Source organism: Parus major, chromosome 14 (genome assembly GCF_001522545.3).
Source record: "Parus major isolate Abel chromosome 14, Parus_major1.1, whole genome shotgun sequence".
NCBI classification, from domain to species: domain Eukaryota; kingdom Metazoa; phylum Chordata; class Aves; order Passeriformes; family Paridae; genus Parus; species Parus major.
In genome coordinates, this window is record NC_031783.1 from 11815417 (window position 1) to 11886679 (window position 71263).

At 47.0% G+C, this 71263-nt stretch overlaps 2 protein-coding genes across 2 annotated transcripts in view; one reads left to right on the forward strand and one right to left on the reverse strand.

The window, feature by feature from the left end:
* Positions 1-6680, forward strand: part of LFNG (LFNG O-fucosylpeptide 3-beta-N-acetylglucosaminyltransferase) — an 11251-nt gene extending 4571 nt beyond the window's left edge. The window contains exons 2-8 of the mRNA XM_015643278.2: positions 2750-2798; positions 3624-3723; positions 3865-4018; positions 4109-4194; positions 4468-4633; positions 4859-4944; positions 5032-6680. Of these exons, the coding sequence (XP_015498764.1) occupies positions 2750-2798; positions 3624-3723; positions 3865-4018; positions 4109-4194; positions 4468-4633; positions 4859-4944; positions 5032-5098 (708 nt within the window). The 3' untranslated portion in view covers positions 5099-6680. The remainder of the gene's footprint in view (positions 1-2749; positions 2799-3623; positions 3724-3864; positions 4019-4108; positions 4195-4467; positions 4634-4858; positions 4945-5031) is intronic.
* A 5417-nt stretch (positions 6681-12097) lies between these two features.
* On the reverse strand, positions 12098-49032 carry TTYH3 (tweety family member 3). The gene is made up of 14 exons (XM_019008271.1): positions 48845-49032; positions 41918-42029; positions 41084-41304; positions 40218-40313; positions 37626-37698; positions 37188-37263; positions 30810-30865; positions 29419-29511; positions 29211-29303; positions 28200-28336; positions 26140-26316; positions 25172-25247; positions 23033-23134; positions 12098-17742 (listed from the first exon to the last, which is right to left on the reverse strand). The coding sequence occupies exons 3-13, from the start codon at positions 41239-41241 to the stop codon at positions 23054-23056; spliced, it is 1116 nt and encodes a 371-aa protein (XP_018863816.1). The 5' UTR covers positions 41242-41304; positions 41918-42029; positions 48845-49032; the 3' UTR covers positions 12098-17742; positions 23033-23053.
* Positions 49033-71263: the final 22231 nt, after the last annotated feature.

The window sequence follows — 71263 nt, forward strand, 5'->3', positions numbered from 1 at the left end:
CTGGGGGGGCTGAGCCCATTCTGGCCAAGGGGATCCCGGGTGCCGCTCAGTCCCGGCCGCGGGGCTGCAAGGAGCGCTGGCAGCTATTGTTCGGGAGGGATTTGGCATCCTGTGTTTCTTGAAGCTGCAGTTCTGAGAACAATGAAGTTTCCTGCAGGGGCTGGAGGGGAGGGAGGGGGGCAGCGGGCCCTTCCTCTCCTGCACCCAGCAGGAAAAGTTACTGCGGGAGGGGTCCAAGAGGTTCTTGCACCCCTCTGTGCTGTGGCAGGCACAGGGGCCAAGTGGGAGAGAGGTGGGTGTAAGGGCTGGGAGTGCTTTCTGGCCCTGCTGGGTCTGGAGGTGGTGATTTATAGGTGAAAGCTCAGGGATGTTGGCTGCAGTGTCCACTTGCACCACTATAATAAACTGAACACTGCTTTCACGTCTGGCATCCCACATGGGAGATGCCAAAGGTGGATTTGTGTTTTTCACTTATTCTCATCCTTTCCTGGCCTATCCCTTCCCAGGCTTGCCTGTCACCTCTGCTCCCCTCTCCTGCAGCCCCAGGTGAAGGGCCTGGCAGGCAGGGTGCATCTCCCCTCCAAAAAACACAGATTAATTACAAAATTAATTTTAAAAATGAAGCTTCAATTGGTTTAGTTTTAATCAAATATCATGGTGGGGTTGAGAGGGATGTGGGAAGCCTGTGAGGCCCCAGTAGGTGCCCACATGGGGTGACTTGCAGCTGTGTGCCCCTGTCCCAGTCCCTGAGGTGCCACCTGGTCCACACACAGCAGGAATATTACAGGGATGGGTGTGGGGAGAGGCTGAGGGGAGAAGCCTTGGTAGGATGAAACGTTTCGGTGCAGGCAAGTAATAAACAATTGTCCCTGTGGTCTATTTATAGAGGCTGAGTGCAGGATTAGTTGTAGGGTTATTTTTGGAGCAGCTGAAGGCAGTTGCTGGACGGCGCTTCTGAGCTAATCAAGCAAACATTTTCTGTCTTGCCTGTGCACAGGCTGTGTGTTCCCTGGCCCCCTCCAGCGAGGCTGAAACCTGGGCTGGAGTGCCAACCCCCCAGTGTGATGGTGTTGTCTCGGGCATCCTTGGATACTGTCCTGCTGCCCTGGCTCAATTTGTACCCCAGGCAGTTGCTTGACCCCTCCCTGAGCACCTGAGGGAAATGGGGAGCAGCATCTGTACCCCAAGTTGGTTGGGGGTGACCCCCCCTCCTGTACACACAACACTGACCTTGTGCCACCCCAGCAGTGATGTGTCCATGGAGACACAGCAACCACGGGCATCCTTGGTCCTGCAGCTGGTGGGTCCCCATCCTGCAGCTGTCCCATCCTCACCAGCACTTCCCATCCCCTTTGCTCAGAGCCTTCCTGACCTCCGTCCCTCCCCACAAGCCAGGCTTCACAGCAGGCTGTGCATTTGTGAGAACTTGCCTTCCCACCTCCTCCATCATTTTTCCCCCCCCAACTTTTTCTTTTCTCCTTTTCAAGCCCCAAAGGTCACTTGTGGCCCTGTCCCCTCCCATTGAGCCTCGCTGCAGCTCTGGGCTCTCCCCACCAGCCCCGGCTGGGGACCTGAGCAAACAGGGCCGGGTTAACCAGTGCAGCTGTATGCTAATGACTGCTGCCCGCTTAACTCTCCTCGCTGAGTAAAGTCAACCCCACTATTGTACCCAGCTCCTCAAACAAGCCACAAAACCCCAGCGCGTTCCCGGGGCCGGCTGCGGGGTGGCACCCAATTTCCAGCTCACTTGTAATTCATCATCCCCAGCGCTCCATCGTCCCCCCTCTGCTGCCTCCTGCCTTCCCCCCCCCAGCCCTTTTGTCTTTCTTCCTTTGCCCTTTTGTGCACGTCTGGTTTTTAATAGCGCTTGGCAGCTGGTTGTGGTTTCTCTCCTCCAGCTTTGTTTGCTGCCCGCTGATTGATGGTGATGCCTTTCCCACCCCCCTGCTCTCTCCTCCTGCTTTTCGTCCTTCCCCAAATCCCAGGCCCAGAGCAGCCCCTCCAGTCCTCCTTGCTGGGTGACATATGCCAGGAATTAGCTGTGTAAATAGAGGAGTGCAGCCAGGCAGGCAGCTCAGGGGCCTGGGGAGGAGGTCAGGTGCTGCCTGGCACCGTGGGACTGTGCTGGGATGGGGCACTGGGGAACCATCTCCTCCTCGGGGCTACCAAGTGGCACTCACAGGCTCCAGGGTCTCAGCCCCCTTGGGTAGGACACAGGAGCAGAGAGGAGTCCAGGAGGTATTGTGCAAGTGGCCAAGGACAGCCACGTGCTGTTGACACAGGTGGGGACGCGGCTGGGAGTCGGCGCCATGGGCAAACACACCTGCCTGGGCGGCAGCTCTGGCATCCGCGGCCACGCGCGCCGGCTCAAGCCCGAAATCCCTGCTCAGATCAGGCCGCGCTCTGCACCTGCTCCCCTCCATGCCCCTGCCTCGCCCTGTGCTGGGGACAGCCCCTGTGGCCCCCAAAATCTCCCTGCCAGCTGCTCCCTGTGCAAAAGGCAAGAGGATGGGGATGCTCCGTGCGGGGGCTGGGGTTCGCTCCCAAGGCGAGCTCAGCACCCTTCTTGGTCCGAAGCTGGGTGTGTTGTGTGGGTGCCCGGCTCTCCGGTGCCACTTGGGGTTTTGACAAGGGGGAAGAAGTCAGCACCACTCTCCTGGAGGAACTGATCCCAGGGGTGCTGTGTCACATCCAGAGCCACATGGTCTCAGCCCCTCGGTCCTCAGAGGTGCCTCGTCTTCTCTTTCAGACCTTCATCTTCACTGACGGAGAGGATGAGGAGCTGAAGAAGCAAGCACGTGAGTCTGTGGCTCTTGTCCCTTTGTGTGTGTGACCTGGCCAGGTCCCCTGAAAGGTCTCCCACCTGTGGAGCACAGTTGGCATAGGGTCTGTCCCAGGAACTCTGAAAAAGCCCTTGCCACAGTAACCTGGGTTGAGAATGACACAATTTGTTAATGCTTAGAGCACCCACTGCTTAAAGTACCCATCTGGGGACAGGTTTACTCCCCAGTCAGCCCAGCCCGTGCCCTGCATGATGCTGCTGGGGGTCACAGTAACAGGGTGGGGTGCCTTTGCACCACTTTGTCCCTGGGGTGAGCTGGGATTCATGGCAACGCGGACAGAGTTTCATGGGAGCATTTTCTGGGCTGGGGTCAGCATGCTCTATTCTCCCCATGCAAATGACTCCTTTTCAGGCTGGGAAGTGATTGCCTTTGAGCTGGGCAAGCAAAACAGGGCAGGATTTTTGCTACCATGTCCTGGGGAAACTCAGGGCTCACAGACACCCCTTCACCTCCAGGGTGGCTGGTGCACCCTGGGCAAGGTGATGTGGGGTGGCATCATGCTTAAAACATGGATAGGGCTGATCTATGGTGCATCTGCTGCATCCACATTCCTTATTTATCCCTTTCCTTCTCTCACATAGACACAAAAGACATTGCCCCAAAAATTCATCATTTGCCCAAAACAGCATAGCATGTGGGTCACTAAGCATTGGGATCATCCATGAGTTTCCATCCCCCTGGCACACCTGGGATGTGTGTGGTGAAGTGTCACCATTTGAGTGCGTGGGGATGTGTGGAATGCACCAGTGCTGGGTTTTGACCCCCCTTTTTTCCCCGCAGGAAACGTCATCAACACCAACTGCTCGGCTGCCCACAGCCGCCAGGCCCTGTCCTGCAAGATGGCCGTGGAGTACGACAAGTTCATCGAGTCTGGCAGAAAGTAAGCGGTGCCCAGGGCTGCTGTGGGCCATGACAGGGCTGAGGGGGGTGCAAACAGAGACCATTTGTGGTTATGGGGTTGTACCTCAGTGTGGGGCCTGGGGAGCTGCCCGGGTTGGGTGTGACACTGCTGTCACTGCAGGTGGTTCTGCCACGTGGATGATGACAACTACGTGAACGTGCGGATGCTGGTGAAGCTGCTCTCCAGCTACCCCCACACGCAGGACATCTACATCGGGAAGCCCAGCCTGGACCGGCCCATCCAGGCTACGGAGAGGATCAGTGAGAACAAGATGGTGAGTATGGGGAGAGTTTGGGGTTTGTTTAATTTGTGCTGGGTGGAGAAGGAGCTGTTGTCTCACTGCGTTGGTTCCCCTCTCTCGCAGCATCCTGTGCATTTCTGGTTTGCCACGGGTGGAGCAGGGTTCTGTATCAGCCGGGGGCTGGCACTGAAGATGAGCCCTTGGGCCAGGTAAGAGCATTGGTGTTGCTCTTTCATGGGGACTCCTCATGGTCCCCAGGGCACAGAGAGGTGAAGGGTGCTGGACCATGTCCCACAACCTTTCTCTCTTTGCTTTTCTGGGGGTGTCTGCAGGGAGCTTGGAAACAAGCTGGGAAGGGCTTAATTTCCTCCAAACTAGCTTTTAATCAGAGCTGGGCACCCACTGGCCAACCCCAGAATCCTGCAGGGTGCCCACATCCCCTGGGCTTTGCTCCTCTGCAGCCCCTCTCTGTCTCCCCGCAGTGGGGGTCACTTCATGAGCACTGCAGAGAAGATCCGCCTGCCCGACGACTGCACCATCGGCTACATCATCGAGTCCGTGCTGGGCGTGAAGCTCATCCGGAGCAACCTCTTCCACTCCCACCTGGAGAACCTCCACCAGGTGCCCAAGTCGGAGATCCACAAACAGGTACCCCAAGTTGTCACCTACAAATTGGGCATCACGGCTGATCTATTGATTGATGTGTGACCAAAACAGCGGAGGGAAAAAACCGCATTGGCCTATCCCTGTGGGATGATGTGAGGCGTCACTGGAGGCTTTGGGAGAAGTGGGGTGAATTTTGCAGCTCCCCTTTCCTCTGCTTGATCATTATGGCCACATCAGCCACTTCACCCCTCTGTGCTTGCCCCGCAGGTGACACTGAGCTACGGCATGTTCGAAAACAAGCGCAACTCCATCCACATGAAGGGAGCCTTCTCTGTTGAGGAGGACCCATCCAGGTGAGATGGGGGTCCCTGTCCCCCCCAAACCGGGCTGCCTTGGGGCTGCCACCGCCCCGTGCTCAGCTTTGCTCCTCTCCTCCGCAGGTTCCGCTCCGTGCACTGCCTGCTGTACCCCGACACGCCGTGGTGCCCCACCAACATGGTTTACTAGGAGGAGCGCGTGCCCTCCAACCTCGTCCCGAGTTTCCCCGGTATCCGACGGGCGTGCGGGACCTGCGTGCGGGTGTGTCGGTCCGGCCTTGCCGCGAGGCGGACGGACGGACGGACGGACGGACGGACGTCGTTGCTGTGGTATTGCACAGTGTGTGTGTACTGAAGGCTGCTGTGCGGCCCCTTGACCCCTCCCTGCTTGCCCGGCTGCCCGTGCCCGCTGCCTGGTCCGGCCGGGATGGTGGAGAGGGACGGGAACTGAGCACTTAACCACTGGGTGTCCCGCGGCTGGCGGGCCCCACGCCATGCGTGGGGAGCGGCCGCAGCGCGGGGCCCTGCCCCACCCCGGGCTTGCTTCTCCTTGGTTTTTTGTTTTTTGTTTTTTTTTCATTTCAAATGTTAAGTTGGTTTTTTTTTTTGGTGTGTTCTTCCCTCCTTTGCATCTACCCTCCAACCTGCTCCCTTAACCCACCCCATCCTCTCTCCCAGTCCCAAAATCTCAGCAGCAAAGCTCTGGCTCCCAGGTCGGATGAGGGGTCCCTGTGAGTTCTGCTCCCTGGCTTGGCAGGCAGAGGTGGGCAGGGGAAGCCTCTGGACATGGCAATGTCCAGGGTCCTGCAAAGCTGCCGGGTGCTGGACAGCCTCTCTGGAGGGAGGCAGGGGGGAGGGCTGGGCGCTGATGTTGGTGTTAACTCCATTTCCCAGAGCTTCCCCCGCACAGGGTGAAGTGTTGCCGGCAGCATCGGCGGGTGAACTATTTATAGACTGGTGTAAAGACTTTCTATAAATACGGGCGTGGGAGGAGGGCTTTTCTGGAACTGCAGTGCGGTGGGCACCGTGTTTGTCCAGGGTCTCCCTCCAGTGCGGCTGGGGCAGCCCTGCAGCTCTGCAAAGGAGCACCTCGAGGTCTGGCTGGGGCTGTGTGGATGTTCCCGGCGGGGCCAGAGCATCCTCCAGCCTTGCCCTGGCCCTGGGCACCTGCCACAGGCAGGCAGCATCTCCCAACCCCTCCACTGTGCTCTCCCTGATGGAGAGGGATTTATCCAGGGAGGGAGAGGGGCCCAGCATCCTCCGAGAGCTGCCTTGCTTGCCAATACCATCCCTCTCTCTGCCCCTGGGCCGAGCCAGAGCTGAACATTTCCAACTTGAAGCTGAGTGAAAATAGCCCATAATGGGTGTGTTGTAAATATGTTATTGAGCCAGTATTTTTTTTACTGTGCCTTTTTTTTTTTAAGAGAAAAAAAACCACATTGAGAAATATGTAGATTTTAAAATGCTTTTTATACATTTTCTGTGGACCAGAAAAAGAAAAATCCCTGACCTTTGATAATCTGTTTAAGAAAGAAAAAAAAAAAAAAAATTGCGATGCCTTGTAACTATCACTTACCTTAATTTATATGTTCCAGTATCTGGAATGTCACTCTGTGCTTTTTGTAACTAGGATGTGTTTAAAGCAATAGATGTGGGAAGGGGAACCAGCATGGACAGTGTGTTCTCAGGGACCTGAACCCGATCGCTGCCACGGGGTTCCCGTGGGAGCGGTCACCAATAAAGCGGCTTTTTTGCTGACCACAGTCACCTGGTCCCGGGCTCCGGTGTCTCTTTATGGATGTGCTGCTCTGAACACCCCTTGATCCCCCGCAGATGTTATCACCTCTGGCCGAGCTCTCAGGGATGCCCCGAGGAGGGGCTGCCCCTCCATCCCTTTTTTCCCACGGGTACTGGGATCCTGCTGGCCATTTGCATCCCAGGGTGTGAGGGTCCTCTCCTCCTTCCCCTTCCCAAAAGGCTGGGACAGGCTTTGGCACCTGAGGGCTGTTTTTTCCCAGGCCCAGTGCCGGGAGGGAGGCGGTGGGATGAGGTGTGAGCCGGTTGTTAGCAGGCTGTTGTTAACAGCCGGCGGCCAGGCGTGTGCGTGGGAAGCTTGGGGGCTGCGGGGGACGAGCCCCTTCCCTCCCAGCCCTCCCCTCACCCTCTCCACCACAGTTTCAGCCAACACTGAGCATCCACCTGCTAGAAACAAGCCCAGCTTCCACGGGCTGTGGCGATAGCCTAAGATCTGCCCCCCACTCCCCAAACCAGTCCTGTTTGTGCCACCGGTACCAGTTTCCACCTGTGCCATCCCCTCCTCCCCGCCTTCCTGCACACCCTTTTTTTTTTTTTCCTCTTCGAGGCACATTTACTTACTTCACAGTTTCGCTTGAATCTCTGGGTTATCAAGGGCTGGCCCTGCTAAAAATACAGCCTGGCAGGAAGTCGGCGTGTGCTGAAGCAGCCACCCCTCCTCCCAGAGCCGCTCACCCTTCACACAGCCACCAAAATCAAAGTCCCCCAAGCCCTGCAGCCCTCGGTGAGGTGAGGCTCTGGCTGAGTGTGTCACCTCGGAGAGCATCACCCCGACCCCGCCACCCCAAACAGTGCCCTGGAGGAGGGGAAGGCTGGATGGAGAGCAGTGCTGCCCTGCCCCAGCTGCCTGGTGGGATGGAGTGTTGGGTGCAGGATCTGGTGCCCCTCAGCCCTCCCCTGGTGCGGGGTCAGCGGAGGGAGCTGTGTCAGGCACAGGAAGCTCTGACACCCGTCTGCTGCCCCACGAGTTTCCCTATTGCTCACACGCTGCGGTTTCGGCAGCGTGGGCACTTCCCAGCAGCGGTGCTGCCACCCTCGCTGAGCCTGACCCTGCCCTGCACCCCACACAGGACGGGGACATGTGGGTTAAGTGCCCACTGGGCAGCCAGGGGCTGTGGCTTGGGGTTGGGATGCTGCTGCAAGGAACAGGAGCCCCTGGCAGGGGTAAAGGGGGATGCTGGGCATGGTGCAGCTCTTGGATGGGGCTTTAAAAGTAAAATAAATACAAACAAAAATTTAAAAAAATCAAAATCAAATAAAATAAAATATGAAATACCCCACTGAGCATTTAGGAGCAGGGGCAGGCAGCTCACCAGCCCTCAAGTTTGTCTCCCACCAGGCTCCCAGCCTCTCCCTCCTCCTTTCCCTACTCGTGGGCTGAAAAGTAAATAAATACAGGCATTAATAAACAAAAGGAAAACAAAAGCAAAGCCTGCTGCTCTCGCATACTTGGCAGACTCTGCAGGCCAGGCTGCTTTCATCTGAACCCCAGTGCTGGTGTGGGATGTCCTGTTTACTCTCGCCTGCTCGAGGCAGCTGATAAGGCAGCTGTACCTTTTGGAGAGTCTGGTGTGTGGTGATGGGGTGGGGACAATCCCATGGCTTGTTGGGGACACTGCCACTATGGACCCTGCTGTCGACACCACTGCGCCCAAGGGATGCTCCAGCACTGTGCCTGGCCAAAGGCTTTCCTCTTCCCTGGGTGGTTGCAACATAGAGGGCAGAGAGTAACACATTGGTTTAGTCCTTTTTGTTGTTTCCCACCTCCTATTTTTTTAATTATTTTTTATTTTTTATTTTTTTTTGTTATTGAATTTGCATTTGGGTCACTTGCAGTCCCAGACTTCATGTGAGTCACCGTGTTCCCAGCCTGGCTGTGGGGACTTTCACCAGGGGAAAGTGTGCAGGGCGATGGGGCAAGCACCCATCCTGGAACTGACGGCAGTGAGAAGTACTTGAGGCTTGGGGTGGGAGGGCAGTGTTGGGAGACAACAAAACTTGTGTGAATTGGCTCCAAGAGCCACTTCCAGCTGCTTTGGCCCAGAAAACTGGAATATTTGTGGGAAACGAACATAAAAGCAGCCGAATCGCAGGGCCTGAGCGATGCATGCAGCTGCAGCTTTGGGAGCTGCCTGTCCCAGTGCTGGGTGGGAGAGTGCTGGGACCCCCGTGGGGGCATGATCTACATCCCACCACCTCTGTGCAGCTGGAGGTGACTTAATCCATCCCCAGCACTGTCTGCCTTGGAGCGAGGGGCTGCAAAGCCCTGCAGCAGAGAGTGATGGCTGTGGGATGGACGAGACACCACTGGGATGTGCTGAATAGCTCTCAACCACTGGCCCTTTATTTTTTTTCACCCTTCTACTATTTCCCACCCCTGCATAACATGCAGGTGGTTAAAATAAATAACCCAAAAGCCCCACAAAGTTTATTTTTCCCTTCCTGACTTTTAAGATCAGCCTTGAATCTATCAAAACCAATCCCCCTTGCCCCAGAGCTCCCAGAAACTGCTGTTTCTGGTCTGCCTCAGCTGCCCAGTGGGGCCAGTTCTGCTGCTGTAGCCATTTGGCAAGCCAAGAGTGGAGGAGGAGATAAATTGAGCATCTTAAAAGCATCTGGAAACACTTCCCACGGCACTGCCAGATGAGATCTGCGAAGCCGCAGCATCACCGAACAGTCCCGCTCCCAACCCCTCCTTCCTCCTCCTCAGTGGATGTGTCCCCCTTCAGCCCCCACCAAACCACGGTGGTCTCACCAGGGAAACAGTGCTGGGTTTGTGCTTGTCCATGCTGAGGACAGGGACCTGAAAGCAGCAGTGACACTGCACAGCAGAGCAGTGTCACCACCGTGTCAGCACTGGGTGATGCTCCAGCCATGTCCTCATCAGCCTGGTGAGCCCCCCTTACTTAGGGCTGTGTTAGAAAGCTCTTGGGGAGCAGGGGCCCATTCTGGCTCCCTGATGAGCAACCCATGCACAGGCCCCAGAGCTGATGTGTTTGGAACAGACCATGAGTGGCCGGGTGATTTATGGGGTGCAAGCGCCAGGCTCCGTGAGGTTTGCCTGGTGGGAAGAGGAAGCGGGTGGGAGAAGCACCAGCATCTGCAACACCTCGCGGTGAGCACGGAGCTGTGCTTCCTCCCACTTCCCTCCACCGACTGGGAGGGATTAAAAAAATCCCTGAGCAGGGATTTTTGCTGAAGTCACGGTGAGAAACACTTGCCTGCTCCAGGCAAAGCCTTCCTTGCCTGCAGAGCTGGGGCAAACGGCCCCAGCAGCAATGGAGACACCAGCTGCAGAAGGAAAAGTCCTCTGCTCCTGCCACCATCCATCCCCTCTCTACCACACAGCAGCATGAAGGCACAGCAGTGTGACCGGGTGTTTCATCAACGTGGCCACAGCCAGGCCACCCTCTGTCCCTGCCTGGCCACTCCCAGAGGGGCTGGGAGAAACTGGGGTGCTGGCACAAACCAAACTGGTGCAGGCTGGGCTGGAGACAGGGCTGAGGAAGAGCCCTGGATGGAGCATTTCTGCGGCTGCCTCTGCTCACAAACCCTCCCGACTGCCAAGCACGATTCTCCAGCATCCCCACGTGGTCAGAGCGATCAGAGTCTCCCTGATCGGGATTTTCTTTCCAGCAGAGGAGCCAGTGGACACTCAGCTCTGTCCTGGCCTCCCTTGTAGACCAAGGAGAGGATGTGACCTCCTGAAAGCACCACAGAGCGGGGTGGGGAGATGGGGTCATTCTTCAGGAACGAGGCTGCTCCAGGAGGGGTTAGAGAGGATGAGCTGCAATTTCAGCTGCCTGCTGCCTTCCTGGACTCATGGAGAGTGCAAAACTCCACTGGGCCCTCCTAAAGGACAACAAATCCAGCTCTTAAATGCACCCGATGGAAGGAGCTGGGCAGCATCAGCAGCAGGGGCTGCCTGCACAGTGCCACGTTCAGCAGAAAACATGCCCTGTGGTGTGGGCCATTTCCCACCCCAAGAGGTGACAGCAGCAGGGACACACAGTCAGTAACCGTGTCCCACAGCCACCAGCTCTGCCTGATGGTTTTCCATCCACCAACCCACGGGAGCTCCCGGAGGCACTGCTCGTGTTAGCACAGCTCAGCACACCACAGAGCAAATGCGTTTGAAAGCATCTCCCCAGGGCACCCCTCCCTGCCTTATCTCGGAGGACTGAGATCTAAGGGACCACTACTGAAGGCTGATCTGAAGGGGAGGTTTATTCAAACACATTCTTCACCCTTCCCTCTGTTTGTTGTAAGCCCTGAATGGCTCAGGAGAGCTCTGCCCTGCTCCTGCTGGGACTGGGAGCAGTGCAGAGGGTGAACGAAGCTGCAGCTCCTGGGGGTGGCTGGAGAACACTGGGAGAGGTTACCAGGCCTTTGCATGTTCCCATCCCTGGTGGAGTCCATAAACCTGGTAAAATATTTACACTGGTGACTCTGACCTAGGCTTTGTTTTCCTTCACACCATGAGATTCCCTTGACTCCAAGCCCTTTTAGAGCTTTAGAGAGCAGGTTTAATCATCTCAGGTCAGGGATGAAGATGGAAAACATGGGCTCCTCCTTTAGATGGGAATCAAAAAAGAGAGGGGAGACATATCTGTCAATTATTAGTGAAGGGAGGAAAACTGGTGCCTGTTGAGATTCACAGCCATGAGGGGTAAGTCACAACAAGGAGCCCTCTGTGGTTCTGAACTCATGGGCAGGACTTGAGAGCAAGAGTGTGGGCTTCAGCCATACTCACAGCACTGAAAAAAAATGCATAGCATTTACAAAGACAGAGTCAAATTGTTGTTTATCCCCACACCTAGGAAGGGAGGTGCTGAGGTCAGGGCAAGAATAGCACAGGATGGGGGCAGGAGCCCAACGCCTCCTTTGACTGGCAGGACCAGGCAGAAAACAGATCAGGAAAATGAGAGGAAGGTAAAGGTTTCAGTTCACTACATGATAGTGATGTGGTGGTGGGCCCGTGATCAGAGAGCTGCACAAACAGAACTAAAAACAAACCCACGATACCCTGGGGCAGCACTGGGCAAGGTGAGCCGAGTTTCATCTCCTCCTCTTGAAGAGGAATGCCTTTGGCAGGGCTCAGCTGGTGGGGCACCATCCCAGGCCGTTTTTCCACACTTCTTGTCCTTGTGCCGGTGGAAATGACCCACTCGTGTTTACTGCTGCTCCAGTGGGGAATAATCAAAGCAGCAGAGGGGGCTCCAGGGGTTAAAACACACCAGGCACAGAAGGAATCTCCCAAGATGATGTTTCCCATGGCTGCTCCAGCATCTTCTGCCCCCAGGTACGAGGACATCCCCACAGCCCAGCCCCACGCCCTCTCTGGGAGAAAGCACAGATCAATAACCAGGAACAATGGTTTTAAATCGTTTATTTTTAAAACATGAAACCCAAGCTGAATAGAAACCACAGAAATTACATTTAGGTTTTTTTGTTTAGTATTTGCAAACCAAAAAGTTACAGTAAAAAATAGCTACGTTACAATCAATAGAACTACAGAATTAAAAGTAAAGATACAAAAATGGGCTCAATCCTCTTTAATCCTCACAATTTAAAAACATTTTGGGTAAGTGCAGGAACACTTGAAAGAAACTAGCAGGTCCAAAGTTTAAAAAAAAATTATATATATTTATATATTATATATGTATATAAAGTGGTATGATATACAACCATTATGGTTAAGAAAAAAAAAAAAACCCAAAAAACAAACAAAACAGAAAAGTTACAAAAAGGCCAGGTACATGTTCACCATTAGGTTTCTGTGCACAGTGTCCAAGAAAATAAACTTCCCTCTGAATGATGTGAATAAAACTCATGGGGCCTCCCGTGACCAAGGGACCTGAGGCACGCGACGTGACGGCTGGGCAGCTGCACCCAGTGCAGAGAACAATGGAAGAAATGAGGCTTTTCTGGGACTTTCAGCAGCCTCCTGGGCAGAGGCCACTGGAGAAGTCTTGGTGTGAGATTAGAGGAGGAACAGGAAGGAAGGAGTTGGGAATTGCATAGTGAGGAGCAATGTGGTATCAAATATGCAGAGCACCTAAGAGCTTCATGCTACAGTTATCCTCTTTAGGAAAGGAGTATTTTGAACTTTCTGGTTGTACATCAATTTATGTTCCACTTTGTTCATGCAGCCACAGGGGCTGGGTGAGCACCTGGGAGCTCCAGGCCACCAGTAACCCATCCCTCGTCTCCCAGCTGGGCAGCACGCTCACCATCACGGCTTGGCAGGGATCCCACACCCCCCTGAAAGCACAAACCATGTGTCAGCCATCTAGGAACTGCTACCAAAACATCCCACGCTTCTGCTGGGCCTCCTGGACTGCCAAGGGAAGCCATCCATAGCATGCACACAGTTTCTGGAAAAGGGAAGCAGGCTGTGATGAAAGGAGGTACAGACCAAGCCTTGCCAGGTCTCTGTCTCAAGGCATGATGAGATCTGCTCCTCAGTACCTCCCCAGAGGGCTTTTTCCCTCACACCCAGAGATGTTCACTGAGTGGCACTGACACACTGAGCTGGGGAAGATCCTGGCTTCTCCTTGGACCCCAGGTAGGAAGTGCTTCAAACACAGCTCCTCTCCCGAGCTAAGGGGAAACCCATCCACCCCATCTCCCCTGGAATCAGGAGGGTGGCAGGGATCAACAAGCCAAGACACTTCTCTCTTCTCCAAAGGGCTCAGAATGGTATTTCAGTGGCTGCTGGGAGGAAGAGAAGGGGGCAGCAGCAGTGAAGCCCGGGTCTGCTCCCGCAGGTACCTGGACCTTGCTCTGGGGGCACCCACCCACTCCTGTCCCACCACCCTGCAGCACCAAAGCTCTCGTGAGCAATGGCTGAGCAGCTCCCTGAGAAATGCTTTAACTCTCAGAAAGGCCAAACTTTTCATGTAGTTTCAGGGAACTGCTATGGAATTCCTGACTTAGGATCACTCAAAACCCCATGCACTGTGTCCCCCTCAAAGCACTCAAATGAACATCCCTTGTGTCTTGGCTGAGATGACTGTACACGGAAAAATCAACACCTATCAAATGGAGAAAACTTAAAAAGGACAGGAGGGGAAGGGAGCACTCCATCCTTCACATTTGGATACATGGATGCACGCTAAAAATCTTAGCTTGAACCCTTTTATCAGCACACAAAATGAACTCAGTTTAATAATACATACAGGATACAAACACTACAGTTATAATTCCCAAGACAGCACAAGAAATTCACAGCCAAGTCTTGATTTGATTTCCTTTACAATTACAATGCAGTCTTGAACACTGGACACAAGAGTCCAACATGCTATTTACATTTCACATTGTGGAGATGTTTGTGTGCTTGGAAGAGTTCTCAGTTCCAAAAGAAAGTGTCATTCACACATGATGATGCAGTGGAAATAAACCAAGCCAACCAGACAAGCCAATGACCACATTTGTGCTTCTGAAAAAGTAACATGAAGTGTCTTCACCGATGCAGTCACCTTCAACCGGACAAGCTGCCATCCACTCTGCAGCCAGTGAGGTGTCCAGAGGCCAATCTCAGCTCCCCTGACTTCTGGACCCTTTTTCTAGCAACCAGTAACACGAGAAATGTCTGATAAGGTCAGCTGGGACACACCAAGAGATATGGCCTTGGCATTTTGTCACATTAAAAACAGAGAGACACGATGGAAGAGAGAGAAGTCTCTACAGCTTTACCTCCTGCAGCTTGAAGAGTTTGGACTCCCTCAACCATGAATGCCATCCAGAACAGATGAGTCTTTGCCAGATAGCACCTGCTGTTCACCCGAGAGGGAGGCACAGAGTCTGGGAGATCTTGGCTTTTCAAAGTCCCCTCCTCAGACAAAATGTGACCATATGGATGAGACTGATTATGTCGCAGCCATAAGAATAGGCAAAGGCCATCTGTTCTTCAGCAGATCCATTCAGACCAGCCTGCAGAAATGCCACACTGTTGCTCAAGGTTCCAGTAAAATAAAAAAGGAAAAAAAAAAAGAAAAAGTAGTAGTAATAATAATAATAATAAACCAAAAGAAACCCATTTATCTGTGTTTCCTATCCAGCGCTCTGCACAGCATGCAGCGGGGCAGCAGAGTTCCAGGATGCTTTACAAAAGTGCAATATCCATGTCAAGTAAAGGAAGTGCTGGCTGGACACAGGTACACCGCTCACACCGCAGTCACGTTGTGCTGGCCTCCAGAGAGAAAAACGTTATCTCCATAACATTCTTTCCAGTTATATGTTGAAGTCACAGAGCACGTATCTCCACAGCTGTGCCCTGCTGTGAGCCCCAAACACTGTCAGAAGTTGTTCTGGGTGTTGGAAGTGGCAATGCCAGACCTTGGAAGAAGCAGGTCAAGGTGGCTGCTCCGTTAGATGCTGCAGACAGAGGCATTGGCTCACTCCCATTGTTGTGTGGCACAGACAATGCCACAGGGACAATTCAGACCCAGCCCAAAGTGCAGTCAGGGTGCATTCTGTGCATGAAGAAGTTGGTTGTTTTCACAGGGTTCCCCACAGCCTCCAAAACACTTGCCTTCCACCGGTAGGATTGGGCCACAGATTTCAGGGCAGCTCCCCTAAAACTGATAATGTGAGTAGCAATCGGAGCACATCCCCACAAGGAGGGATGATGGCAGAACAACTTAGTCTTAATAAGGATTATATGGCTCTTGATTCTTTCTTCAAAGTGAGGGAAAGGTTGGGGTTCCCCCCCAGAGAGCAGTTGGGTGCTTGGGGCCCTGCAAGATCACCACAGCACACCCTGCACACCCACATCTCCTGGCAGGCTCTAAGACAGGATGGAAACCCTGGGGCATGTGAGTCCCTCCATACCACCTGTGACCAAGTTTCCCTGCCCTTGTTATTTGATAAAACAGAGGTATGTTTCAGTGTGAAGCCCATCCAACATGTCTGAAAGGGCATACTCAGACCTGAGCAAGAACATCCTGCTTCCAGAGATTTATGGCGAAGCGTGAAGTTTATTCCAAACCCTTCTCTTCCTGTCTGTATGGTGATGCCTCCTCCCTGTCTCTCACTCCTCTGAATGGTAACAGCTGGCCTTGCAGTTTAGTAGTGGTTTCTATTTTAAGAGGAGTCTCAAAGCTTGCTCTGCCACAGAGCTGGTACCATTTCCCAGCAGATCCCTCTTTAGCTGCCTGCCAGGAGCAGTTCCCACCTCACTGCAAGAAGGCAACTGACTTGAGTAAAGGCAGGTTGGTAATTCTGTGCCCCAAACAGCCAACGTGGGGTAAACAGACACCGAGTCCTAACATCACTGAGGTGACAATGAACTGCCTCTGCCAATGGCTCCACTCCAGTCTGAGAGATGTTTCCCACTCAATTTCCTCTGCCAGTTATTTAATATAATGCTCAGCAGCTCTGCTAAGATGCCTCTACTAAGAGGTAAAAAGACAAAAAGGAACATCAGAGTTACCCTACTGAAAGGGCAGTAGTTGACAGTACCTCCCAAGAGGCAGTCTCCTCTTCCAGCAAGAAGAAGCTGTCAGTGCCCTTTGGAGCACTGCTCTTCAGTGGGAAGTACAGCACCAATGAAGGATGTTGCCCTCTGCAGGCACCCAGCTGCCCCTTTGCAAGCCTTGTTCTGTCTCACGTCTAGAAAATGCCTTACATGTGCATTAGTATGGTCAGATAGTGGTTAGCAATGTGCCTTTGAAAACTAAACAAAACAGAATAAAATATAAATCCGTTCCGACGGTCACAATGTTGTTGAAGCTTTCCGATTCTAGAACACTGACAGTCTTATGAGTTTGTTAGGACTGAGGCTCCAAAAACCTCCTTCAATGCCATTTCAGCAACCCTGTGCTGTAGATTATGATTTATAAAAAAAGGAAAGAAAGTCCAGTAGAGTTCACAGATCATTCCTGTGGGGAGGGCTTGCATTTGTTATAAATCCATTGGTGCTTCCAGTTTCTCTTGCTTTTGCAAGCTGACTGTCCCATAAGATCTAGAATCAGAGAGCCAAAATTCTTTAGTGCAAAAATACCTCCCCATAAAGTCTTTTAAGTCTTTCCCTGGAAAAATTTGGCACCGAGTGAGTGGCTGGCTCCTGTTTGATCTGTGTCAGCCTAGGAAAGGCAGCACCCAGAATGCCATCTGCAAATACCTGGGCTTCCCTGATGGAGCAGAGAGGTCAGGTCCAGAGCAGTGGACAGGGTAACTGACTGATGCTGGGCCCCCCTGCTCCTCCTCAAGAATTCACATGACAGATATAGAGGGAAAGAAAAAGGCATTTTCTTAATGGACTTTTTAAAAAAAAAAAAAAAGTTAACCAGGGAAGTGAAATGGTTTGTTCTTCTAGAACCAATTCCAGTGGATATGCAGTGACACCACGAGGAAAGAGTTCCCTCCTCCCTCACCCAGGGCAGTGCACCAGAGGATTCCCAGCGAGACACTGCACTGTGCATTCCCTCAGCATTCCCTCGTTGCACACCAGCCACAGGCACCCAGCCCTGATTCTTCAGTGTCTGACAGGCTGCTGGTCCCACTGCAGAAGTGAAGATCATCTACCACCATCCTTCACCAAGTCCCTCTTGGAACAGAAGGGGGGAAGAAGGGGGCAGAAGCTATTCACCACGTGTTTCTCACAGGTTACTCTGGTAAGCTGCCCCGTGGGCTGGGGGGCCCAGTTTCCTGCCTGGGTGCTGTCAGCTGCTGGCTGCACACATTTGTTCTCTTCACATCAGGTACTACAAGCTGAAGGCTTAAATTCAAAAGGAGCTTCCACTTAGTGGGCAGGTACCAGGTTGGAAGGGTGGTCTGGACTGGAGAAACAGAAGGAGCTGCACTAGATTTTGGGCAGAACAGCAGGATTGTTCTACGAGGACAGCACAGGGGCACAGCAGTTGGCACATTGTTTAGTCTGACTGCACGTGTGGGTTTTGTTTTTTGTTTTTGTTTTTTTTTTTTTGCTTTCACTTTTTCGTTTTAATGCACACTGCCAGCATCTGGACGAGGTTGGTTGGTGGCGAGGTATTTGGCTCTCATGCTGGAGGTGTACTGGAGAAAGAAAAGACAAGACAAAAAAAAACAAAACAAACAAACAGAAAGTTAAGTCAGAATGACTAATGTCACGACGGAACCACAGATTTCTACCGCTTCTCAGCATAACATGGTGTGCATTTACAGCTGCTGACTCACTCTTATGAGGAAAGTTTCACAAGTCATTGCAAAGTTCACTCTGAGTAACATTCTGCCAGGCTGCTGCAGGGGTGCTGGCTAGGTCAGTGCAGATGTGCTGGTGACTTACCCAAGCTCTCTAGAGAAGGAAATCCAATAGTCACTAAGTCAAAACATGACATATGTTGCTTGGGAGAAGAGAGGGAAATGGGAATGATGCAGATGTAAAAACCCACCCCACACTTTCATCCTGTCTTAGTCATGTTTCTGCTTTCAACCATGCCAGAAAAGGAGGTTGAAAAGAAAATGGGTGCTCACTGCATCTTCACATTGCATTTTATAGCAATGAGGGCACCAGAAGATTGCACGTGCCAGGGATGGGCAGCTTGAAAGGAACGTGAGGAATAACAAAATGATTTATGCCCAAGAAAGAGCAGACCATATCAGGGCTGGGAACAGGCTGCCATCAAACAGGATGATACTAACAAGTTATCAGGTGGGTGGTTTGGGATCCAAGCTGTGCACTGTGCAGCAGCAGATGAGACTCCAGCGTGGGGGTGAGAAGAGCAAGTCAGAGAGATGAAGGTTAGTTCGATTTGGAGGTGGTGGTGCTGCTCTTACTCTCTTTTTTATTCTAAGCAGTGTAATCCAAAACAGCTCCCAGAAGCTACTGAGGTAACATGTGTCATTCAGCTTTGAATAATGAGCTGAAAAACACGTGAATAATGCCCAGCAGTAAGAACAGAACTTTGCCTCTTTATGCCAATGTGTTCGATGTCTTCTGGGTTCTGCTACCACAATATTAACAACCAAGCAATGAGGACAGACATTTCATTCCTCTTTTTATACCCTCTGGAGCCTGAATAATTCTATAATATCCACAGCTTCCTTCCCAGGAGCGCTCTTCAGCATACTGACTTTTTATCACCTCTTAAACCGAACCACATAAAATAGCCAGTTAAGCTGGCAAAGAGACAACTGAAAGGCAGCTCCACAACAGGAGGTATGATTTATCTTGCCCACTGGGAAAGAACATTATGAGACATCTTTAGGCTCTCAAAAGCTCAGCTGTCCATGGGGGTTTTCAGAGAATTAACAGTATTTTATCAGTTTTCCTTCAAAGACTGACCTGGGTTGAACCTCTGCACAATAGAAGAGAGAAACTGCTCCTCTGGCAGAGCTGATCCCATCAGCACAAGATGAAGACACCTGTGGCTTATTTGCACACTCAGCTTTTAGTGTCTTGCATAATTGGAAAACTTTTTTCAGCACATGGATCTTAATATAAAACCCTGGCCCAGAAATGGCATCTATATTTAGGAGACAAAAGGTACATCTGTTCTTTCTAAGAAGTATTTTTTGTCAGTGAGAGGGCAAAGATAGAAAATAGCAAGCTGAGCTACTTTAAGGGCAATAATCTATACAGTTTATTAAATGTGATTACTGTTTCAGAAATAAAGTTTAGGGCATTATTAATACATAGGAGGATAACCCAGCAGGCTCAGAGAGGTTTAGAAGTCAAAGAACTTCCTCACAGAGTAAGTAGGGCACATTTCAGGTAGTGCAATGCTGAAGTTAACAGCCAAGCCTCATGCTAAGAAGAGGGCCTTAGAAGGAAAAATGCAATTGAGTGCTCATTTTCCATTTGCATTCTCTGTAGTGATGTGGTAGGAGATGAGTATGAACAGAGAACTTTTCCAGGTTCCAGCTAAAGCTTTGTAAGAAGCATTTAGGGAAAAAAAATATATCTCAGATAATGGAAGGTTATTGTGCATCTTTCTGGACAAGTCATATCGGTTCAGCACACAACATGCAACATAAATTTTCTTTAAAGCATTGAAATCAAGAGGACCACTTGATGAATTCATTTCAAAGATGTACGAAGTATATCTATCATGGCAGGAGGAGTTGAAAAGAATTCCCTCCTTCCTCCAAAAAGAAAAGACCCCACAGTTGTTTAAGTGTCACTAAAAGTAACCAGGAACACAAGATCTGGAGAGTCAAGCAGAGAGCATTTTACATTCAAACCTACCTGCAAATCCATCACAAGGAACAAATCAAGACTCAGAGTAGTCAGAGTTAGGGCTGATGTTCTCTCCTTAACTCAGGATTTTTGCACCTTTGTACCTCTTCCCCATTCAACTGAACCAGTTACTCTTTCTGTAAGTGTATTTTTAATGACCATGATAAATATGACTGAAACCTGGCAGTAGAGAGCCAACACTTCACTGTTCACTCTCACCAGCACATCTATCAGCATGCTCTGGATCTCATCCCAGCATCACCCTCCAGGTACAAGTGCTGTCTCCACATGCTGCAGTCCTTCCTCCAAGTCCTTCTCTGCATCCTCTGCTGGGAAGCAGAGGAAAGATGCTGTGGAACACACAGGTCCCAACATCTGGACAGGCCAGCAGATGAAGATGTATCAGCAGACACTTGCCACTTGGGATATGAAACCAAACTATATTACTCAGAGTTAAAATAATTAAGTCTTCAGTTGCTTTTAAAAATATCTCTATGTCTTTAACTCCTTTAAAAAGTGATTCTAAAGACAGAAAGCCCGAGCACAATTCAGACCAAGGAGGTCTTGGACTCCACTCTGAGGCCCACAGCTGTCAGGTCCACAGTTGCATTTAGTTTCCTTTAAAGAGGAGCTTTCATAGAAGGTTAAAGAACACAGACAATTCAGTCATTCTTCCCGTACCCATGTGCCTATACACCCTCATTTACCCTTTCAAAAACAGCACAGAGGACAAGCTTCACCCCATAGCTCCACCTCACTGTCAGCTTCCCCAAAAAGGGCACCTGAAAGAGTTCTTGTTACCATTGCTGCTGGTCTCCTGTGCTACTTGACACAGTGCCTCTCAGTCACTTACCAGCCAGCTCCAACAAACACAGCTGATTGCACACAGGTTTATTTTTGTATTTCTCCAAAGAAAATAAAAGCCTCTCCTTCACATTCAGCCTTGTTGAGGGTATAAACTTTCTTAGGTGTGGTTTGCCAGCACATACTAGCTAGGCACTTAACACACGTAGCCTGGGCACAAAGGAATCCTTGGTTGCAAAAAAAATGATTTAAGGGAATAATCAGTTCATTTTAGAAGCCATAAATTGTACTGACTCCTGTGAAATCCATGAGTACTTCACAGCTAACTAAGCTATGCTGAAAGATCATTTACCATATGAAACCATGACTGAGTACAAACCATTTACTATTTGTGGTTAAAAACCCACATGAATTTCTCTTGAGCTACCCTGACTTTGATTTCCTGCTAGAGCTGTTCAGGTAATCCAATAAAGACCAAAGCTTCTGGATTCAAGTTCTGAAAGGTTGATCTCAAACAGCTAGAGCACAGTAAACACTGAGGGTTTGGTGTTATTATGTATGGGAGGTACAAGATGCAGGGAAACAGCTAATTCCAGCCAGTGGGCTCTGAATTCAAAGGGACTTAAGTCTTTCAAGTCAAAAGAACAGAGCTTCTGTTGGTTTTGTTTGTTTTTAAAGCCTTGGAAAGAATGCAGTGCCTTTTCCATAGCCCTTCAGAGAGCAATATTAAGCTTGGGTGGGACCATAGATAAACAGAAGACAGGGCAGACTGAGATCAGGTCATGTTCCAGCCCAGGGATTTCAAGTCTAGAATGAAGGCCCTAGAATTTCCCCACCCTCACCAATATTTTATTTCATGGAACAGATCCATCTAACCATCTACAGTACCACCTACAGGAACAACAAAGCAGAAAACCCACCACAAGCTGAGGCCCAAGAGCAGTCTTAGCAAGGCTTAAGACTGGAGAAAGCTGTGAGCTTTTCAAGGGTGCTGGCACCATGCTTCCAGACAAGGCTGTTTGCATTCATGCACCACAGCAGAGGCATCAAGACACCCGATCCAGACCCTTCCCAGCAGTCCCAGGCAGGCAGGCAGGCAGCGAGGGGCAGCGGGGATGCAGACCAAGCACCAACAGAACAGAAAGGAATCCAGTGCAAGGCTGAGAAGAGTGCAGAAGAAGCAGAGAAGAAGGAACAGCAGCAGCTTTATGGACATGTATTTCTGGGAAGAGAATGCAAGATATGACTGCGTGAGCCAAAAGCAACAGGCTCCCTGTTCCCAGTGGAAGCAACACCTTCCTGGCACTGTGTGGCTGCAGTTCCCTTGGAGGAGCGCTGTCCTTCACACCACCTGAGTTGTCTGGTAGCCCTAATCACACCTTGTGTTTAACCAAGCTAATATAACCCCCTAAAATGCAGACCACCTCCTCTTTCTGTGGGCATGTGGCTTTGTGATGAGGGAGGAAACATTGGCTGTCTTGGAGAACACCAGCAACTACAGCCCATGAGGAGTTCAGACAGTGAAATGGTTCTAGGAGGGCCCTGCTCACAGTCTGTGACATGGATGGGATGATTCAGACACACACAGAACAAACAAAACAGTAAAAGGTTTTGAAACAGAATGAAATAGATCTTAGTGATTATATCTGGACCCTTAGGGAAGCTTTCTTTAAAGAACTTGCTCCTTTCTGACCTTAAACGTAAGGACAAAAGGAAAAGCTGCACACAGATCTGACAGGCAATTTAAGTAACTCTTCAGGACAGTTTAAAATTAAATATCCTACAAATGAGCTGAAAGTTTGTGGCAGGTTGATATTGATGGTTTTGGGTGTTATGACTACTAAGGACAAGCAGGACAGCAGCAGGGCTCAAGGAGAGCCAAAAGCTGAATTAAGACAACCATTCCTGACTGAAGTGCTGCTAGATTGGTTCTCTTTACTTGTAGAGAATGGCTTCTTGTGATGGGAGAGCTTCTAATGCTGCTTTTGAAGTGCAAGGTTATTTCTACGTTTGAGCAGCACTCAGCACTCGGTGTTCAAGCTGTTCTGAAGTGTGGAATCCAAGCTGAAGCTGCTGTGAGGTAGCTTTTGTGAGGCAAGGGCACCTGTAAGCCTCACAACGTGCACCAGAAGCCTCTAGAAGGTCGATACTGCTCCTCGAGTCTGCACCAGAGCCAAAACGGATTTTCATTTTAACCCTTGGCAGGAGGGAATGGGGTGGGAGGTGCAGAGGGGAGGAATGTGAAGAAATAAAAGGCACTGGCCTGGGATAAACAGTGCAGGGATGAAGGGAGTGGTTGGGAGTGGAGAAGGGGTTGAGCAAGAAGGACCTTTTTTGCAGTACCTGTTCCATTTGCGGGCGCTGTTACCAGTATGTCCGTGCACTGTCCGAGGGCTTAAGCTGCCAGCTCATATGGCTGCTACTGTCCATGGCAGCCAAATACAACTGTGATGACGCAAGAAAGAGAGAGAAAAAGAGAGTGCAGCCTCAACGTGCATGAAAAACACAGTGCAAGCAAGTGAAACCGTGGTGTGTGTCAGCGACAGGGTGGGTTCTACCGCCCTAAGGGAATATCCCTGTGGCAAGAAGGAGAAAACAGAAGGAATGAGAGAAGGAAAAACACAAAACAAACGAACAAAAAGCCAGGAAAAGTAACGGACAAACAATGCAGCAGGATCATCACATCTTAGTTTTCACCATCTGTTCACAGAAAGCTAAATGGAATAGGTCAGCTCTGTCTACCCACTGGACATAACCTACTTGGATGCTTATCTCCCTCTCCTCCCTCCCAAAAAGAGGCAGGGATGTGTGCATTGGTATTCCCTTTTCATCTCTCTCCTCCCACAGACAACTTGCTATGAAAAGTTACCATTTCTTCTGCCTCAGTACAGTCTCAGCCACCTGCTACCGAGAGCTGCAAATACAAAAACCCCAGAAAAGCCTTTCCCTGTTGCCTGTCAATATGAGAATAGACAGCATTTTTCTTCTCTCCACTGCCTGTCTACTACATCCCTCCAGGAAACACATTTACTCTATAGCCTGGTTCCTTCTCTCACCTGGGGAGAAACTCCCTTTTCTACGGGTGCAGTGCTGCTCCCTCATCCTCCCCAGCCCCTGCACCTTCCCACAGCCCACACTGATGGCTGCCAACCCAAGCTACTCAGAAGAAAAAAGCCTTTATCTACTCCCAAACCCCAGCCTCAGGCACCAGGACTCAGATTCCCACTCAGGGTATTAACACCAACAGAAGAACCAGGGAACTCCTTGCCTCACTCCAGCTCCGTGGAAGGGAATGTGCTTTCTCTGAAGCAGAAGAGCTGTAGGGCAAGGGGAAGCAGGACACTGAAGGAACAGGTGCCCTTCTGCCCCAGGGAACACCAGCAGTGCAGCACGTCAGGGGTTCTGCTGAGACCGCACAATGCGACCAGAGCTCGCGACCAGAGCACCGCGGGTCAGGAAACCTCTTTGGGAAGGGTGGAAGAGGTCTGGCCAAGGACAGAGACAAGGATCCACTCTGCACATTTCCACTTCCTCTACAGCAAGATGAACTGGTCCTCTTGAAGTGAAACCATGACTGTGATGCCCTCATTTCCACCACAATTCCTACTCCTTCATCCGCCAACCTCCTCTTCCTCCCCTCCCCATCAGTTTGAACCAGGCACCACAGAGTGTATTTTCTTTACCTATACCTGAAGACTGGCTGGTCATCAGGCATTTTACCACTCATCCTCTGTAATCACACTACTGGCTTAGTGAGCACTGGGATGGCATGTTCTCCAGGTTCTGCTGTAAATCAGGCTGACAGGGTCCAGCAAGGGAGGGCAAGATTCATTTAGTTCTTACCCAGACACGAAGACAAGCCCATGTTTTATCCAGCATACAGAAATGGCTGTCAGGCCACTCCAAATACCAAAACCTTCCATGAAAGTTTCTTTTTTTTTCCTCCATAGGAAATTAAATACAAAAATAGATTTCAAAGAAAGTAAAACAGTTGTGAAAGAAAGATTTAAAAAAAAAAATCTCAACAAAAAAATAATACAGGTTTCATTCTACCATCTCTTTAGGGCAGATTAAGGAGAGAGGTTCAGCAATAACTCTGAATTTACAGTTTGAACAAGTTTCTTTTTAAACTTGAGGAACCACTGGCACAGATAGCAAGTACACTGCATGCAAGTGAATCATCCTGCTGAAGTCACCCATCAAGATACTCATGCACTTCAGTGGTGGCAGGACTGGGCCCATAGGATTACCAGTGTTAATTGATTGAGTTTTAGTCTTTCCATGTGCAATGCCCAAAGTAGCACAGAAGGGTTTTGTTCTCCATGGCAGGTGAGACACAGCTTGTCTATTCAAGCTGCTGCCATTTATGGGCCAGATCCTGTGTTTGGCTGCACAGTCAGCTCCCTTGGGAGTACACAGGAGTGGCAAATGTGTATTCCCCAAAGTTGCTGAAGCAGAGAAGAGCAGTAAAGAGAGACTTACTGAGGGAGGTGGGGACTCCCGGCCAATGAGCGGGGTATTCTCGCAACGGGGGTTCTGGAAATTTGCATTCTGGCTCCTAGGAAAGGAAGACACACATGGTAACGGGGCACTTGCCATGCTTCTCTGGGGAGGGTCTCTGTTGGGGACACAGGACAGGGCATCCTCACCCCCAAAACTACTGTATCAGGTCAGTCTCCTTCAAAGCTTCTCTTACAGGCCAGGTGGATCCCCTTTTTCTGACAAGGGCATAAAACTATAATAATTTTCCTCAGATTGAGCACTATTTTTACATTCTTACTCAGAAGGGCCCACAATGAATCACATCAAGTGATTTAAAAATAGGTCCTTGTGAAAATCTGCCTCCCTGCAGCATCAGAACTGCCAAGTGGCAGAAATGGAGATAAAATGAGGACAGCGTCTAAGGGGATAAACAAAATGATGTGGCAGCCCAAAAAAAGATGGGCCCTGGTGATAGTCCAAATGTAATCAGGGTTAGGCACTTCTAGAGAAAGCTCTGAAGATCCCACCTCGACTAGGTAGTTCCAAGCTCCAACAGATGTCAGAGCTGACTGCAAATACTGTAGAAAGAGAGAGCCCACAGGTTTTTTTCTTGGCTTTCAGTCTTTTGGGAGGCTTCTGGCAAGACTGCTCTGTCTGAAGAATTAAATCTTCTGGTGATCAGAATCACTGTGTAATAAGAAGCCCAGACAATACTTTCCTACTTTTTTTTTTCAGATGTTTTCCTGAGTCATGGAGCTCAAAGCTGTTCACATTTTGGAGCATGCTGTCCAACAAAACTCTTTCTAGAGCAGCACTTTCAAGCTATTCCCTTCTCCCATTAGACTCCAACCAGAAAAGCAAATCCTTCACTGCTTTTTTTACCACTTGGTCAGAAGTGCCTTTCAGCACTGGAGCCAACAGAAACAAGAAGGAAGCAATGTGGAGAAGCTTCTTGTGGGGATACTCACATGTACTCCGTGACGGGAGCATTGCTGACTGTGTGTGCTGCTGCTGGGATGCTGGTCTCACTGCCATAACTACTGCCACAGCTATACAGGCTGGGCATGTGCACTCTGTACAGATTATCGTGTGTCTGTCTACTCCCTTGGGCAGCTGATTCTTCTTCCCCATCATCATCTGAGCCTCTGCAAGAAGGAGAAAAAGTTCCTCCTAGAACCCTACAGTGACCCCTTCATGTGGGGTTTGCAGGAAACCGTGGTAATCCGAGGAACCTCCCAGTCATCTTCCACACCTCCACGTTTGTACCCGTTTGGGATGCCTCAGGGTGGCAGTGTGAAACACAGCCCACACCACAGTGACTCAGACCTCCCACAGATCCCATCTGGAGGTGCACACTGCGTGATCCCCTCCAGCCTCCCTACAGGCTTCTCTCAGGGCTTGGCACACACCCTGCAACTGCCCAGTTGTACAACTGAAGGATGGAAACACATCCCAACATATACAGTGCTAAAAAAACCCACAAGCAACAAAAAAGAGGGGCAATGGGGACGTAGTGCCATGCACCCCATAGAAACATCCTTCAAAACTGCAATTTGTGTCCTTCCTTGTAGACTCATCCAAAGAACTCTTAAGGATAAGCCTCTGTAGACTTCTCTTCTGGTTGCAAAGGGTCTGCTTCAGCTTCCAGCAAAATCACAGAAGTCTTTACAGAGCCTAAGTTGCAAAATTTGTGTCTAAATGCTTTACCTTCTCAAAAATGTCAGGATTTTAAATTAATAGAGAGCAGAACTGTTTGCCAGCTGGTTCCCTCCCATAATATCCTCTTGCCCCTCCTATATAATACACATTGCTATTTCATCTCCCTAATTAGGGGGCGGAGCACCATGGTCTGAAATATGTTTAATCTGTGCTTAAAGCTAGTGAAAGGTTCTGCACAGCACAGGCACCACTAGAAGCTCCCAAACATCACCTGCAGCTTCTGCACCACACGGTGGCACTGAAGATCGAGGAACTGCAGCCTGCACCCTTCTCTTGCAGGCCATAAACTACTACATCCTCCCCTTGCCAGAGGGAGGCTGGGGGAGAAATGTGCTCCAGGGAATGCAGGAGGGAAGCCTTCAGCTGGCAGCAGCAGCCTGGGCCTGCTGGGGTTGGCAGGGCAGCCCACAGGGAAGGCAGCACAAGGGATGCCACTGGGGAAAGCTTTCTCCTTCCCACAGGCTGGGCTCTTCGTGGTAAGGTCTCTGCAGCTGCCTCTGGATGAGGTGAGGAACCAGACATTTCCTCAGGGGCTGTTCTGACACTTCCTAACGCCACTTCTCTGTGGGCACTGCAGGCTGGGCCAGCTCCAGCTTCCTGCTGTTGTTCAGGGCCTTCTATTTTACCACAAAAATCAAGACCACAGAAGAGAATTTGCTGCAGTCTACTGCTCTTTTGCAAGAGGAGAAAACTCAATGCCACTTTAACTAAATGCCTGTGGTGCAGCAGCCAGTCAGTGAAGTGAGGGCTTGCTAAAGACTTACTGATTAATCTGGTTATCATCACCAATACCAGCTCCAATTTGCATCTCACCTGCCCATGCTGCTGACAACAAAACAGTTCCTGCTTTCCATTATCTGTTCAAGTCAGTCACCTCAGCATGAGCAAAGCTACAAAGGCAAGTGTAAACTGCTTCTTATTCCAATTGTTTTCCTCATAGCAGAATAAATGCCTCAAGACAATGTAAGAGAATAAGAATTTTACAGAGAGAGCAATAGTTCAAGCATTACCTCTATATTCCAGCTATAATCACTCATCTGACTTGACTCACAGTCCTACAGTGTACAGAATACTCTGCACACAGAGTATTCCAGTACAATAAGGTTCAGATGTTAGTATCAACCACAGCCAGAGCAAAACAAAACCTTTTTTTTTTTTTCCTGTTAGACCTGTGCTTATAAAGCCTCACCCCTCACACTCCTGGGATCATGTGGGAATGAGCTCCATATGCTCATGGGCACAAATCCAGCAGCCAGTCTTCACTGGGAAAGAGCTCTACAGTGCTACAGGATCTAAACCCTCTCTGTACCTCTTTTGCTGCCAAGTGTGTGGCACGCTGCAGACAATGGAACTGAACATGAGGGCTGTGACAAAGGAGAAGAGAACCAGGTAGATGAGGCCTTCCACTCCATCATAGCAGAAGCCTGTCAGAGCCTGGATGTAATCCTGCAGAGGGAAAGAAGCAGTTTCCTGATCACCACAGAGTAAACATTGAGTTCTAACTCAAAAACCCTTCTCCAGAATACACTCTTAGAGACACTGCATTCCCTTTGCTTTATTAGAAATATAAATAAATTTATTTTATATATTTATTTAATATTATATTGTACATATGTTTAAATATATAAAATAATATAAAATAATTTATATTATTTCATATATATATTTAATTTATATAAATTAGAGAATATTTCTATTTTTATTTCAGGGACTCAAGTGTTTTTTTATAAATGATCTAACCCTTGTTTCCCCTCACAAAGACCAGCTTGGATTTAGACACAGAAATATTTCCAACCGCCCACAATAAGACTTTAAGAGGAGCAAAAATAAACAGCCAAGGCAAACTTATCCACCCAACTGAAGATATAATATTTTTCATTAAGCCTTTCAACTCCCTCACAATGTCCCATGCCCAAGAACAGAAGCATGAACTGTCTGTCTCTGCCTTTAGAAAGGCACTGAGGACAACAGCAAGGCCATGCTACACTGCTCTAAGGCACTGCACTCCATGGCAAAATGGAGCATGGAAAAATTTATAACAAAAAAAATATAATAAAAGTTATTTCCTATGCATAAAAAACCCCAAACCTGAAGGCCTCTATGGCTGCAGTTTGTAGATGTATGAAAATGTTACCTAGCCTCCTGTGTTGAGCTTTAAACTCAAAGCTAACTTGATCCAAAATCTCATTCCCTCTTCTGCTAGAATCAATAAGTAAAAAGCTGTTGTAAACTTCCACAAGAGATTTGGAGCTCCAAACTAATACAGGCTCTATACTCCCTTTGTTCTTTCTTAGCTCAAGCCCAGTTACCAAGAACTCACCAAATGCAGACTCCGACAGTCTACTAAAGCTGTCAGCTGCTGCAAGTTGATCTCTGTTGAATTCAAAACCTCCTGGATCCGAGTAAGATACTCCTGCAAACAACAAGTGATTAGTGCAAGGGAATGCTTAGCAGGAGCTGATCCTGGGTTCTGTATAAAATTGAGGGAAGCCACAAAGAACAGGGAGAGCAAACTCGAGGAGAGTTACCTTGGAGGTGGGGTGCTCTTTGCTCGCTGACCTCATGAGCTCCGACACATCATCCTGCATTTCTACCAAAGCCTTGTGACTTCCTGACAGCTTCTGCTCAACACAAAACATGCAATGTTTCAGCAGTTCAGGCCACATGGACCAACATCTCCTGGGAAAAGACTGAAATCCTGTTTCCCAAATACTGAAGCATCATCTGTATGAATGGTACTAGTTAAAGATGTCCCAGCTGACATGAGTGCAGCTGCAATAGGGTTAAGTTTAACTTTTAGCAAACTGGAAGAAGTACAGACAGAGAGAAGAGGAGAAGGGAAGAACCAAAAGGGAAAAAAAAAACCCCAAAAAACACAAACCCATAAACAAAGAGCAAAATACATACACAAAAATGTACACACAGCTGGGGCTGGCTCTAGGACAAAAGGGAAGGAGAAAGAAAAGACAAAAAGCACTCAAGTTCTCACCACAGAACACAGCTGGATTTTTCTACTAAATCAGATGGATGAAAAAGACATAATATTAACAGTAGAAGTTGTTTGCATTAGGGTGCAGCCTTCACATCCCTTTAAAGCACCACGAGAATTCCACATGCAATAGCATGTCAGGGAGTACACAGAGCAACCAGAAATGCAACAGATGGCAGAGGTGCATCAAACCACAGCCTGAAGTGTTCTTTACCCCACCCTTTAAAACAGAGGAAGACAAGATTTTAAAAAAATCCTAAATATAAACGGTGAAGCAGCTGGTGTCTGCCAAATGGTGGGTGGTGTGGGCCTGTTCTGGCCTCTGATGCATACGACAAAGTTTGGAATGGGCCCAGGTGCTGTTCTTCTGCCCCCACACAAAAGAATAGTGACTCACATTTATACTTCAAGATAAATCCCTTGGATGTTCAAAGGTTTGCAAGAGGCATCTGTGAAAAACACTCCTTCACCCACAGAAGTGACTGCATTTTGGGAGTGGAGTGTAACCACTGTTTAACCCAAAAGAACCTTCAAGAAGAGATTCAGAGCAGGAGTCACAGGGTTTGCCAAGCTGGCATTAATTGTGCTGTGTCTCCACATTGCTGCTCTTTAGACAAGTGCCTTGTAAACAGAGGTACCACCAACAAAGCCATGGCTCTCACCACATTACACACAGGCCCTTCTAAGGGGGTGTCCTGGACCTGAAGCTGCACAGGTAGTGGTGAAGTTGGAAAAAACTTCTCACTAAATCACAGTGGCATCTCCTGCACAGCTGGGAAGTAGCTACCAAAGCTTTTCCAACAGCCAGAGCACTCCCTAAAGCAAACACCAAACACTCCCTGAAGTGCTGCTGGCACCAGGAGCACTTAACCTGCACCCTGCAGGGTGAGGAGACCCAGGGCTGGAAGGGGTAAGGGTGCTTGCACTCACCTGCTGGAAAGGGTTGGGGTACCCAGCACTACAGGTCATGTAATAACGGAGAGTCTCTGTCAAGACACAAAAGAAGAAAGTCAGGCAAGATTCATCTGGCTTTGCACTCTGGGTCTGCTCCACTGAAAGTTAGATGAACACAGAGGAAGTTTTATTCAGAAGTTGGCACTATCCATCACGTAAACCTACGACAAGTTCAACTACAGTCCAGTGAAGACAAACTTCCAGCTAAGACTTACTGTGCTCTCCTAACAACATCATTTGTTTCCAGGCTTGAAGACACAGCTGTGTTCCTCTTCATTCAAACCAGCCTGGTGCCCTCATGAGCCCTCTACAACACTACATCAACTGCCAGCACACACAAATTACAAACACCAGGCTTTCCCCTGCCGTCCTCAATAATGTTATCAAAGAAGGAAGCTCTGAAAGACTTGATCACCCAAATACCTATAGATTATTCCTCAAACATTTACAGTTCCTCTTCAGATAAATATGAGCATGCCAGCTCAGCAAAATAAAGAGTGATGTTGGTGTGGTAAAGACTACAAAAGCCTTAAAACACACAAACCCTCTGCATTCCCCCCTCCACCAGCATCTTTTCCTCCATTCTTTTTAATCTTCTGTCTGTGACTTTCAGTAATGCACATTCCAGGCTGCACAGCTATTCTGATGAGTCCCAACTCAGAATTCAGTAAAAGGCACAACCAGAAGCAAGCAGAGCCCTGAAGGAAGCAGACCTGTCTGTATCCTGACTCTGCCATAGTTCCCATAAATATTGAATGCACCTTTCGGCAAGGCAGCACGCTGGAGACCGAGTGCTACAGCACAGCCTGTCAGCCCCTGTGTGCTGGCAATGCAACCTGACAGCTGTTATTTATAATTCATTAGCCTACTCTGGGGCAGCTCCTGCCAGCTGCTCCATCTCTCTCCCACCGATTCTTTCTCTGGGACGACTTACATCTCCCCAGCCAAGCCTCTGAACAGCAATTAGCAAATTCTGGGCAGACAGGAGGGCAGCAAGAACTGCTCTGTGCCTCACTTTGGGCAGGCCACAGAAGTGACTGTCCACGAGTACTGAGCCAAGGAGAGGGCTGCTCCTCCCTGGCTCATAAATCACACACAATGGCTGTGTGAAAATGGATTAAAACACACCTGCACTGAGAGAACAGCAACAGCAGCCCACAGCATCACACATGGTGACCCAAAGGAGCTTGGTGATCTTGTCACCTATTTATTTTAAACCAACAAACCACTAAAAGTTTCTGTTAAGCTCCCAAGCTTACATCACCTTTTTAAGTGCAGTAAGTTGCATGACACACTGCTAATGCAGAGCTCTAGAAATGTTTCTTAAGGGTCTTCTGGATCGTCCCTGGTGGGCAGATTAGAGATGAGAGCTCCTGATATCATAGTTTGCAGCTTGTAAGCTCAGGATAAAGGTTGCTGGTTACAAGTGAAGCAAAAAGCAGTACAGTGAAATAAGTGCTTGCCTTGCTTCACCCTGGAAGGCAGGATCAGCAAGGATTCACTGTGGTAGCACTGGTTTGCTGCTGACAACTGTGACACTCTGCATAAAACATGCTTCCCAAAATGGCACAGCCGTCAGGAGCAGCTTTCCCCTGCACTGAACCCGAGCTGTGGTGCTCTAAATCTACGGCTACAGCAGGCAGTGAAGCTGCTGCCTTCAGGTCATCCTGTACTGCAAAGCCTGGAAATTAGGAGGACCATGTCCCCTGCCCCCATGCCATCAGGAAAAGAGGAAGGAGCAGGAGGCACCTTCACCTCTTTTAAATCTGGTGGAGGTTATCCTGCACATCACCAAATCTCATATTTCTGACAAGAAAACAGCTACACTAATCCATCCTTTGCACTTTGCTAACAGCTCCAGGCAATTTCTTACTATAATTATCTTTCTGGTGCATTTTCCTCTCAAGGAAAATTCCTAAAGGTTGATCTGATTTTTGAAGCTGGCCTTTAGGCAATCTAGTTCATAGCAGAAGGGTTAGGCAGGGTCACATCTGCAGCTGCCCATGCCTGCTGTTGCTAGCAGCAATCCTCCTGACTCACTCTTGGTGCACGGGCATTGTAGGAGCAGAAGGCAAGGAAGGGAACTACCTAAAAGGCTTTATTTTTGCAAAGTCTGTTTTTCCTGGAAAGGAAAGTAGAGCTTCCTACTAAAGACAGCTTCAGCTGCTCAAACTACTTACTGCTTCTGCAACCATGGAGACCTACTACTCACTTCAAAGCCCAGCCAAAATGCAAAAATGGTATTATACACCTGCCAAAAGGCAATGAGGTCTGTAGAGAGCAATGAGAAAAAATTATCCTAGTTCCAAAAAAAACCCCTTACACCTAGAACAGCTTTTCCCAGCTCTTCTTCATCTCTAATTGAACATTCTCTTAGCAGTGCTCATTTTGCCTATCCATCCAGATGAGGCTGTCTCTGTGGGTTCAGTCATCAGAGAAAGCACCTGTGGTGTCAAAGGAAGGCAGCTCTTTTGGCTGCAGTTTCTTGCCCAGGTAATGTTCTCCCACCAGGAGTTTTGTTTCCTCAAGGCACTGGTCTGACAGCAAAGGGAGGTATCTGCATAATATTTAGTTTCTCTGATACATCCTATTCTTGTATTGGTAAAAGCAAAGAGCTTGTAACTGTCCCATTTAACCTCCACTCAAAGCTTTCTGCTAATCAGGAGTCAAAAAACACCAGGCAGGAAAACAGCTTCTCAATGGCAGCATCAGCTCAGCAGGACTCTCAAGAGCACTTCTTTGGGCAAACTTTTTCCTGCAGTGTGCTGTGAGCTCAGGTAATAACTGTGCAGACAGCACTGCCCCACCTGAGGTTTTGTCCTGGTCTTACTTTAGAGAGGAAACAGAGGTGGTGATGGTGTCAGTCCTTTGGCTGGTTCAGCTCTGGGTTTCTAGGATGAGACTCCATCAGTGGGAGGCTGGGCACAACAAGAACCCTTCCTGCTCATACCTGAGCAGCTCAGCCCCAGCATCCAGCCTGAGCAGCTCGGCTGGACCGCAGCTAAAAGGCTCCATTATCCATCCCCTGAGGTTCACAGCTCCCTCGGATGAGGAGAGTGGCTGTTCACCACACAGATTTCTGCTAAGAGAATCTGGAGAAAGCTCTTCCTGTTGTTTAGACAGATTGTGCCTTTTTATTTAATTTTATGCAACAAGTCATCTGATAATAACATAATATCAGTGAAAAAGAATGGGACTAGAAGATGGCCTCCTGCTTTGAAAATAAACATCTTGGCTGCACCAAGTCTTTTTACTAGCAGCAGGAGCTGATTATACAGGCACTGTTCAATTCCATTGGCTTTATCCCAGTTAATGAATACAGGGTGAGTTAGGCACATACATCAGCCTCTTCTGCAAGATTATTTAAGTATTTCCCTCTCTCAGAAATCTGCATTAAAGTTCTTTGCCTCCCTTTTCTCCCCCATCACTTTTTTAATGCAGCACATTTTATCTACGAAACAAGAACATCTCTTCTTCAGCTAAAAACATGACAGTAATAATGCACTTAATCAGATTATTCTCAGCTCCATTAATTCCATTTAAATTTGAAAACAGCAGTTAATACATAAACAAGAATATTAACATACTAGTTGCCCAGTATTCAACTCAAGTTATTTTTCTGTGAAAACTACAACCACCACCAGCAAACACACATTGCAAATAATGATGACTCAATCCCAGCCTGAATGTCAGAGCATAGAGAACCTTACAATACATTGTATGTAACAACAGCAACCAAAAATAGTGATTAAAGAGAAAAATGGACCCAGCACTGCCAAGCTTCTTAGGATTGCTTGTTGGTTCTTATATCCTTAAAATTAGATGGCAGCACCCAGCCCAGCAGGCCAGACCCCAGCACTGGCCAGAAGCAGATACCTCTCAGCCCAACTTCAGCTGAAGTGATTCTCACAGCAAATGTGATTCCTGCATCCGTGATAACTCCCCATGGATTCCTCTTCCATGATCTAGCTGAGCCCCTCCAGCCACTCACACTCTCTTTTAGTGTGTCTATGCTGCTGTTAAAGTTGGAGAACATCATCCAAAGAGTAGAGACAGCAACCCAGAGAGCATAAAGCACTAAAACCAGGAGCTTTCAAACAGGGCCTCTTCCTCTGAGAGGACAGCATCGATGCTGGCTCCCAGCTGACTGTCCCTGTCTCCTGGAGCTCATCACTCTCACACATGTGGCTCAGCTGATCACAAAGCAGCTGCTACAATGTGCAGCCAAGGGATACTAACACTTATTCCAGACTTTTTAAAGAGGTTTTACTTGGATTAAAATGTAATTGACACGCTGCAGTCCTCATGTAATCATTTTTCTTCCTGCTCAGATGCATGGGAAGATCTCAACACTGGGGACCAAGAACCATTTCCATAACTTCCTGATCATAAACTATGACACAACAATGAAAACCCACATGGGAAGACAGAAGATTCAATCATCTCCCAACCAGCTACCTGGTGCAATGGCAGGCTCAGAAGCTGGACAGCTTTCCTTCTGGAGAAGGGAGAAGGTGCTCACCAATGCTCCAGGGTGCGTGGCAGCAGGAGCTGACACACTCAGTGCCCATGGAGGGGTCATCCTTCCAACCCAGGCCTGGGGCAGCACCTGCTCCTCCTCCTCCTCCTCAGTGCTTCCCTTAGAGCCATTCCCTGTTATTTCTGGAGCTTTAACAACTGTTATGTGGTGGTGCTGCAGGAGCAGAGCCTGTTTGCCCTGGGGGAGCCAACTGTCCCTGCTGGGGAATGCGGGAGGAGGGATGGAATGTCAGCCCTGCACTCCCTGTTAGCCTCCAAATGAACGAGACTGATCAATGGAAAACCACAGGAGCCCAGCAGACCAGGACAACTGAAATGGAGAAGTAGCACAAAGGGGCCTTTCTTTACTTTCCCAGGGTCAATCTAATTGTTACCAAACACGCTCCAGAGCTAATCTGGGTGACCAAATTATCACAGCACACAGCTGGCAGTAGCATCACATATTTCCCCTTGGCCTCGCTGACCCACTTGCCTCCTTGAAGAATCAGGGACCCAGCCAGGCACCTGAAGCTGCATCTTTGTCACCTTCACAGCCAAGAGAGGATTTTCATCTTATGCTAAACACTCATTCTCTTCCCTCACTACATTTCTTTGTTGCCAAGAGAGCTGCCTGGCACTATCATCTCCTTCCCACAAAACCAATAAATAAGGGACTCCAAAAATAAGATGTAGGGTTGCAATATTAACCTGTACATATACTTTTATACCACATTCTGCCTTCAGACATTCATGTTTTTTATTGTTTCCAATCCCTGCATCCTCAGCCATGGCTACATACCTAATTTCCTACCAGTTGCACAGTGTAGGACAGCATTTGGCTAAGCACAGACCTTCTGCACACAGCAAAAGTTCTCTGGTTCCAGCAAATCAGAACCAGAAAAAACACAAGTCACTCCTTTTACAAATCAATGTCATTGCCTGCTTCTGTTTTACCAAACACTGAGCTACATAAAGGAACTATTGGGGGAGAGAAGGCAGGGGGGGAAAAAGTTAACTCTGTAAACTACTCAGCAAACTCAGTCCTAAAAATACTTTTCCTTTCCAGCATTATTGTATCTCTGCTGGTAGGCACCCAATCACCTCTTTGTTAAAAAAATGATGGTTCTGAATGCCACCTTTGCCCCACTGAGGTTCAAATTGGAGGCTCCCCTCACCTCACCAACCACTTCAGTCTAAATTTGGAGCAACAAAACCCAAATATATCAGTGCTTCAGCTGGAAGCCACTGCAATGCAGGCACATGCTTTAAGTGGAAAAGAATACACAAAGCAGTCAAAATACTGCATTTATGATGGAAAGGGAAATTCATACTTCTTTGTGGCAGCTTCCATTCACCCTTCAAAGAGGCTACTATTTACAGCCACCATTAAGAGAAAAAAATTATAAATAAACTGTTGATAACAGATATAAAAATAGGTATGCTAGATTCAGGAATACAGACCCAAGAGAAAGTCTTAAAAATGACAACTCAAACTTCACACTGCTACTGCCACACTTCTGTCACTTAGGGAGGAGAACAAGACTCAAGAGTGCTACATTTAAAGCAAAATAATCCAATAATCCAGGGACTTCTGTTATTCCATTTTATCAGCTATTTCCACCTAAGGGTCAAGGCAGGAGAAAGGTTCTGCAGGTGGTTCTGATGCACACATGCACACTTCTGACCAGAGTGCCGTTTTTCCAGAGCTCCACAAATTTTGTTTCCCGCTGTATTCCAGCTCCTCCATTTCAAACACAGCCTAGAATTCTCAGTCACTGCTCCTGTGTGACAGCTGGAGCTGCAGAACCCCATGCCAAAGCCAGTCCCAGCACTCACCAGCACTGAGCACTGCATTCTCTTCAACCACTTTGGAGACATAAGCATCAGGGTTGATACAGAAGTCACTGGAGCCCTGGATAGATGGAAGACAAAAGGCAAAAGGAATATCAAAGCACACCAGCATCAAAGAGCAGTTGAGCCAGGTTAACATCAGGGAACTCTCTATTTTAGGGCTGTTTCAGATGCTGAAGTCTCTCATCACCACCCCCAGCAGCACTGCTTTACACAACCACAGCAGTGCTGGAGCACGAGCTACCACACCACGGAGAAGGAGCAGCTCTGGACTTTTCCTAGCTGGAAACTGCCAGGACAGTTACTCAGATCTCTATAATCAGAATACAGGACATGCTGTAAAACAGGCCCAGCACAACATTGATCTGGTGTCTGCTAAACCTGCAGCAAAGGGTGGATGAGATTTGGATGTGAGCCACTTACCACAGCGACAGCCAGCTCCAGGCCCAGGGATCCCCAGCTGACAATCAGGGCAAACACCCCAAGCAAGCACACCCTGTGGGAGACAGACAGATGGCAGATGTAGCAGCTCTGATTTCAAGCAGTTCCTTTCACAAGATGTATTATTTGGAGCCCAAAGCAATTACCAAACCCAAGAAATTATCAAGCACTGACTGTATGTTCAGATTAACAATCCTGTTTTAGATGTCATGGACAGCAGCAACCAGAGAAGTTCATATCCAGGTGTTGGTTACTGCATTACCTGCCCTAGAGCTACAGGGGAAGAGAGAAGTAGGGAAGCAAAGTATTATCCTGCTTCTAGCAGGGAAACCAAAGGCACAAAGACACAGAGGTGGCTGTAAGGGAGGCAGATTGGCAGGAGGTTGACTACAGTCCCATCACTTTCACTGTTCCCATTCTGGACCTCATTTTCCAGGTCAAAAGACACCCAAAGAAAAATATGCAGAATAAAGAAAACTCCACAAAACCATACTGATCCAAAACTGGAGAAATCTCTCCGTGTCTATAATAAATGAGGTTTCTGGGTGTAAGCACTATATGGCTATAGAGATGGGAGGGAACACAGCCCCTGTCAGGACACCTTGGTTCCAAGCTGGTGCACCTGAACAGCACCCAAACATCCCATACAGCACCAGGAGAGAGACAGTCACCTGCAGGGAAACAGCTTGGAACTACAGTTCAGGTGCCTAGCACTGCCACGTGAGCCCACCTCTGCACAGATTTCAAGTCCTGTTCTGACTGAGCTGGACCTCATTACTGACAGAAAGAGTGGGACCTGTCTGCTGGCAAGCAGACACAAGGCAGAGAGATGACAGAGCAGCACTCTCAGTGACATTCAGGAGCACACACTCATGGAAAAGGCTTTGCACTTCCCAGCCAGCACATTAGCTCTTCACCCTTGCTGTCAGAATGAGTGGTAGAGATATTTAGGCTATAATGCTCCTCAACTCCCTCAGGTACAGGGCTGCAGACTAATAAGCAGTTTCATTTTATCTGTTTCTATCTTCAAAGTAAAGAGACACTGGCTTGCTCTCTTAGGGATGCTTTTTCCCTCAAGCTTTGAAACATAAGTAGATCCCTTCCCACCCACACCCTGAACAATACAAAAACCTGTTCATAACCAAGACATTCTTTATTCAAACCTAGTACAACCATCTCTGTGAGGAAGGGACATATCTTTTTTCTGCTACATTTGTCTCACTGAATACCAGAGCTTTTAAAAAAATAAACCTGTGGGTCTCCATTTAAAAAAAACCCCTATCCCTCAGTTTACTAACTTATTTTAATTCCAAACAAATCCTATTCTGTGAGTGGATCTATGTCTCATCTTGCAGAAGGAAGGGAGTTTCACCAGACTGACATCTGCGCTGCACCCTGAAACAAGACACTAAAGACTTTATTATGCCTTTTCCAAATGGATGCAAAAATTATCAGCCATGGATCAGCAAGGTTCTGTGGGTTTATGACATAAGGACAACACAGCTTGGTGCCTCCAGCTGAGCATGTTAATCAATAAGACACATTTGTTGTTTTACTTTAAATGAAGATGACTGGGTCAGTAACTGATTGCTTGGCTAAAAGAGCTAAAACTGGCATTTCACCATCTTGCCTGGCTGTGATACACTTGTTTCTTTATGCCATGTGCTCCCTTTAGGGAATGCCTCAATATGAACTTCTGGCTAACAGGGAATGAGATTCTAATTTAAACCCTGGGTTTGCCATCTGTGCATACACTTGGACTTTTGTCTGTATAACCTGCCAGGTATGAAATCATCTGGTAAATAATCAATCTGGATACACATTCCAATTATTAATGGCATCACCACGAACCAGGATAGACCCTTGGCCATGTCAGTTATCAAACTGTCACTGTGTTTATGATACCAGGACCTTTGCCAAATATGCCAAGCCACGAGATGGGGAGAGGAGGAGTTTTTTTCCTGTAATGGGGCATTTTCAGTGCTTTTGAGAAACAGACATGCATTAACATTGCAGTACCATGGCAACAAGACTCCTTCTCATAACAGTGCTAACCATTGCTTGTTCTCAGTTTAATGTTTCCTCAGGTGTGACAGCCCCAGGTAGCAAGAGCAGATAGTGGCACACAAGGCAATGCTGCAGGTTGTGTAGACACGTGCAGTGCTTATCATCAATTAACAAATGCCTTCCCAACTGCAGAGAATTAAGGGGAGATTTTTAAAGCCTGTAATTTTAAGGAAGGATGTTCACATTATTATCTCCCAGCAAATGGAGGATTCCAATGCCAGCCTGTGGAAAGCAGACAGCCTGGGTGAGCTCCTCACCTTTGATGAGAAGGCAATGAACACCAACAGCATTGCATTTTATAGCTCAAGAACCTCCCTGGGAACATCTCTTGTATGAAGCCCTAACTATTTCCACAGAGCTACACCCTACAATGTCTCTCTACTCAGAGGCAAATGTAAGATGTTCAGTTTCAGATGTCCCTGATATCAACAGGTAAAAGTCCCCACTAGCAGGCACTTGTACATTCAGCTGACTTCCCTTATGCCTTGTCCCCAGGTCAAGACTTACCCCATAAGAATGGCCCTGGAGTTTCTAATGAGCCCAAAGAGCACCAGCAAACATATCAGGACATTAAAGAGGAGCAGGCCCAGGTATCCCAGCCACCTGCAGCAAACAAAAACACGGTCTGCAAAGGAAAACTGCTGTGTAAAAAGCACAGATAAAAAAAACTGTTGTGATTTCTGGGAAAACACAGTCCTTCTCTTCTCCAAAACCACCTCCAGAGAGCTCTGGGTATTTGTAGGATTGGAAGTTGAGGCAGGTAAAAGCCCCACACAACACGCTCAGTGCAAACAGCTGTTGAGAAATGAGACTGCTAGTGTGATGTTCTATGAACTGTTCATCACCAGAGGAAGAAAAGGCATTGCAGCTTCTTGAACTTTGTAGATATTTGTTAGGAAATGCTTCAGTTATTTATTCCACATGTTTGGCTAGAGATTTTCTTTTGTAGAATACAACTGATGCAACCTTATTTAATATGTTTAATAAAAAGGAATGTTGGGCTGTGGTATTAACTTCCAGAACTAGTGTAATTTTCTACTTTATTTAATGTGTTCTTTATGCACTTATTAGGACTGAGCAGAAGCTGTATCTGGGGCTGTTTTTTTTCCCCAGTGCTAGAACACAAACTGCAGATTTTGTATGTTGAGAATAAATTTCTCATCAGTTGGCAATAAAGACACTTAAGAAAAAAAAAGCTGTGCATTTTGATTTAAACTGGACACAGTCCTGCTGTAAGAAACAAATCAGCTCTGTGGGCCAGGAGCACCTGCAGCAATGTACAGAGCCTTTGGCTCAGCCACCCAGGACATGCACATAATTTTTGCAGAACAGGCCAAAGCAGATGCTACAACCACTACACTACAGCTACACACCTGTACCAGTCATAGAGGTCAATCTGGATTGCCAGCTCCTCCAGAGACAGCTCATCATTCTTCCAAAAGGGGATCTCAGTTGTTTGCCTGACCAGATCATCCAAGAGACTTTGCAGTTTCTGGACAATATGCAGGTAGTCTGTCTGCTTCTTGAACATCTCCTCTAGGACAAGCAAATTTGGTTCCACTGTTTGGTTCAGGGCCACTGCAGTGTCCAGTACCTACAGTATGGGAAAGAAAAAGGGGATAAACAAATTTTTTTAAAAAATTAAAGTACAGGAAACCAAGGAAGTTAAGGGGAATTCATTCTTATTAGCAAGTCATGGACAGCTTCCACATTACCAGTCCTCTGTCTTAAGAGGCTCAGACTGCTTACCCCTCAAAAGCAACTTAAAAGCATCTACAAGGGAGATTGTTTGCAAGCAGTGCAGTGATGGCACCTCAGCTGAGCCTCACCACATGCACACATTTTGCAGCCCTCAGGGTTGCATTACATACCATGAAATTAGAGATTGCACAGGAACAGGCAATGGTACCAAAATGCTACATTTTACTAAGATTTGTCTGCTTTGGCCTGCCTCCTCTTCCGGGTGTGGAAGAGAGAGCTGATCACAAGCTGTTTTTAAACCTAGCACAGAGAAGACTTCACTTAACAAGCTGTGTCGCTTCGTTATTTTTAGAAGAGCGGAAGAAATCACCCCGCCACTAATGGAAATTTTAGCACATCTCCAAGCCCAGATATGAAGAGAAAACAGGAAGAGGCACAGGCACAGCCGGATTCAGGAGGAGAGGTGCTGACTGAGGCTGCCACAGGCCCCGTTTTGGGGTGCTCACCCGGTCCTGGACGCCGGCCACGGTGCGGTTGGCGTGGCGCAGCGAGTACGTCAGCCGGTGGATGCCGTCGCTGGTCTCCCCATTCCCGTAGAAGCCCACAGCAATTCCAGCACTGAGGAGGAAGAAAAGCAACAAAGGGCAGAGGTAAAGCTAAAAGGCAAGTGTGTAACACGGGGCTGGTGGCCACAGTGCACTGGGGAGTCACGCCAGCACCTTCCACAAAAAGGGAAGGCGCGACTCCCAAAGAGAGCTGGGGTCACGCTGCTCCTCGGTTTACACCTGCAAACATTCACAGTTCTCCACACAGCATCCACATGGCAAAGAGCAGAACACAGCAAGAGTATTTCATTTACAGTAAAATAATGAAAATCTGTTATTAGAGAGCTGTTTGGAAGCTTGGGTCTGGCCATGGACAAACAGAAATCCATCCAGGCAGCTCTGCAGTGGCTCCTGAGAGAGCTGCCACTGCTGTGCTAGGAGACACGTGCCTGCTCTGGACATGAAATACAGATTTTGTTATATTTTTTTAAAGCAGGACACAGAGAGCTGGCTTATGCTTGCCCGTGGTGGTTCCTCCAGATACATTTTCCATGCCCTCTTCTCTGTCCTGTGAGATATCTATGAACATTATCTTGATTTATCTTCCCATTAGAAATGTTTGTGTCACACTGATTTAGAGTACTGGGAAGGGAGGCTTAATAACTTACTGGGACAAAAGGCTTATTTATTTTTAAAGCAAGCAAATTTCAAGCTTGCACACACAATTCAACTCCAGCCGCTTTGCAAATTACCACCTATCAGCTGATTTTCTATAATTGTCCACACATATCAGTCTGCCCCAATTATGAAGTAAACCATACTAGCTTAAGCCTCACTTAAAGGAGGAAGATCCTGTAAATGAGTTGCACCCAGAGGATTATCTCATGCAAGTCAGCAATACCTCTTCTATTAAGAGATCACTGCAGGAACTCACAGTTCCTCTTCCCAAGCCTGTATTTCCTAATAACAGAGGAGGAAAGAACTTGTGAAGGGATCACACAACTAAACTCAGGGCAGACAAACCTTACCAAGACACAGTTTTTCTGTTCCCATGTTATATTTATCTTGAGAGCACCCAGGACCTTTTCTAGGAAGGTTCTCAAGACACCAAGGTTGTGTTTGTGGCAGTGCAAAGGAAGGTGGTGGTGATGATCCTGTTGTAAACCTAAACTTATTCTGGATGAAACATTTAGTTCCTTCACAACAACTCTGCCTACTGCTCCTGCTCTTGCTCCTCTCCTGCAAGAAGACACATCCATTCCTCCTTTCCTGGGCTCTGCTTCAAAAGAGTAAGCAGAACAATGTAGTTCACCTGGTCACATTTCTCCTGGTACATGACAAGAAACAGAGGCAAAGATCATGATCTGGAAGCAGATCCACTAGGAAAATCTGTGTCAGCCTCATGCTTTTTCCAGCAATTGAACCTCCATAAATTATAGAGAGCTTGGCCCATAAAAAACTCAGCTGAGGAGTCTTCTAGGGACAAGAGGCAGCCTTCATAAACAGAGAGGCAGCAGCTATGTAACTAAATATTTAGCATTAATAAAATAAATGGGCCTCTTTCTTCAAGAACACCATTCCTCAAACAATTTCCTAATGCAAATTATGCTGATAACTAAAGAGAGAAAAGCCCTCTGCATTCCTCCCTCGTTGCAGCTATTATCAGAGCTTGATAACACATGCCTGGGGTGCACGGGGGTGGAAGGAATAAAAAAGACACACTATCCCCTCCTCCTGAAGCAGAGAGATTACAGATGCAGAGCTATGCCCAGGATAAGGCAACTCAGCACCCCATCACAGAAAGTGCAAAACCAGGGCTTGAATTTCTCCTTGTCTTATCACTGCAAAGAAATTCTCACAGACCCTTTCAGCCCCCTGAGCTGCAGAAAACGTTTAACAGTTGTTCCTACCATAGGCACCAAATAAATTCCAGAACATTCTGGACACTGAATAGGCAGACCTGACCCCTTTAATTAGAGAGCCATTTCTATTCAGCCTGTTTACAGCTACTAGAAGCCTATTCTTTCAGCAAACACTTGGTAAGTGCCCAAAATCTCCTGCCTGGCTCTCAGTATTCCCAGCACAGCAGCACAGTTTTGGTGGGAAAGACTCAGAAACAGCTCTCTGAAGTAGCAGCAGACACCTTGTCCTTGGGGATGCTGCACAGATCAGGCAGCTCATTCACAGGTACCAGCCATGAAGTGCTGGTACTACAAACAAGTGACTTTAAACTTGTTTGTAGTACCACCAGGACTCAGAACTCTCCTGCCCAGTACCAACCACAGCCCCCACTGCCCTGACCCTCCAGGCACAGTCACTACTCCTGAAAGAGAACACCACAGCACAACAATTGGGATAAAAGCCATTTAATCCAAGTAATAAACTCCTCTAGACATGAGACTCACACATTCCCTACAAATTACACATAAAGTGTTAATTATTCCATTTCTGCCCTGCAAAAGCCAGCTCTGCATTCACACCCTCTGCTAGCAAGGGCCACTTACACAGCCAGTCCTTCTCCTAGGAGCAAGCCATGCAGTTTTGTGACTCTTCCCCTTTCTATCAGGGCAGAGAAGGAAGGAACCCACCCCAGAAGCCCTGGCTGGGGCCAGCTGTGCCTGGGGAGGGGGCAGAGCTGAAGGGCAGGTGGGGGGAACTGCTGCTGCTTAGCTTTGTTTGCATTTGGCTTCATCTAAATCCAACAGTTGCTTCAAATCCCTGCCCACACACACTGATATGAGTTGCTATTGTTTAAAGCAGATTTAAGGATTTACACTAGTTTTTAACTACCTTTTATATGATTAAAGGGAAACAGAGGGGCTCCTTCTATTTAAGAGCATTCTTTTAAAATAAAAATAGATCAACTCGATCTTAACCCAACAGCATAAGTCCTTGAGGTCATGATAAATCACAAGGCTTCTTGCACGAACCCTGGAAGGCACAGCAGCCTAAGATACAGCAGACCCATCTCCCAGTATGACAGGATGACAAAATCATCACCCAGTGGATGTATTTCTGTCACACAGCCTGGATACAAGAACAGCATTCCTGAATGACACAGCTCTCTTCCACCCTAGCACCCTGTGGAAGATACTCCAACTCATTTTCAATGCTTCTATAGGAAAGTCATGTCTACATCTGCCAGTCTTGCTTCTGTGGCACTCCCCTTTGAGTGCACACACCCTCCTCTCCTCCCAAATCCATACTGTCCCATCCTCAATTCCTCCTCCCAAACCTACCTCTGTCGTCTCCTGTCACTTTCACTACCACCATCACTCCTCTGTTTTCCCTCTCACTCATATTTTTGAATAAAATCTTTAAAAATCAATCCATCACAGCCTTACAGGCCATCTAAAAAGTTGCTACTCAGCTCTGCACTTAAAAAAGCTACTTGGCTACTCAATAGTTGTGGTAAGTTTTAAGAAACCCACTTATTTAAGTCAAGAAAACATTGCACTTTGAGCTTAAAGCTGTCACCACCAGTGCAGTCCCACAGACACACACCAGGAACTCAGAACTCTCCAAGCTCTTCAAAGAGTTGCAGCAGTGAGATGGGAGAGGTGCACACCAGGATTTCTGTCTTTTCCTACAGATACATCAGTGTGATCTAAACTCCTGCAGGTGGTACACACACTTCAGTACCACTTTTCAGCAAGATTCAAGAAATCCAAGCCTGGAGAGCAGCTTTCCTGTTGTTTGTGTGAATCACATGTACTCTGGACACCTGGGTAAAGAACCAGAAATACCAATCAAGTGTAATTGAATTTGCTTGCAACGTGACCTGCAAAAAAACAAAAAAAAAGTTTGCTGCATTTACACATGATGAACATCAGAGCATTGGTCTGACACAGAGAGGATATATGTGCTTTCTAGTGATGAGATCCTGCTGCTGTAATACCCACACACACACTGTGACCCTCTGGGTACCCAGACACCAGTCTGGAAAGATGAGCACTAGCCATTCACATCACATCTTTAGAAATGAATAATCTAACTACACCAAGTCATCTTTAATTACAGGAACTTCATAAGAAGAGCCCTTTTTAGACTTCAAGTTCTCAGGAGGAATGTTAATTTGTCTGTCTAATTACCACCTTGCACTTTCGCACCAGGGGAAAGTGCTATTACTGGCACTTGATAAAACAAGTTTTTACCATTTATTTGCACCCATTTCTTTCTGATACCCTCTTCACAAAGCTTTCTCCCCACCTTCAGAGCTGAGGTCCCCTCTGGGAGAATTAGGGTCACCTAAGCAGTGGGTGAGATGGTTTATAGGACAACTCCCCATACACAGAAACCAATCAAAATCGGTAAGGACTAGAACTGAAGCATTAATGGAAAAATCTAGGCTAAGCATTCCTGCAGCTTTGTGGCTAGAGCAACTGGGAAGACTCATTAGAGACATTTTGTTGGAGAGCCCCTGTTAACCAGTTGTGGCTGTGCTGGCTCAGCACTCTCCCTGGTGTGAGTCATTAGGAAAGAGCGATGGAGCACACAGCAGCACTCCCAGCACAAACAGCCCCCTGGGACTGAGGGAGCCTAGAGAAGCATGTTCTAGGCACAGTTGGACTTAAGCACAGTTAACCAGTTCTCAGCTAGGAACACAATAGTCCCCCTTCCAAGTACTCAGACAGACCAGACCTGCTGCAGGTTGGAACCTCTCGCTGCTTCAGCACCCAAACAGAGCCACAAAACTGGCACAGTCAGGCTGCTGCCAGGCTGAGGGTCAGAACAGCCTTACAGGACAGCTGGTCTGGCTCTTCTGGTACATGTGACACACAGCTGGGACAGGATATATCCAGTGGGCTGATCTCTAAGCAGTGCTAGCAGGAAGTCCCAGGTAGATACCAACAGTTGGAGTCGGCTTGTCGGGAGCTGCATCTGCATTCCCAGGGCAGACTGAGCACAGAGTGCCAAGAGAAACTGTTTTGAGGGCACTGTGGCATTCAGCTGCTGCACAGAGGCAGAAAACCAACCTCATCCCTGCAGGAGAGCAGCAGCTCTTGGACAGCACCTTCCTCACCATGATGGTACCGACCTGCTCTTGCTCAAGCATGCTGATTTCAGAGAGGAGCTTAAACAACTAATTAAAAAAAGTCAAGAAAAATTATCATCCAATGTCACTGTAAGTTCAGATAGAACCTTATGTTATTAACCTTAGTTTCATGGTTCTGCATTTAATACTTGCAGAAACAAACTGTACACCAAGGATTCAAGGATACACCAGTGGTTCAGATTTCGAGGAAGTCTAAGCGGCTTTCCAGCTTGTGGGTTTGACAGAGTCACATCAAGTTTACCACAATTTATATGCTGCACTTCCAGTTTTAAATTATCTCACACATGCTCTGGAGAAGTGCAGAATACCTCCTTCTCACCCTTTCTACAATCAAAAACAAACATAACTACCACAGGGCAGCAGCTGCCTGGGTCACATTTGCTGCATAACAATAGCTAACAAGGGCCTGTAGGAGCAGCACAACTATAAATAGCACCAGCCAGAGCTTCTGTAAGAAAGGGTTAGGACCACAGCTCTCTCAGTGGATGGGAATGGATGCAGCTGAAGCTCTTAAGATCACTAAAAGGTGAATGAGGCTGAGATTTCTTCTTTACAAGTTTTTCTGTGGCTTGCCTTTCCACCCCAGGCACTTATTTGCGGTCAGCAAAGCGTGGAAGAGCTCCCTGCAAACACAGCAACACTGGCTGGTACACAAGGTCGCCTCCTCAGCCCCTGCTTCTACAGGCAAATCCACCCCCAGCTGCTGAACTCACCACAGAATGTCTGCTCTGCTTGTTCCAACACTTCAAGGCTTTGCTGTTCTCTTAAGTGAGTGCCTCAAAAGAGCAAACACACAAACACACAGCAGCACAGTCTGGCTCCTGAGCATCTGAGCCTTCAAGGAACACCTCACCTGCAGAGGGATCACACAGCACACCCACCACCCATCAGCAGGCTAATGCAAAAAGCAAACCACAAGGCACTGCCAAATGCAATCGTCTCACAGCTCCCTCCTCTCCGACTAGGGGACTGCTCCCAGACCTGCCAGACCCACAGAGAGGCAGCTGAGACCAACCTGGAGTCTTGGGCAAGAATAGATGGTGCTTGGAATTGGAAAGGAATGCAAATTGGACAGTGTTCAATATAGGGCACACATCCAGAGGACTCATTCTGCCCAAGTCAAAACCAGATCAGAGGCTCCTTCCTTCCATATCTGCAAACATATCCCTCCCTTCAGATGCCCCAACATTCACTTTCTAGGAAATTATCTCCTTCTAAATTCTCCTGCAGCTGCTCTCCAGTAATTACTGATTTTTTTCTTGGTTTTCAGCAATTCCTCTTTCCACCTCACCTCCAAAAGCTTCTATCAGTCGTAACAGGAAACACTGCTGACCCTGGCACCATTACTAGCAGCCCTTGGAGAAGGCACATTAGTGCAGATAAAATGCAGCAGGCTACAGAATCTGAACATTCCCTGCACCAATCCTTCCAAACCCAAAAGAATCATCTGTGACTCTTTCTTCCCAATCTACTCTCCCACACATAGTGATTCTTTTTGGACACCAGGTTCTGAGAAATCCGCGTTTAGACCTGATAAATATTTCAGCTGTATCCATCCTGTTTAAGTGATAAGCTCCCAAGGACGGAGGGTCCTTGATTTATCACTTGAAAAGTATCAAAGAGCAGGGCATTAACTATTCCTTTTCACATTGCTCAAACCACCAGGCAGCGCCAGAAAGGAAGGAAATCTATTAGAGACATTTAAAAACATACATCCATCAAATGGAAAGAGGGATTATTGCCAGTATCCACGGAGCAGAGGCAGAGCATTTGGGAGGATGTGAGCCAGGACACACGGAAGGACGGGGCTGGTCCGTGGTGCGGGGCCGTACCTGCAGACGAGGGTGGCGATGATGACGCACCAGGCCGTGCAGCAGCAGTCAGCATTGAGGTGCTCCTCGCTCTTGCGGTGGCGGCAGCACAGCCAGAAGGAGTAGAACAGGAGGAAGAGCAGGTCCAGAGCCAGGCAGGAGAGAGCGATGCCCCCCAACAGCAGCAGGGCCTGCAGGAACAGACATGGGTGTCACATCTGGCCACGGCAGCGGAGCCCAGCCTGGGATGTGTGAGGGCTCTGCAAGGCATACCTCGAAAACAAGTCATTTTGTGGCTTTGGCACTTTTTAAAAATATAAAGAGGTAACTTTTTTGGTCTCCCTCTCTCCATCCCACTCAGTGAAACCACATTTTGAATCTCAGCAGTAAACAGCTGAGCCATTTTGTCTGTCCCAGTCTGCAAACAGCCCAAGTTAATCGGAGGGTTTCCTCTTTACTACTGATCATAGGTCAGCAGATTTAGAGAACAAAAATAATAATAAAAAAACCTAGTTCAGCCAGCTGCCTCTCTCTGTACAGTTTTTTAATCTTCATGAATAAATACGCAGGCTTATTCATTAGAAATCCAAGTGCATGAGTGGGTTTGAGAGGGGGTGGAATTTATTATACATGCATGAGATTAATTTTTTTTAAAATCAATCTCCATGCAATGCTTCTGCTCAAGGTAGACCTAGAATAAACGCTAAACCCCTCCATATACCATCCACATATATAGGTACAACAAACGTGGATGCTACAGACACACTTGAAGCAGTCACAAGCTGAGTTAGTGTGAATTAGACCTATTTCTAGTCATGTTCCTGGGAGGAAAGGGAAGTTGTAAGTGTTTAACTCCCTTCCAATTTATTTTTATTCGAAACATCCTGCCTAAAATCCAAAAATGCAAACCAATTTTGTTAAATAAAATAAAAATTTTAAAAATTAATCCCTTCCAACACCACATCTAGCCACATTTTCCCAGCAGCATGAATCAAGCAAAAGGATGCAATTTTATCCATAAGGGGTTTTTTTTGATAAATCCTTGTTAGTGGTGACAAATGCCAACTTACTAGAAGTTATTTAAATATCTGGAAAGAGTCCAAGTCACTTGCTGGTGCCCCAGTATTGGGAATGCAGATAAAGATCTGTATCAGCTAACCTAGAACAAAGGCTTGGGTTTTCAAACCAGTATCTCTTTTCCTCCCCATGCAGAAATTCCTTAAAGAACATTTATGTGCTTCCTCCTGATTGAAACAATAACTTCCTTCTGATCAAAAGGAGCACAACAAAGAATGCTGAGATTAAAGTCAAGACCATTCACAACTGGTGACTGTTTCTAACAGGGTCTGGTAGGAACTTGCTCCTTGTAGGCTTTTCTTTCCTCTTTCCCCTGCTCTGCTCCATAGGTACTCCCTGCTGAGTGATTATCCTGGCAGAAAAGCCACTTCCCAACCAAGAAACGTCAGCCACGCATAAGGAGGTGCACAGCAGTTAAACCCAAGTGCTGCACCATGGATACTCCACACAGCCCCTTGCTCTTGGCTCTCCCAGCCTCTGCAAACCCTCCCGAAGCGCACCGAGCGCGCTGGGATGGGGGCAGCTCACAGGTGCTGCCTTCCCAAACTAAAGAGCAGAAACTCAGCTCCGCTGTGCAAAGTGAACTCTGGCATCTCTAGCAGCGAGGAGTGGGGGTGGAAGGGAAAAAGCCCAATCCCCCTTTCCCATGTTTTCTCCAGATGGTGTGAGCACTGCTGGAGCTCCTCAGCAGAAAGGGGCCTCCGAGAGGGAAGCTGTGCTCGGAGCCCCGCGTTCCCCCACTTCTGAAGCCCTGCCACGAACGAGCACTCCATGCTAATTTAACTAACACATTTGGCATACCAAAGCTCCTCGGGGATATTCTTTATTTTTTAAAGATGTCAGGCAGAGCTTTCCTGCCCCGCTCGCCTGCACTTCTTTCTTCACACCCTCAACACTCCTGCACATGCTAAAAGGCATTACTGCTGGAAAGACAAACTCAGCTGAAAACATCCTCCCAGCAACTCTTTTATCAGCAAAAAATCCACACTGCAGCTCCAGATGCAGGGGAACTGCCCCCATTGAAAGGAAATAAAAGGAAATACTAAAAAAAAAGGAAAAATGGATATTAGACTGCCAACCAGCAAGCAACCTGAAGTCCTTTCTTTGAGGGGACACTTAATACACGCTCTAAATTTGCATCTGGCCAAAAGGACTTGGCTGTCCACTATACCACAATCTGCATTTCATTTTCCAGAGAATATTTGTTTTCCATTAATGGATATGTGCCATGGCAAGTGAAATCATCCAGCAGAGCAGTTATTAATCTTTCTGACTGATGAGTCAGTTTAGGACCCAGGGACTGGCTGGCAGTGAAAGCCTGGTCACAACCAAAGATATTCCTCTGCCTGCTTGTCAGGATTAAATGACAGTATTTAAAAAGGGAGGTTGTGGCTGGATAAACCCTTAGACACTCTATCCTGCAACAGTAAATCTGGGACTCGGTTATCCAAGGCCACATTATCCCAAGTAAATGTAAAATTATGCAGTAGGCCTTTTGCCACAAAAGAGCATCAATTTGTCTTAGAACATTTGCTGAGCTATCAGAACCTTTAGAGCAAATGATGCATGAACTGCCCTTACAGGAAAATGGAGACAACTTGGAGGAACAGCATTTTACCAGCGCACTGACAGTAATAGCAGAAGTGGAGACAGAGCAGTCCCTGAAAATGAGAGTAAATCCAAGTGGGACCCACCAGACTGGCAGGAGACGAGGCTACTCGTGCCAGGAAGCACTTTCCAAATAAAAGCTGCACACAGGGAAGTAACCACAGGAGCACTGCTAGCTTGGAGAGGCACCATGGAACCTGAAAGCAATCGCTGTTGTGCAGGGATGGTGCTGCAACGTTAACAGCTCTCCCAGCTCCAGTGTGGTTGCCAGGATTTGTGGCACTTGCCACCTCCATGGGAGTATGAAGCCAAAAAACAGGGCAGAAAACATCTAGAGCCTCATGTAGAGAAAGGAGAAACACAGAGCATGGCAAAAACATCCCCCACAAAGCTACCCAGGGGCTGGTCAGCTCTTCCACGAGGTGTGGTGGTGATATCATTCCTTAAGGACTCAACCTTCAGTTTGCTCAATCCCCACTCTCCAAAACCCTGCCTTAGGTTACTGGGGGTCAAATCAACCAAGGTACACCCATGTCTGGTGGGTGAAAAATCTCTGAATGAAACAGCCATTTTCAGCTTGCAAATTCCAAAGGGTGATCCACGTTGTCAGATATCCAAATATATCTATGGAATGATCTGGTCTTGGGAGGCTGATTTTAGCTGCTGAAACTGCACTTAAGGGAGATATATTTCATCCCATCCAACAGGTGAAGTCACAAAGAAAAAAGATCTACATAAGAACACAAGAAAAGGGATATACAAGTTGTATTTATTTCCTCAGAAAGGGGGAAAGCCTAAATAAAGCCACAAGGCACCACAGTGCAGGAGGTAAACTCTGGGCTGCATTCATGTTAAATATCAAGGTTTACCACTGCATTAAATGTTGTTTGCTCATCACTTGACTTTTCTGTAAAGTGTTGGCTTAGTGACTCTTCTTCACACCACCTTGTTCCCTCTGCCATGAAGATTATTTGGCACAAAATGTCCTGGCAGCAGAATAGGTTTAAGAAGTTAATTCTGAATACACAAGGGCTCAAAACAATCTAGGTGTTTATCGGGTACAAATTTTACCAATCTCAATTTATCCAGCTTCCAATTACTATATTTAAACCTTAACTGCAGTAACAGCAGCACAGAATAGTGAGAAGCTCTTCACATGGAATAGATGATTGCTATTTTACTGCTGGTTGGAAAGTCTACCAAAGCTCCTTAAGAAACTTGAGAGCAAAGCTGAAGCCTTCAGGAGGTTCCTGAGAAGCAGTGCAGTTTCATTTTTAATTTTCCACCAATGATTTTAAAGGTATTTCATCTTAAAACTTCATCATTTCAGCCCACAGAATAAAAGAGCAGCAGCTTTTGAGCACCTCAAGAACACAGCTGTCCTAATCATTGCCAGATTGAGAATGGTTTACCTTAGCTTTTGCCAAAAGAAAGCTTTCCATTGAATCTGCAGCTAGTATTCTTTCTGTATTTCCACCCAGTGACTTGAGATAGTGATAATAAAACAGAGAGAAGAGGTTAAAGGAGTGTGGGAAGAGAAAAACGTTCACCCAGAAGAACAAATGAAGCAACCTGGGCTGCTGCCAAAGGAGCACTCATCTCTATTTATTCCATGAAGGACGGAAGTCATCTTAGCAAGAAAAGAAACTGCTGTGGGATACTGTCATGCCTACACTACTTCCTACACTGGTTTTTTATTTCCTTCCAGACTTCAGGACATCTCTCTAAAAAGCTGATATACTCACAGATGAGAAGCAGCTATGTTCCACCAAGCTAACTGATTTTTTTATTTATTTATTTTTTTTATTTTCTCAATGCTGGCAACACGAGGAACACTCTGACCTCCTCATCAACTTGTTCTGAACACGCTGTGTGTTCAGAGACTTGATTTTCAGTACTCAGAAAATGCTGTACGAGGTGTTTGCTGAGATACTCGAGTGTCTCAGGATGTCACTCATCCCACAGCCCCTGCAGAAGGGTAGGGAACACGGCCAACCATGTATTGGCCAACGGGGGAGGATGTGGAAAGCACTGCTGATGTCAGCACTAAAGCATCCCTATCGCAGGAGACAGACCTTCCCAGGCCAATTACTGTGCTCAGCTCTGTGCAGGAGCAAAGCTGGGCAGGAAATGTGCTGTGCAAGAGGCTTTTCCCACGGTACTGAGATGAATTCTCTTCCATGAGGGATCCCTCTGCAACAGGGAAGAGCACCATGGAAACAGAGAACAGGTTCTACCATCTCATCCCCTTCTACAGACACCTCCCAGAGAAAGCACACTGCTAAGGGAGGGCAGGAGATTACAGATATATTTAGGGCAAGTCCACACTGGAGCAAGCAATATAGGCCACCACTTTGCCTTTAGCTTTTTTTGGCTATTGGCTTTCCTTTCCGGAAAGCAGGAAATGCCAAGGATTGTGTCATCCTTCTTTTTTTTCTGTTTTGCCTTTTTTTTTTTTTTTAAACACCTTAAGACAATACAGCAGACACATTAGAATAAAAACAGATCTGCAGCTGAAACCTGTCTTAGCATGACTCCATTGCTCAGTTCCATTTACCAAGCTGGTTAAATGAGCAGGCCAGTTTCCCCAGCACTGCAAAGCTCTATACATGAGCATGGGCATTATATAGTTAATTGGTATTAGAGCTGTGAACTAAAGCCACTTTAATTACAAATGAGTGTTCACACAGGGTTTTAATGTAGTTTAACTAGAATGGCCTTAATTCAGTGTAGTTTAATTCACTTTAGTGCATCTAAAGTGGTTTAACTAATCTGTTTTGAATTTATTCCTCCTGTTAGTTCAGATTAATTTCTCAAGTGTAGGCAACAACTAAGAACAAGGCAGGGTTGATTCAAGATTCATCATCATTTCCTCCCATACTAACATTGTGACCCCTTATTTCATAATTAAAGACTTTCAGCTCTGCCTTTATATTTGGTCCAATTCACAGAAGCCAGCAGTGTAGAGGCCAAAAAGACACAACTTGGTTGGTTTATTGCAGCAACCAACTCAATATAATCACTGCTAGGGTTTTCAGAGTGTGGTTGGATAATACATAGCTCAGGTATTTCTGCACACCTCAGCTTCCACAGGTTGCACAGGGGCAGGTGCTAAAATTCATCAGAGCAACTCATATCACACATCACAGAGAGGGAAAGAACAGAGTAGAAAGGATTTGCTTAACAATTGGGTTGGATATTTTTTCCTGCCCATGAATGCAGATCTGAGCTGTGCTAATCAGCAGTGAACACTGGAGTCCTCTTGGGTTGAAGTCAAATAACAATCCATTTATTCCCTTAGTTGTTACCAACTCAGCAATCTTCATCTTACACAGTAAGGAAACATTCCCAGAGGTAAGGGGGTCCTCTAAATTGGATGTTCTTATCCCTAGTTTCTCCGTAGTGTTGGCTGAAAGCCTCTGTGCACTACAGTGATGAAAAGAATGAGACACTCTCACCAAACTCAGTTTCCACTGACAGGTCCCCACAGACTAAATCTTTATTAAATGAGGCTTAGCTCAGAACTGGCAGCTTGTCAAATGAGCATTCTCGCTGAAAAGGCGGATTTCCTTTCTGGGGATTCTGCAAATTCCCTTGCAGGACTCTAAAAAACCTCACCACCACAGATGCATCAGTGTTCATGTAGATCTTTGCCCCAAATCCCAGACCAGCAAAATGTGTAAGGAATCCTCAGGGAACAGACCTTCAAGCTTTAGAAGGTTATTTCCTCCTGGTATTCCCAGCTGGACAAAGTGACAGCCATTAGTTAATTTTGTTAAAAGGCAAGAATCAGGTAATGATTTGGGGTATTGAGGTGAAGGGCACCAAGAGGGTGGCTGGAGGAATTTGGCAGGTATCCTGCACCACTCACATCCACACTCAGCTTGCCCAGCTCACCCATGGCAGATCCACACAATTCCACAGACATTCCTTTCCCACAGCAGATTAGCCCACACATTCCCACCCAACAGCAGCTCCTCTGCTCGAGGTCTTTCAGAAGCCACCTGATTTCCTTGGTTAGGAAACTGTACCATCCATTAATGCCTTAAAACACAGGCTCCTCACAAGGTAATCTTCCAGCAAACTGGATGATGGAAAGAAACCCCATGCTATAAGTATGAATTTAATGCTCCTACAACTCAGGGCTAAGCAAGCACTGCCTCTATTACCTGGCTCGTGCTCAAGTGCTGTATAAATTCCCACGCCAAGACAATTCCCCATCCCCAGCCCTCCAGCAGGAGCTCAGCTATGCTCCTGCAGGCCTGGAACTCCCTGAAGGAAAGAAAGACGTGGCACTGCCTGCAGGCAGGGACCTGAGCACAGTTGCAGATCCCAGCACGTGAGTGAGGCAGAACTGGTGTGTTTTTAAAAAATAAAAAAGGAAAAAAAAAAAAGCAGGAAATGCTTAGGCCTAAAGCCCAGTGATTTAATCCAATTTCCATCCTTTTTTCCCTTCCCCCTCCTACAATGTGCACTCTCAGAGACAATACACTTCATTTAGAGGGGAAAAACATGATCTCTCCTAAGTGCCTGTCCTTACACTCTATCAAGCCAAGTGCTGGGACACTGCTTTTTTTAAATCTATGGTGGCCATTCATGCTCTGGCACAGACAGCAGCCTCAAGGATTTTATTCCAAGACCCCAGCTGTACAGAGTCTGTGCTTTACTCCACGTTAGCTGTTCTTCAGCTATTGCTGTTCCTTATTAGATCTGGGTGTCAAACCCAAGTGCTCATCCTGCCCCTCTGAGTTTTAAGAATTCTCCAGCAAAGGTAATTTCATGCATCATCTACAAGTCTCCCACTCTTCTGCAGAACCCAAACCCTGTCCTTTCCAGGAGATGTGGCACCAGTTCAGATTAAATGCAGTATTTAAGCTCACAGCAACTTCTTGATCTCCTTAATCATCTCTTCTTAAACCAGACAACCAAATCTGAAGTGATCGGCCCCTACGGAGTTTGAAGACACTGAGCCCAATCCCCGGCTCTGATGTCCTGGCAGGGAGGTCACTGCAAGCTGCTGACATTGGTCACCAGTATTTTGCCATTTCTGTTGGGGAGTGGATAAACAAGGCACTGGGGAGGCAGAGGAAAGAGCATGGAAATGAGCAGAGCCACCCCAAAGTGGAACAGAAAACAAATACTTGTTGCAGTTGTGGAAACTTTCCCCAACCCATCAACAGGGTTAGCCCATCCCATCAGCAGGAATGGCAGTGTTTCCATGAGCATGACTGCTGTAGATAACGTGGTTCTGCTCCCTTCTGCCATAACTTTGCATTATTCTGAACTTGCTGGTTTGTCTTCAGGCACCATTTTAATCCCATTTATGTCTTGAGAGTTTTGGCACTGAGCATCTACAGCTGCATGCTATAAACTCGAGCATAACATTTGCTGCACTGAACCACAAAAGTTATACAGATAACAGAGAGAGAATCCAAACTGGAATGGAAACTCTTAACATCAAATTGTTACTAATGTTAGACTTGAAAGGCAACCTAATGCTGCTTTTTTTTTTAATACATACAACTTGTTCCATATCATTAGCACAATGAAGAGGTCTTTTTCTAAACTGCAGCTATTAGGAAAATGTCTAAGTGAGAAGCTCTAGCACACACTTTGGCATTTGAATTCACCCAAATTTAAAAAAAAAAATTAAAATTAATTAGAAGGAAAATATGTACTTTCTAGCCAAAATTACAAATCCACTGCAAATGGCTTCATAAACTGCTTTTATTAGCACTAAATGGACAGGAAGGTAAGCAGCAATAATTGGGCTTCTGCATTTATGTGCCAAGTGATGGCAATGGGTCATTTTAGTGTACTGAGGTGTCTTTGACAGAGAGATCTACATCCAGTTTGTGCTCAGTTTGCAACCTGAAGTCAATCTTCAGAATAACGAGAAGTTTTGGAACAACATGAAAATAACCAACAGGAAAACAACAGAGCACTGAGTTTCCATAATATTTACCCTATCCAGCTTCACTGGCATTTGTCTACACAAGTGAAGCAGGTCAAAAGTCTGTTTACACAGCAAGAACTTAGTGCAGTTCATAATGCACCCTAAGCCTACTACAGGGTGAGAGAAACAACACTCCTGATTACATTAGCAAAACACTCTGGTCTGGCTGCCCCGAGGACTGACCTCTGGGAGGGGACAAAGAACAAAATGAAAGGCACACTGCCCTACATCTTCAGAAAGTCACAGCCCACTGTGCTACAGCCAGCAGCCCACATGACATCTTCCTTAAAATAATTTGTATTTGAAGTCAGCTTCAATGCAGCATGTCGGTCGTGTGGAGAGGCTGTGAAGAGCTGGGAAGGGGCAATACCCCATAGGGACAGCTTCTGTAAGTTGGGGAAGGGAGAACAGAGACCTCTGACCCATCTATTGACTGCAGACCTGCACTGACCTCCCTGCACAAACAATGCCAACGTGCCATTTAACTGCCACAGATAAACAGGTGCCACGCTTCTCACCATAAATTCACTCCAAACTACTATTCGAGGCTACTACAGTCAGAGTTTAAACAAAGAAATAATTAAAAAAAAAAAAAATGGGAAAGAAAGGCAGGAAATCTCTTCCTTCAACTTCAAGCTGTACCTTTCTTTCCCACAAAAGAGACTCCTTCATGTGCAGGAAACATTTCCATATCAACTCTTCTTTAGTTTTATTTTGGGGTCGGGTTGCCTTTTTTCCTTTTCTTTCTTTAAAGAAGAAAAAAAAGCTCTCAAAAAAACCCTCAGGGACAAAGACTACCAATACTCACAATTGAGAACCTTCAAACCCATGAAGAAAAAAATACCATAGAGGGACTAACAGAGGAAGCAGATAAAAAAACAACTATCCAAGCTAGCCAAGACCCACCACAGTCACAGCTGGAGCCCGTGTTTCTGCACCACTGACAACACTGGGAGCGTCATTAACCACTTCTCCTGAGCCTGTGCAAGGGAGGCTAGGGAGCTAAGAAAGGCCTCCTGCAGGCTCCTGGCCAAATGTGAGAAGGGATTAGGGCCTCCTCAGGCTGCTGCCCTGAAGGGAAATGCAATCTGAATAGGGAGTTTTCTTTGCAGTTTTTCCCAGCAGCAGTGAAGAGCTGCAGATGCTCCTGCCAGCAGCTCCCCCTCACTCAGTTCTGGTCACTGCCTCACTCCTCTGCTTCTGCTCCCCAGCATCATCCTGATTTTAAACTCACCTCCTGAATGCCATTCCTGAGGGAACAGGGGCATAGCTAATAGCAGATGCAGTGAGAGATTAAAACCCTGGCAAATACAAAGCAAATCTGATGCCCCAACACATATTCACAGGGCATCAATCTCACTCTATGGCTCTGGCTCTGAGCAGCTCCTCTTGCAGTTTCCTCATTTCCCCACGGGGCTGGGGGAAGAGGGGAATCTGTCTCCTTTCAACTGTTTCAAAGCTGTTTAACTCTCTTAGGGTTTGCCTGCAAAGCTGAAAGCAGTCAGGGACCACTGGCCTAAAAGAAATCTGAAGTACTTGGTTTATATCAACTATTTAAAGACAAACACACCTCACTTTTAGCTTCCTTTACCACCAAGTTTGGGAATACATAGGACACAGGGCTATTTGGCTGTAATAGAGGTTACATCAGTTCAAAGGAGGAGGTGTTTGCCCCACTGTGTCCTAATAGGATTTTTCATTAGTTGCTTTGCTTTCCCATGAGGTACACATCATATCCACTAGAAATCAATGCATTTTATAGGTAATTTAATACACACACAGCCTGCCTTAAGAGATCCTTTTATCCTGCTCATGAGATCAGTGCTGGTGGGATTCCTCGAGTTCTTGCACTGGTATTCATTCATTCAGCAATTCTTCTGAACCACAGAGATTGATTTTTCAGGAAAGTTCCCAGAGTTCTCTTAGAGGTTCTGCCTGCACTTATGTCATGGCTATATTTAAAGAAGGAATCCCACTAAAGTGGTTTATAACGTGCTCTGGCAGGACGGTGTAGACAGAGCTAAATCCTATTAAGCTACTTAAGTTGCTTTCCCCCTGTGAAGTCATCTGTCAAATGCTGGTCCCAGACATAACAGCCAGCTATCAAACTAGCTTATCAAGAGTCATGCTTAAAATACCAAACAAAACTATAAAATGCAATCATCACACTCATCAGCAAGAGAAACTGGGGCAGTGTGCTGTTCCAGTAACCTCCTGGGATCCCAGAGGGTGGAGATGGCTGGTGATCAGCTTTTCACTACAGTTAGACTCTAACCCACTGGCACACCACTAGACCTTATTAAAGGGAAAATAAGAATGATTGTGCCTTTAAAATTAGCCTTGACTCTTCTGAAAGGACTGTATGGACAATACATGAATGTGAGGCATACTTTTAAAACAGAGATTATACTAACATGGCAGGAGGGGGTACCTGGGAAAACAAAGCAGCATTCAGCCTTAACTCAGCACCCCACAGAGAAGGGGGAAAGCAGCATTCATGGTTATTTCATCTCCTTTCCCTTCAAAAAAAGGCAACACAGAGTCCTGAAAGGTTAATTCCCATAAATGTTAAATGTCCACATTTAAAGCTCCAGCTTTATAGCGTTCACTCCACTGTGTCAACATGTCACTGCTGCTGTGACAACATGTTACTGAAATTTCAGAGACAAACCTCAATTCCACACATTCCATACAATAATAGAAAACAATAGGCTGGAAAAGACCTCTGGAGGTCACTCTAGTGCAACCTGCTGCTTAAAGTAGGGCTAATTTAATAGCTGGGGTTGCTCAGTCTTGCCTGGGCAATTTTGAGTGTCTCTAACACACAAGTTCCCAGAGCTTCCCTCGGCCCCTGCTCCAGCACTATAAAGAAAAATGCTCATAAGTTCCACCCATATTCCATTTCCCATTCCAGCCTGAGGTTGTTGTCAGCTTGTCCTTTTGCTGAGAAGAGCCTGGAACCATCTTCCCCAAGTCCCTCCTTCAGTTACCCAAAGGCTGCTCATGGATCTGTCATTTCTCCTCTCCAGGCTGAAGGGTCCCAGGTCTCCCAGCCTCCCTTCAGCATCTCAGTGGCCTCCCCCTGCATGTGCTCCAGCTCCTCAGCACCTCTCCTGCTCTGGGACCCCCAGCCCACGAGGCAGATTCACAGCATTTATGCTGGCACACAGCTGGAGAGTCCATGTGTGTGAAATGGCTGATGACCCCATTTTAGGGCTACTTTCAGCTTGCTTACAGGGCAAAGCACGAGCCTTCAGAGCTTGGTTTTGCCTCCAGCCGTACAACCCACCCCACCTGATGCAGTCACCAAGAGGTGACAGATGTCCCCCCTCTGGGGGTGTGAGGAACACAGCCAGCACAGCCAGAGACCCAACAGCGGGCATGTTCCTCCTCCAACCAATACCATGAGACAGCTGAGGGGAGAGAAGAGGAAAGGCAGGGAGAGGGGGAAAGCAGCAATAGAGAAGTTAGATGTTTCAGACTGAAAACAAGGCACCTCAGGAGTTATTGGGTGAGCCCAACTGCACGGATGCTCCTGAGTCCCATTGGCTGCTGCCTTCCAGAGCTGCACAGCAACCAGCTCAGGAGGTGGGAGGCTGCCAGCTCACATGAGAGCTCCCTGCTCAAGCCCTCCTCCACATCCCCAGAGCCCAGCCAGCACCCTGCATCCCGCTCATCCTGCCCAGCTCATCCCAGCATCGATCCGTGTCCCGATCCGAGGTCAGTCAGGGAGACAGCCAAAGGAGGCAGGACCTTGGTTAAACAGATGAGCAGCCACACCAAGTTGTCACAACAAGAATATAGGATAATCACATGCTCTATCTTCGTCCACAACTTCGTCACAGCCTCCCTTGACAAGGGAAGGCAGAACTTCAGAAATAAGGAGGGGGTGGAGGGGATGGGGTAAGATGTGCAGCTGTGCTTGTGCCTTACACAGCTCAGAGAAGTGCTGACACCCAAAAGGGATTAATACTCCTCAAAGGCAGCACTGCACAGCACAAGTGCTGCTTCTGTAGGTGTTTCACTCCATTAATTCAGGAAAGTGAGGGAGGAAGTGGTCTCTCCAGAGAAAGCTACCCAGCCCCAGCTTCCCTATGAAAGGGGGTTCCAGACCACACCAAAGTTTACAATGGAAGATTAGAATTCTCAAAGAACAAGCAGGAGAGAGAACAGAAACTGGCTTCATGGGGAAAACCAGCTGATGCAGCTGTTGGGCTCACCACCACCACAGCCACAGAGCAGGAAGCCTGCTAGGGATGTGGAGGAGCAAAGCCAGCTCTGGTGCCTGAGCACCACAGCTCACAGCAGGAGAGCCTGTTACAGCTTCCCTCTTGCACAACAACCTAAACCAAATCCCCAACAGATCCAAGCAAAAATTAATCTAAGACACAGAACTCAAATGCAATGATTTGCAGGCTCTAGCACATGAAATGTCTCCAATTCTCTCCGCCCAGACCCCAAGTCATTATCTTGCAGGAGCACTTAGAGCTAAGAAAAGAATGAACTCCTCTGCCCTATTTCCCAGTCTGTGCAGGAGAAGCTCATCTTCTGAGCAGTCACTATTGATCAGGTGCATCTTCTCAGACAGTGAAGTCCCACAGTGCTCGCCCTGAGCTTGCCCCACTCAGTGACTTGGGGAGGGAAAAGCAGCAGCACCTCCCCTTTTTTGCCATTACAAAACTGTACTTAGAGCAATTGTTTATGCAGCCAGGAACACCTACCTGCTTCCCACTATTTATAAACCAAAAGCCAAACCACTGCAGAAACAACTGTGTTTTGTGTCACTGCCTGCCCTAAATTGCCTTCCCCTCAGCTGATCAAACAGCAGCCAGGCAGATGAGAAGCACTAGCATGAAGTCAAATAGATAAGCTTGGCTCCTGACGACCCAACTCTGCACTGAAACTGGAGGCCCTGAAGCAATCCATGCTGCCAGCTCTGTTGGGGATAGAACAAAGAGCAGATTTAATATCTTAAAGACAAAACCCACAGATTTCCTGCACGCAAACAAACACACACCCATTGCTGCTATGGTTGTCTCAAACAGGGAAAAGCTCCAAGAAATACAGAACCTTCATACACTTTCTTGTCAGAGAGGAAGAGATCCTGCCACCCTACTAAGTACTAAAACAATTTAAAAGTTTTTAGGGACTAAGCCCACAAATTTGTTTGAAAATCTGTTCTGCTGGTTGCTTTGAGTAAAACTACTTGTAAAGACATTTGACAAGCAGACAGCTAAATATTAGATTTCTTTATTATTTGGGAGTATCCAAAAAGGTCTGTAATCATTTATATGGGCACAGTTCTCAAGCTTATAAATTACTGTTATTTCTGAATCAACTTACTTTTACTTCAACAAGAAAAAGAAGATATAAAAAGCATAGTTTTAAGTAAGTGAGATCTCCCCAGTTTTGACAAAGCATTACTTTCCTCATTAACAGCCACTGCTACATATGAAGGTGTCAGACTTTTTGTTCCTCTCCTCAGCTGAACATCTAGCAACAGAGGGAAAACAAGAAAGCTGCCATGAAAAGTTGTGACAATGGAGCCTGTGATGGGTAGTGTGGCTCTCCCTGGGCTCAAGCAATCACTCACCACATCCCAGTGGGGTCTCTGAGCTGCAGACAATGCCACCCCTACTAGAACAGCCAGGAAAAGGAAACAGTAGCACAGCTGCTTCCAAAACCTCTCATTTACCCCATCCACAGAGGGAAGATAGCCAGGTTTTCCTCTGTTTTCTTCTCCTCTTACAAAAGAAGGCTGTAAACCCCCATGTCCTCAAGTGAGCCTGACTTTGATATCCACTACACAAGTACCAAGACGAGTTGTTTAGGTGAACTATCCAGAGCTCATCATCTCCCATCTGACCTGCTGGAGCAGCGAGGCACAGCAGACACAGCTCCACTCTAACAAACAAGGCTATTTCTGCTGCTGTGCTTAATGGTCAAAGCTTTCCCTAAAACAACACAATCCCAGGGTCTCCAAGACCAGCTTGGAAACAGCTAAGATGGGAAGAAGACCCTTCCCTTTCAGGATGCTCAAGATGGAAGCAAACACCACACAAGCTTTGTGTTAAATGGATGTGCAGTAGCAAGAACACCTTATTAAAACCTGCAACCAACTTAAATCAAGGAATTCTAATATTCATAACTGAACTTAAAAGCACAACCCTCTGGGATACCAGAGAATTTCCCCTCAAAGACCATTGTTCACCTCACTGACAGTCATGTTGCTTTTCATAATCTTGTTCACAAATTCAATCAAGCTCCAGATAAAATCTAATCGAGTTGGACAAGCTGCATTGCAAGGGCTGTCGTTTCAAGTCCTTTAACAGGAGGTCAGCTCAAAGTAAGCCTCTGATGTCCCAGGACTTGAGCAGGATTATTTCACATAGTTCATTGCTGTAGGCACCAAAGATCATTTTAGCTCCCCAAACTATTTTTAATAGTGGAGCATTTGATCTCTAGACAAGCTAGGTTTAGTCTTCAGTCTTTTTTGCTCAATTCCTCAGTGATTTCTCCAGGCACAAAAGTGGCTCTCTTAGGTACAGGAAAGCTATTCACAAAACTTCAACATTATAATTGTTCTTCAGCTGAAGTTTCTTCCTCTGGAAAACGTCACCATCCCTGAGAATTACTGCCAGTTTGCAGATACTGACCATTCCAAAGCAAATGTAAAAGCACTCAGACTCCCAGGGCAAAGCATTAAGGAAGACCTCATCATTCACATTTAAGACATGCTGGTCACTTCAGTCTGCCCTCTGGAGACACCCTCTTCCTTTTCCCCTCAACTGAAAAAACAAAATTTAAGCCATAGTCAAGATTTAGGTCCTTTGGCTACTCCCCAGAAAAGAGGTACTAGGAAAAATTTACTCCCACAAAAATTAAATGAGACAAGCAGCCCTTTTATAATTATTCAATTCAGACTAAAAGATTCAAAAGCATGAACATAACTTATGATCTTGAAAATAAAACTCTTAACTCTTTTGAATGCATGCTGACATTGCAAGAAAAAAATTATTCAAGTGGTTCTTGGTTCTAAAAGTTAACTTTAAATCCCATAGATGACCAGTGTGACATTGCAAACCAATGTGAGCAGGGTTAAAGCATGTCCAGCCATATCCCATGTGTGGCTGTCACCTGACTGCCTTCCTTCTGCTCACCAAGCACATAAAAGCCCTTATTCAGACCAACAGATCTGATGCAGATTCAAGGCACCTCTCTCTATGAAAGTGGTGTTGATGAAAAAAGCACTTTCATAACAATATTAGTCACAAACTTTATCATAACTAAAATCTCAAGAGGAGAACACCACTTTTTCCCATCATCATACTTCCATGGATAACAAGACAATGAATGGTCCCACTAGCCAAATTCTGAACACTTGAAAAGTAATTATTTCTCAGCTACTGAACAGATAAACAGAACTACCAAGTTTCCAGCCAGCAAGCCACTCCCCTTCTTCCTCTTGTTCAGCATGTGTAGCTCAGGTCATTTCCGATTTTGATTCCAGCAGGAAGAGCTATTTCAGCCAGTGCCCAGAAATAAGAAACTCAGAAACCCAGACTCACTGGCTGCACTGTATTAAAAAAGCACTTGGAAAAAAGGGCACTGATTAAAGGGAGGCTGCCTTTATCTCCAACACACCAAACATCTGAAAGGATGTTCCCTCCCAGACACTTCAATGTATCAATCTTGGTTCCCTTCCTTTCTTTTTTTAAAAGTCCCTATAAAATAAAAGAAAGTGTTTGTTCATTTAAATGTTTATCCAGCCAGCTTCAAAATTAAAATATTTCTGCCCTGTCTCCAATCCAGGTTGCTCCCTGGTGACTATCTCCAATATTTTACATAACAATATGTCTTTCTAGAAACTAAGCTCTAGGGAAAATGAAGAAGTAAGGAAGCTCAAGCCTATTTATCAGGCTTGACATTTCCTCTCAGAATGCAGCACTGGAAAACCATTTCCCTGACAAATGGATGGGCCTGAACGCAGTCACACAGCCCTGAATCTCACTTCCAACCTCATTACTCTTCTAAAGAGGTACAACTCTGAAGAGGGCTTCAAAATGCAGATGGACTTGCAGGGAAGGTCCCCACCTTCCTGGAGACTGGAGCCACGTTTCAGCTGAGCCCCAGGGCTCTGGTGAGGAGCCATCTGTGGCACTGCTTGTCCAGCTGTGAGAGACACTACACCCTCACCTCACCCTGTCACACAGAACAGCCACATCCCGTTTCACAGGTCACATCCACAGCTTTCATGCACATTGGTGAGGAGCACATGCACACACACCACCAAGGAGAGCACCACATCACAGATAATCCACTGCTGGAGAAGGGAAAGTTGATCACCTGCTCACGTGGCAACAAGAACTGCTCAAGACTGTTAAAGTGATGGAGAGCGTGGTCTTAAGGGCAGAGAGAAACAAAGAATAAGCTCTGGAAAGGATGGGTTGATGCTAGTACTTTAAGAGGAATATTCCCTGCTCAGCTCCAATTCTGCAGGTCACAAATTAACCAGAAATAAAATACTATTACAGACCCTTTCACCAGCAGTGCAGTGGGTTGTTCTATTTGCTCTCAGCATTTCCAACTCCAAACCAGAAAGAAGCCATAAAGGGCAGGAAACAGCTCATCTATAAGCCAAAACCAGAAGTGTGGTTTATTCCATGATGGTTTAGGAAACCTTATGAAGACAGAAGTCAACCAGAAACCTTTTAATTGGTTCCTGATTTCTGCTTCTTCATTGAGCACTCTAAGATATTCCAAAAGGGAGATTAGCCACAAAGGCTGTCGTGTCCCACACTCTTCCACCCAACTCCTGGTGCTGAAGCACTGTGAAGGCACAGGGGCTTTGTTTCTATGCCAGGTTTATGCCAGGCCAGGGTTATAACAATTAATCTGCTGTGAATATCCAGTGTTTCATGCCTGGATCAGATGTTCAGCCTGGTTCACAGGACAGCTGTTCAAACACCCTGGCCCCTGGCTAGCAGGGCTGCTCCCGTGCATACCAGGTCTAGTTACACTATAACTGGAACCAGACCTACCTCTGAGCTGGTGTGAAAACCTGGTTCCAGCCTGGGCAGCTCCTTGATTCAGCCACTGAGCAGCACCAGAGTGCAAAACGTTCCAGCCACCCTCCTGCACCATGACCTCAGGAACCACAAGCTTCCACTTCACACAGGTGTGATTAAAAGGTCTAAAGCTGCAAATTTTATTCAGAGTCACATCACTGTTAGTATTCCCCATGCAGCACCTCAGATTTAGGTGTCATTTACACAAAGACTCAGTGTTGAAACCACAATTCTGCACTATTTCTCTGCTGAGGTCCTGCCTGTAGGTGCCCATCAAAGCCAAATATCCATGTTCACAGCCCAAATCTAATTTTAAATCGTGCTCAGTATGTCAGAATACAGTATATCCATTTCTTTATCTTGTTCACCACGCAATATAAATTTATTTATTCCAAATGGGTGCTGGATGCAGTTTCACCAACACACACAAGTCTTGGCACTGCAGCACTGATAAAGCAGTGCCATTCCATGGGAAATCAGGACTAAAAAAAGTCTTTAATGTCATTAAAAAGTAAAGGAGACTTTGAGCATACAGTTACAGACAATGCCAGAAAGTGCTGGTCAGAATCTCCCTCCCCATAATGTTTAAAATAGAGATTTGCAACTCTAGAAAAACAGACCCATTTTTCAAAGATTCAGATTACAAGTACAAACCTTGCAGCAAAGTCTGGGCTCCATACAACTATGGCATTTCCTGGGGTTTCAGTGTACACACAGGCAAACCTAAAGTCAATTTGTTTGCATGGATTTCTATAACATAAAGATGTTTGGGTTTGATTGTTTGGGGGTTTTAAAAAGAACTTCAAAACTCTAGTCTAACTTGTAAGGAAAATGACAACACTAAGTTTTCTCCTGGGCACTTTGAGTGTATCTAAGCACCTGCATGTTGCAAGAAGAATCTAAACAAAAAACCGCCAGCAACAACAAAACACTCAAACCACACAGGACTTGAGAACACACAGTTTATCTGGGTTATTTGAAAAAAACACAGCCTTTCCAAACACAGCACAAGGGAGGAAATATTTTTGCGATGCTCCACAGTTCCCAGAAGAGTGACCTCTTCCAGCACCAGCCCCAGCCTGTGCACTGCAGACTTGGCCAGCACCAAATCCTCTGCACTTTACAGATGCAGAAGAGGAAGTGGTGACACTTCAGGCAGCCAAAGCTTTCCTTTTAAGTCCAGGATTGAAAAAAGTGCAAGACAGCAGAATTATAAGTTGCTCGATCATAATTCTAGCAGGAAACGCTCTGCTCTTATCAGCATTGCTTCAAGCCATCCTTGTTATGCTAATCCTGTAACTTGTGAACGCTGAAGCGCCCTTGATAGAGGACCATTGTGAGAAAATAGTCCTTCAACATTTGTTTTCATAGCAGCTACATCTGGGGAAGAAATTACTGCAAAGCTTCTACCTCTCAGCAGAACACTGCCTGGATCAATTTGAGAGGCAGAAATGCAAAGTCCACGTGCCCTGTGGAAGCTTCACAGACCCACACCTTGTAAATAAATGCAGCCCAGCCCCCTGCAGTGTGTGTCACTTGGACACAGCCACTGAGCAGGTTTCATTACCTGGGATTGCTGCTCCAGCCTGGCCTGGAGTAGCAGTGTTAGCACAGCAAGCAGCTCCCCTGCTCCTGTCACACCAGAGAGGAAAGCCTTCATCCTGACATGCCTCCAGCTGGCAATGCTGTGCTGTGAGGACCATTACATAATGTCATGAGGTGCACTGAACACCAGCTTTTGTCTAGGAAAAGAGTGAGCCTCACAAGCTAAAAGCAAAAGTTGTGCCTTCTATAGACAGCACTGACCACAGTTTGATTTCTGTACTTGTGATAAACTTACCCTTTGCACTGTATTTCATTGGGAAATTTAAGCCACTTTGGACACTTGCTGATGATAATGGGACTTCCCCCACTTCTCCACCCAGTAAAAAACAATTCATTTCACAAGTGCAGTTCTGCATTCTGAAAGCATCACAACACATCCTCCCACCAACAGACAGCCTCAGCCAGCAGTCCTGGGCCTTCGACCTTGAAAACCTTAAACACACTGAAGCCTTCTTTCAGAGTGGCCACAACACTACTCACTGAGGCCAAAACTATAAAGAAGTAGGAGGAAGTACATTTTCTTTCACATCCCAGACTGGCTGACAGTTCCCCCTCACAGTGTAATCCTGAGCTCTTCATCCCACCAACTCCTTTTTCTCCTGTCTCTCCCTAGGTATGCTGAGATTACTGCACCTATTGTGTCTTTCTATATTTTACTGCTACCTTTGGATTAATAACCAATGGTTTCTAGCCATGAAGAATCATAACAAGACAGAAGTGCTAAAGCAGAAGGGCTTGACAGGTCAAGCCTGAGGTGTTGCACCCAAGAAACCTCAAAAGAAAGGCTTCAGAAGAGCTGCTGTGGCCACAGCCCCGACAGGGCACCTGCAAAAGGGCAGCCACCAGAGCAGGATTCACCAGAACCTGCTGAAGAACAGGCACCAGGGCTCCTGCTGACCAGATCCTCACTTGGCACTGGGAGGGACTTGCACTTCTAACCCACAAACCAGGCCCTTTTTCTTTCCCTAATGTGTTCACAACTGCTGACTGGCAGATTTTGGGTTACAGTGCCTTTCAGAATGAAAGCCCAGGAGCACAGACTCTTCAGTCTGCTGTTTTAAACCTCACATCTCAGGTTAGAAACACAGCCCACAGCATTCAAACTGGAAGTACGAGGAGGGAGCAAAGGAAGAAGAAATCCAATGGACAACAGCCAGCTGCCTCCTCCACTTACTACTCTGCACTCATCTGCTGCAGCCCTTTGAAACAACACAGAGTCAGGAGAGAGTCCTGGCCTGAAAATTCTCAGGAAGGATTATTTAATCCAGCATCCCATACAACATCCAGGCCACAGCCACTGACAGCAGGTTCATTCCTGCTATGAACCATCCCTGTGGCTGCTCTGACTTCTGGCCTATCATTCCACACACACCTTGTGGTGCCTTAAAATGACTTTTGTATGTTTGCAACATCACCAAGGTTGGCCACTTCCACTAACAACAACAACACAATCAGCATTTATCAGTCCTGCAGGGAGTACTTACACAAACTTTAAATTAGGCTCCTTAAAAACAGTTGTTAGTGCCAGATCAGCATTCTTAGTGAGAGGTTCCAGAACAACAAATGCAGAAACACATTATATCACCTTTTCTTGCTGCTGTGGTTCCTGGAACATATTTTCATCAAATCTACACCAGGAACTGGTGCTTAGTTACTTATTTGCTATTTGCTTGCTGTGTTTACTTTTATTTCAGGGTCTTGCAGTTCACTGCTGCAGCTGGATGGACTTTCAGCCACCTTATCTTGACCAGTGAATGCCATTCCTTGGCTTTATAGCAACCTTCAGTGCTAATACCTACAGTTACCTTCATGGCTAACTTTGCATTTGCAAACAGCTTTTCTGAAGTACCAAATACCTCATTACACGTGCAGATCAGCAATTTGCCTGTTTGGAACACTATGCCAAAGTGGGATTCACCAGTGTGTGAAGCAGAAAAACCCCAGGCTATGTATGAACTCTCCCATAAAGGTTGCCACAAAGGGGAACCAGGTGTATCACTTTGCATGAGTAGTTTTATACATATTTTTAAGCCAGGCCACACCATACATTCAACTTGCACTTGAAATATCTCAGGCTTGAGATCCACCCTTCCCTACAGGGATATTTTCTTTCTATTCTTAATAGCCAGGTATTTTAATCCTCATTTGTTAATGTCTTTTGGGCGAGCATCCTCCTAATCAGGAACAAAAATCCCTACTTGCCCCAGTGTAGGACTCACAGTATCTCTTACTGAAGCTTATTCTCTAATCAGGTGGGGCTGTCAGACCTCACTGATTGCAGGACCAGCAGTAAAAATACAATAAGAAGAAGAGAGTCGTGTCCTCCTCAGCAATTTTGTATCCCCATTAGTCATCAGGATCCCTTTCCACAAACTCAGCTCTCTAAAAACACCATCACTACAAAAAGTATTTCGGGAAACAAGAGAGGGTTAGACCATGCCCATTAAATTAGTGGGGAACATTATCTTGACTCCCAACCTGGGCAGAAAGCTGGATCTTTGACAAGAGACTTTTCACAGTCCTTAAGGGCTGGCAGCAGTTGTCCAGAATTCTTCACCCTTTTAGCAGGTGTTAAAGCTCTTGGGAGAGAGCCAAGCAGTACTTTTGACTGACTGAAGCAATCGAGTTACATCACCCAAACGCTGTGAAGAGCAAGAGCAATTCACAAGAAAGAAGTTTTGACCAGCCCCATGATAAGATACCCTGAAGCCACAGACCAAATATCTGCAATAACTCCCGTGTTTTCGTGCTGCCTTTTATTGAATGAAAGCAAGTGGTGCATAAACTGCAGAACAAAGTAGAGCAGAGCAGCTGCTCAAACATTCTTACAAAGCACTCAGTAACTGTTCTCACTTCAATCTATGCAGCATAAAACCAGCTACAATACCACTGGCAGTAACTGTGTGCAAGTAAAGTAGCTCTTTTTCCTTTATGGGTCTGCAGAAGAACATTACATGACACTGTTTGTCTTCTCTGCAGGAGGAGCTAAAGACAGAAGCTTTTGGTTTTGCTGGTTCTTCCCATCATCTCTGACAATAAAACAGCTCAAGTTTATACTAAAAGAGAGCGCAAGCTTGAATGCATTTTGAGAAAGTATTTTAATTTAACTCTGCAGACAGCATTAGT

What these genes read in the sequence shown, in the direction of transcription:
- TTYH3 (XM_019008271.1), bottom strand. Translation starts at nt 41,241, where the DNA reads ATGTTCAAGAAGCAGACAGACTACCTGCATATTGTCCAGAAACTGCAA. An exon ending in AAGAGCACCCCACCTCCAAG is followed by an intron (nt 29,304 to 29,418) that starts GTAACTCTCCTC and finishes TGTTGTTTGCAG; the next exon opens with GAGTATCTTACTCGGATCCA. An exon ending in GCTCCCGTCACGGAGTACAT is followed by an intron (nt 25,248 to 26,139) that starts GTGAGTATCCCC and finishes TTCCTTTCCTAG; the next exon opens with GAGCCAGAATGCAAATTTCC.